Source organism: Onychomys torridus, chromosome 13 (genome assembly GCF_903995425.1).
Source record: "Onychomys torridus chromosome 13, mOncTor1.1, whole genome shotgun sequence".
NCBI lineage: Eukaryota > Metazoa > Chordata > Mammalia > Rodentia > Cricetidae > Onychomys > Onychomys torridus.
Window position 1 is genome coordinate 62,120,854 of NC_050455.1, and position 72,089 is coordinate 62,192,942.

A 72,089-nucleotide genomic window follows, 5' to 3' on the forward strand; every position below is an offset into this window, starting at 1 on the left:
GCGTGTTGACATACTCCATTTTTCGTCTTTGTTGTTGAGGAAGCAGAGACGGAGAGAATGAGCATCAAGTGGGTAGGGCATGGGGAAGATCGGGGAGGATTTGGGAGGAGGAGAAATAGGATCAAAATATAGTGTATGAAAATTCAATAAAAAATAAGAAAAACATGCAAGGTTTTGAACCTCATCCTGAAACAGCACCAGCAGCACCGGCGGCACGGGACCAACCATCCAGATCACCCGATGTCCCTCATGACAGCAGTGACTGTGAGAACACTCTGAAGGTGCCCATCAGAACCCTGGGGGTTCCGATAAAAATACCTGCCAGGGCTCCCCATTTAGGCATCTGAAGGCGGGGAGGAGAGATGATGTCCATTTAAAAGGTTCACAGTGATTCTGAAGCAAACTTCTAGTTAAGAAGCCACTCTTGGGGGGGGGGGGGGGCTGGAGACATGGCTCAGAGGTCAAGAACACTGACTGTTCTTCCAGAAGTCCTGAGTTCAATTCCCAGCAGCCACATGGTGGCTCACAACCATCTGTAATGAGATCTGATGCCCTCTTCTGGTGTGCAGGCAAAACATGCAGACAGAACACTGTATACATAATAAATAAATTAACAAAGGGTCCTCACTGTACCTGAAGTACATCAGGAAATTTGGATCCATATTCAAAACCCTCATCAAAAAGGATATAGTATTTAAAAGAAGAAGAAGAAGAAGAAGAAGAAGAAGAAGAAGAAGAAGAAGAAGAAGAAGAAGAAGAAAGAAGAAGAAGAAGAAGAAGCCGCCGCCGCCGCCGCCGCCGCCGCCACTCCTGGAAACCAGCTTAAGGAAACATGGAGAGAAAGAAAACAGGGACCCTTTCCTACTGATGGCTGGAAGCTCGTCTACTCCACTGAGTAAAAGCTCGTTACCACTCTTTCAAATAATTACCTTCCTGCTTGGCAAAATTACCCATGGAAGGCCCAAATATTTCTCCCCCTCAATATGATGCCACCATGGCCTCACACTCTTAGATTAAAAAACATCTAAATTAACATCCAATAATTGATATTTATAAGCAGGCTGTAGTTCATTTTGCCATATTCTCCTTAAAAATGACTGCTGTGAATTGTACTAGACATTTAATAAGCAACATCTTAGTAAGACTACTTTAATTCAGCGTATGTCCTCACCTTCAGTAAACTAAGCAAAAAGCTGGCAATTTGTATACATGCAATGTTCAAAATTAAGATTTCACATACATAATGTTAACAAGAACAAAAAAAAAATAAACCCTTTTCATGATTTTTGTTACAATTATTTATGGTGTGTGTGTGTGTGTGTGTCAGAGGACAACTTCTGGAAGTTGGTTTTTTTTTTGGTTTCGAGACAGGGTTTCTCTGTGTAGCTTTGCGCCTTTCCTGGAACTCACTTTGGAGACCAGGCTGGCCTCGAACTCACCGAGATCCGCCTGCCTCTGCCTCCCGAGTGCTGGGATTAAAGGCATTTGCCACCACTGCTTTCTTTCTACCACGTAAGTCCCAGGATTGAATTTAAGTGTCAAGACTTGGGGACAAGGGCCTTAACCACTGAACCATCTTGCTTTCATTTTGTGGGATTTTTCTAGACAGGATGATACTAAGTAGTCCTGTCTGGCTTTGAACTTGAGGTCCTCCTGCCTCAGTGCTGGACCCACGCCTGTATAATCTTTCATCTTTAGATGAATAAAACTATGATTTACTTATTTTACTAAACAGACTTCTGACTACTCATATATTAACCACCATATCTACCCATACTTAAAATGGCAATGCCATTTCATTTGGGGGTGGTCCAGTGGGGTCTGGTGCACACTAACCAGTCTTAGTATCAGAATTTCAACCTCTTTAAGCAGGGAGCTGGAAAGGTGGCCCTTTTCACCTACAGAGTATAAAGTACATACTGTGATATATACCTATGAATTGCTTTGTACTGCATCCATTCCAGGATGAGCATTTTTAAGTTCTGTCCCTGAGCAGGGCATGGTAGACCATAACTATGGTCTCAGTACTTGGAAGCAAGCCAGGGACACATAATAAGTTCCAGGCCAGCTTGCTGGTCTCAAAACAAAAACAAGCTTTGTCCCTCAAAGCACTGAGATAGGCAAATGTCCTACACTGCTATTTCTCAAAACACTGCAGAGAGTTCCTTCAGAATCCCCAACATGTGACTCATGAACACTGACGTCTTCATACAGTGCTTAACATCTTCCTGGGATAAAAACGGCATTTCCTGCCAGGTGTAGTGGTGCACACCTTTAATCCTACTCAGGAGGCAGAGGCAGGTAGACCTCTGAGTTCAAGGCCAGCCTGGTCAACAGAGTGAGTTCCAGGACAGCCAGGGCTACATAGTGAGACCCTGCCCTGAGAAAACAAAAGAAGGCATTTCCTGGTCTAATTCTACTTTCTTTATATCCACTGTGCTTGGAAACCTATTATCCATTCTCAGCAGAGAAAGATGTCACTACCAAGATTCAAAGGAATGTGTCATAGGAGAATCTCTAACTACCACAAAATAAAGAACACGGGGGACAGAAGAAAAGGCACAGACTGTGGTTAAGTCCTTTGGATATGATTTCCAAATCACTTGACAGTCGTCCTAAGATGTTAGGTAGATGACACTCCCTCAACTAGCATTGAAGACAATGAAACTGTGTTTTCATAATCAACACACCTAAGTTTCTGTTTGGTCAATAAGATAATGTGGCTGAAACAGTTAAATGTAAGGTATGACTTTTATTAGACAAAAGTGTTTTTTTTTTTTTTGTACACTGCTGCAAATAACTGCTCAGCCTCTCCAAAGGCAGTGGTGGCTCCTCCCACTTCTATAATGTTATAGTTAGCCATGACTGAGTTCCAGGAAACTGGGAATTTTTTTTTCATATTTCCCCATACCTGTCTACTACAAAAGGATTTCAGAGCATGAGAGTAAAATGAAGCATATATAAAAGAAGTTTTAGCTGCTGACAATCTTTCTTTGGAGTTAGGTTAAATTTTGGTTTCTTCTCAACATTTTGTATTCATATCCACAGCCCTTGAGGTACTGAGTGGAAGTGAAAGATACATTCATGTAACAGCAAAAATACCGTGGCAGGCTCAAACCGGAGCACACGGGGCGACCTCCATCAGAAAGAACTAAAGCATCCGTAGTACTGGACTGTGGGCGCGGTGGGCATTAATAGTATATTCAACATATCTGTTCCCAAAGAGATTCACAGAAGGAAAAAAAAAAAAAAAAAAAAGCAAAGCAGTGTGGAGGAATAACACACAGATGACACTGCAACTCTGAGAATGTTATCTTTTTGTCTAAAAATAGTGGTTCCCCGCAGCATGGAGCGTCTTAATGGGAAAGCGTCTATTCTGATATCTGAGGAGGCTTCAATGAAGACTCTGGCCAATCATACACATCCGGCAGCAGGGAAACATAATCACTCCGCCATATTCTCTCTTTAATGTATTTGGCCTTGTCTTCAGGTTCTGGGTATCGGAAAGCCATTTTATTAGCATACAGGTATTCTGCAACCTGGAAAATAAACAGCATTACTGTGTTTAGGCTCCGAGTGTTAACCTATCAGAGAACTAAAATAGCATTACAACACACAGACGCAAATATAGAAAAATGGCACATTTCTTTCTCCAAAATATAAAATAGTATTACTTTGACTAATTTCAAATTATTTTAAAATTATGCAAAATTTGAAAGATAAAATAAAAATGATCTGTCACCTCATGACAACTTGGATATGTTCTGCTCACCTTTCTTGATGTAGAAAAGAAATATAGTATTTCTCTAAATTCAACAAATAAATTGAAATTCTAACAGGTTCATCTACATGCAAGTGATGTATGTACCAGTCACCATTCCCACAGCCCTGCTGAAAGGTTGTGCTGTTTAGGCAACTCTACTTCCTAATCAGGACTGCCCCAAAGAGCAAAATGCAATCTTAAACATGTATGCACCCCCCAGCCCCCCAAAAAAATTAGAACCGACAAAGGAACAGACACATCCAGAAACCTGGCTGCAGTGAGCCACTCTCTTGAAGTTCGTAAGGCCGATTCAACCCTTCCACGGCTGCTACTGCCTTCAGAGTGAATCCTGATCTGTACCATGTTCTTTTGTGAACCTTTGTGTATGCAAGTTCTCCTGTTTGAAACTTCCTGTTCCTGGTTCTAGACAGTTGCTCCTTCCTACATATGAGATACTGCTGGGATACACAAACAGTGCTTAGCTCCTAGGCGATCCAGATGGCACCCAGATGTTCATACCAGTGCTGATCACAGTCCTCAGACTAGGAGCATCAGCATCATCTGGGAACTTGGAAATGCAAATCCTGGGCTTCACCCCAAATCTCTAACTGCCTCTTATGACCAAAGCCTGGTCCTATGGCCCAGGACTCTGTCAACAAGCAGTCCAGGCAATTCTGATGCTTCTGCCCATTTGTGATATGATGTTTAGTGGGTTAAACACCTGTTCCTCTCAAACTCTAAACTCTTATATATTTTTTCATTTTTTAAATTATCAGCTCGATACAGTACAAATTCTTATCCTAATTAAATTCTTACATTTTTAGTGCCATCCTCTTAAAGGAAAAAAATGTTCACTTTTGATTAAAATGTAAAACTGCAGAAAAAAAATGAATTCTATCACAAGAGTTGAATAAACTAAAGGTTCTTAAAATTCCTAGGCCTATCCGCTGAGATAAGAATATAAAATAACAAAGCCCAGGCAGGTGGTGGCACACACCTTTAATCCCAGCACTCGGGAGGCAGAGGCAGGTGGATCTCTGTGAGTTCGAGGACAGTCTGAACTACAGACTGAGTTCCAGGAAAGGTGCAAAGTTACAGAGAAACCCTGTCTCAAAAAAACAAAACAAAACAAAAAACAACAAAAAAGAATATAAGATAACAAAGAAACTTAATATTCTGGGCCGAAGAAATGGTTCAGTGGTTAGAACCACTTGATGCTCTGGGAAGGAGGGGGGGGTGGTTGGGGGGGGCGGTGGGAGGGGAGGGTTCAGTTCCCAGCACCCCATATGGTGAATCACAACTGCCTGCAATTCCAGTTCCAGGAGATCTGATACCCTCTTCTGGCCTTCCTGGGCACCATCACCATGTGGTATACTTAACATACATGTAGACAAAACACTTATACAATAAAATAAAAATAATCTCAATAAAAAGAGAAAGGAAAAAACCTCTGATAAAGGAGGGACAGGATTCTTCAAGGGAAGACGGGGCACTGCTCACAGCGCAGGTAACAACAGGCAGCTAAAACTTGTGAGCATGAGCTTGTGCCTTAATCTGTGAGGCCCAGCAACAGAGCAGTTCACGTTGGCATTTCCCCCTCGGACATGCTGACAAGTGGCTAAAAGTAAGCCATCAGATAAGAGCCCCAGTTGGTCATGCAGGCATGCAGGGGTGACTGGAGACAGCAAGCTGGTGAACACACAATAGCCCTGTCCTGGTGATGCACAACGCTCCACCGCCGCCGGCCACTGTGTTACGAGGAGGTGGTCAGGGGTTGCAGGCTCTTGTGGCTACAAAGACATGCATAATTTCCTGAGCTTTTTCTCTTCAAAAGGAAAGCTAAACTCTGAAGCAAGCAGATTCCCACCCTTTCCCGGGCTAGAGGTGCAACAAGCCTAGGTTCACAATCCTACAGTAACGTAGAGCAGGTCTCCTTCACTGGATCATTTGGACATAGCCTGGGCAACATCACTCCCTTCTTAAACAAAACCATCAGAACATGTATCACATAAAATTTCCTTCTAGCCGGGCAATGGTGGTGGCGGCGCACGCCTGTAATCCCAGCACTCGGGAGGCAGAGGCAGGTGGATCTCCGTGAGTTTGAGGCCAGCCTGGTCTACAGAGTTAGTCCAGGACAGGCTCCAAAGCTACAGAGAAACCCTGTCTTGAAAAACCAAAAAATACCCAAAAAACAAAACCAAACAAACCAAAAAAAAAAAAAAAAAAAAAATCCTTCTAAATATTAGGAACTTATTTCTAATGCATTTGTATTTCTAGGACAAGAAAATGTCATTAGAGTTTATGTAAGATGGCACAAATTACTTACTTTAATAGCTATGTTAACAGAAACTTCCTGAATATTAGCAAGTGACGGGTAAAGCCTCCCTTGGGCTAACTCTTCATCTGTCAATTGACTTGTCAGGGCCTGAAAGGAAACCAGCATCATACTTTTGTTTAAACAGAAGAATCTAGTAAAATGAAGAAAGCATTGGAGAAACAAAAAATTATGGACAGCAGAATTTTTATTTCTTACATTAAACCAATATAGAAATTAAAACTGCTCCTCAAGGCTGGGCATTGTGGGACACACCTTTAATCTTAGCACCCAGAAGCAGAAGCAGGTGAACCTGTGAGTGTGAGTTTGAGGACAGCCTTGTCTACACTGTGACAGTACATGATGAGAGCCTGTCTAAAAAAATAAAATCAAAAAGCCCCACCAAGCCAGGTGGTGGTGGTGCACACCTTTAATCCCAGCACTCGGGAGGCAGAGCCAGGCAGATCTCTGTGAGTTCGAGGCCAGCCTCGGCTACCAAGTGAGTTCCAGGAAAGGTGCAAAGCTACACAGAGAAACCCTGTCTCAAAAAACCAAAAACTACCCAAAAAACAAAACCAAACAAACAAAAAAAAAAAGCCCCCACCAAAACACATCAGAACCAAAACAACACTGTTCACTGTTCAGCAATAAATAAATAACCAAATGACATGTTCTGCTTCACACAAGAAAATACACATCAGCACTAGTTAATGTGACTTCTTCCGAATTCCTACTGAAAGTGTGGGGTTCCATTAAGAATATGGAAGGAGTTATATTTTAACGTCATTGTCACCGTCTATGCTGTCATAGTATTACCTTCAAATGACAGATTACATGAGACCCAGGGTAGGGCATGAGTGCTCTGTCACCTTCATATACACACACGAGACATAGGTACAAGTGCTAGAATTATGAACTGATTCACAACTTATAATCAGGTGTCTCAAAAAAGTTATAATTTTAAAAATTGACATAATACAAAAGTAGACAAAAAGAAATGAATTGCTAACTTCCTTTTCATTCATAAGGATAGTTAACCCACTCTGTTTTTAAGATCAATTCACCTCTATAATCCATACTTTATACAATCAGCAATATTTAAAACATTACCTTTGCAGCTTCCAAGAAAACACTGTCACTGATGTGCCGGGTTTGACAGAGAATAACAGCTAAAGCCACACCTAGAATACACATTACACAGCTTATTTATTTCATAAGGGCACTTTTCAAATTTTAGAAGGCTGAATTCCACAACTGAGAAAACGAAATACACGGTAATTAACTCCCAGCCCCAGAGAAAGCAAAACCAAACCAAAGTGAAAGCGAACGATCTTGTCAATGTCTGCTTCTCATTCATTAACAAAATCGTTTTAGAAGTGGCTTTCTCAACTGTTTTACACTTATAAACACAGTGAGTACTCGGGGGTTTGTGTCAGGCCTGCTTCAACTCCCAGTGCCAAAGAACAAGAGCAAGGTAGACAGAAACAGACACACCCGGGGAGGGAGGGTGGGGGTGGGGTGCAGACAGACAGACAGACACAGACAGACACAGACAGACACAGACAGACACAGACAGACAGACAGACAGATAGACAGACACACACACACGCACACGCACACGCATTGACTAACCTCTAAGGAAACAGAACAAAGCAGGCTCAAGCCATTTGAGTCTCTGATACTTTCTTTCAATTTTGAGCTTTAGAGACCTGATTCCTCCTGGTTAAACACAAGCACCCTGCCCTCTTGCTGTTTCCCAGCTTCTCTCTCTTCCCAATATGGACAAAAACAGAATTGTTTACAGTACGGCTTTCTAAGCGCTGTTCAGTCCAGGCCGTGTTAATGCTGTGCTGGGGCCATATCTGGGGCCATATCCCCTTCCGTATACGTTTTTTTTCCCCAAGTTTACCGTTCTGTTTCCCCCTTCACTGTGATCTTTACTAATTAACATTATTTCATCTCGGAACTTGTCTTTAATTGCCTGACCTTTTGTATTTTGGTGCCCTGTGTGTTTTCTGGCACAAACCTTTGCAGCAGCAGCTTGCTTTGCTCAGCTGCTTCTTCCCCCATCACTTAGGGTCTGTGTTTCTCTGAGTCCATTTACTAAACTCCCTTTCCTGGCCTTTTGTTACCCTCTTTTTCTAGCAGGACAGATTTTCCCGCAGTGTTTTGAGAATAGCTGATGGGAAATACATCTTTTAATTTTTGAAACGCTGCAATTCTGAAAACATGTGCTCACCTATTTCCACTCTTCTGGGCTTAGAATGTACGTTTAGGAATAGCTCTGTATCTCCTAGCTTCCAGCTTTGGGCACTGTCTTTTCATCTCTGGAAGCATGGAGATCTTTGATTCTGATTTTATGACTGTGTCTTGGGTATGGTCTCAAACCCACTGTGTCTGGAACTCTGTGGTGAGCCCCCTCTGAATGCATGCTTTTCCACTCGGGGAAATGTTTGTCTTTGATGTCACCCCCCCCACCTCCACCACTTGCTCACCCCCCCTTTTGTCCTGAATTTTCTATTTTTCTGAACTTGTACCTCTGGAGCTGACACCTAACTTTATTCATTTGCTATCTCCTGTCCCAAACTCTATTTTTAAGTGGCTCCCTTAACTTTTTTTATTATAATGTTCTGCTATCAACTTTATTTTCAAGAATTTGTTATTTTCTAATTTGAAATCCTATCTTGTTTTGAAATACAGTGTCTCTATAAGGATATTTATAGTTCTTTCAAAAACGTTTCCCACAGATTTGCTTTCTTCCAACATGTCCGTTTTTGTTTAAACACTGCTTTGGTCCCTTATGATATCAACCATTTTTAATTTTTTATGAGAGACTTTTTTTACATGACAGTGCTGAAGAGCAGCCGGGGCTCTTAGCTGCCGACCATGTCTCCAGCCCCAAAGTTTAACACCCCCTCTCCCCCTTTCCTCTGTTAGTGGGCTATCTCACATTAATGCAGACACTTAAGTGCTGAAGGCTACAGCTAGTGTTTGGTCTTATATTTGTCTTGCCCAATCTATGATTCCTCCCCCCTCTTTTTTTAATTATTGCATTTTATCCCTCAATATTCCCTGACTGGAAATGTTTCTAGTATTCTAGTGATCATCCTCAAGTTTATAGCATGTATCCTCACCAAAAATTTCCATTAGTTTAAATTTTATCTTCCTGCCATTCAAGGCAAATCCCTCCTAACAGGTCAAGTCTATTTAACAGAGAATGCATTGTTGTGCATTTTGTCTCGATACATTTTTTTTTGAAATACTGCATCACTGTTTTGCTGTCTACACAAGTGTGTTTTAACTGCACATCTACAACTTGATTTGCTCTCCATTCCCTCCTACATCCCTGAGCTTCTGGGACGGTTTTCCATTGGCCCAGGGAACAAGACTTCCTGTCCTTTCATTTCATATAAACATGCAGGCAGTGAGTTCTCGGTATTTCTGAAATGTCTCCATTTTGCCCCGATTCTCATGCGATACTGTCACTGTGTAATGAATTCTAGTTGGCCAGTATTTCTGAGAAGCGACAAGCACTCACATTGCCTCTAGGCCCGCAGCCGGCCTGCAGCGATACTGAGAAATCAGATGTGGCTCCCACAGCTGCACCAGCTGCTGTCAAGACTTCTCTTTCTTGGGACTTTCTGAAGCCTCACAGTGAGGGTCTTAGACAGGGACTTCCTGTCTCCCCCACAGAGGTTTTCCCTAGCTACACTGGAAGGCATTCCTGGCCATGCAGCCCACAAGGCTGCCTATGCTTCATTCCCACTCTCCCTGTCTTCCAGGATTTAACAATGACCATTAAAGGTCTATTTCTCCCTTGCTTCTCCATATGTTCCCTTTAGACTGTTTCATTTATAGTTTCTTCTGCAGTGCCCTCCAGTCACCTGCTCTGGTCTACTCTTCACCCACCCATTAGATTATTGCTGTTACTCAATTCTAGAAGTTAATGCTTTTGACTAGCGTCCAGAAGCTTTGTTTTTATTGCTATAATCATGTTTGTGTTATGGCACTTGTCTTCTCTATAGACCAGAACATGTCTTCTTGTCCTGTGGCATCTGCTGGTGTTGTCAGGAGTTTGCACGGCTCCTTTTCCTTCCAAACAAGAGTTGCATTCGTATGTTTCTTTAGAAAAACAACCTGGGGACTGGTGTGTTTTCAGAGACTTCTGATTGCTTTTGCCAGGCACTGGCTGTCCAGAGCAAAGGCTGGATTTTTCCAGACCAGCCACAGCTATAAACCACAATCCACTCCCAGGGGCAGTCCTGTAGGGTTTCGGTCCAGTGTAGGTGGCCATTCATAAGGGGAGGAGTCATACCTGGACAATTGTCAACACTGTCCTTCCTCTAGTGTTGCGGGGTACTTAATTATACTGCGAACCCAAGTTTGCATCAGCATTAATTAAATAAAATTAACCTTGGGTCAAGAGGCTGTGTTAGCAACTAGTTGACAGGAAGTAATCGTAGAGCACCAGAGAGACACAGGAAGTAGCAGGGAGGGATTTGAAGTGGTACAGCCTTTTCTGGTTTGGTGAAGCAGAAGCACAGGTCTTTTGGAGACACCAGCAAGGAGAAAGGGTTAGCTGGTTGCTACTCATCCTCTCTGAGCTCCCAGGTTCTCACCCCAGCCTTTGAATCTCGAGACTTATTTATAAACAGAACCACAGAGATTTAGTGAAAGCTCCCTTTAGTGGCAGCAACAGAGCTGGTGCCCGCAGGAACAGAATTCGCGCTAGGCTGCTGCCAGAAAAGCAGGTCAGTAACTGCCGAGTTGCAATTGCTGGCTGAAATAGCTGTACATTTTGGCATTGCCACTGTGTTGAAGTTAAAACAACACTCAAGGACAAATACAACTTATCTCTTGGCTGTTTATTTCCTGATCAGTGAGTGTTTCTAGTGCTAAGGGGGGCTATAAACCTTGGACACTTTTCCAAGTTCTCTTTTCGTTGATCTTGACCCAGAATCCCATGTCTTATCAGTCAATATGCTATTTATTGGCTTCTTGCTGTGGATTATACTCATTGTTAATAAAAAACTGATTGGTCGATAGCAGGGCAAGAAGAGACTGGGCAAGACAGCCTGATACAGAGAGAATGATGGGAGGAGGAAGGACAGAGTCAAGAAAGTCAAGAGATGCTAACTGGCAACTGAGCAAGCAGGATGTGTAGAAAATGAGGTAACAAGCCATGAGCCACATGGCAAAGCATAGCTAGAAATATGGGCTAATTTAAATGTAAGAGTTAGCTAGTAACAAGACTGAGCTATTGACCAAGCATTTAAAATTAATATAAGCCTTTGTGGGGTAATTTGGAAGCAGCTGCTGGGATGAGAAAACTCTGCCTACAGCTTCTGATCTTTGAAGGCTGTCTATCTGTATGTCTTTTCCTTTTTAAGACTTACTTTTATTTTATGAGTATTTTGCCTGCATGTGTGAATGTATGTATGTGCATCATGTATGTGCCTGGTGCCCGCAGAGGCCAGAAGAGGGCATTGAATCCCATGGAACTGGAGTTACAGATGGTTGTATGATGCCATGTGGGTTCTGGGACTGAACCTAGGCTCTCTGCAAAAGCAGCAAGCACTTTCTCCGGGCCCTCTAATCTTTTCTAAATATGTATCATATTTCTCCTGCCCCAGCCTCCCAAGTACCACTCTATTGTTTGAGTTTTAAATTTCTTTTTATAAGACTTTGAGACAATCTCCCATTGGTGGGTCTGTTTTAACTTCCATCTTGTCTCTTCATAGGGCTAAGACCTGAGTTTGAGTCCCAGCACCCACCCAGCATATCTGACGCGTTCTTCTGACCTCCATGAGCACCAGGCACATATGTTGTATACATATACATGCAGGCAAGATACTCATACACATAAAAAAAAAAAACAAAAAACAAAAAACAAAACCTAATCTTTAAAAAAGCCAAATACAATTTTAAGAACTGCTTTGTCAAAATCAGCAAAATATTCTCTTCTTGGCTCTCAAATTTTTATGCTATAGAAATACTGCTGGGTAAAATAGGGCAATTTAAAACACTACCAAATGCTGGAAAGAAATCACTGATGGTAGAGGAGTGTCTTTACAGATGCTAGCTCTCAAGAGACAACCACAACAACATGAAGAGAAAGGGGCACTACAAAACAGAGGCACTAGATGGTCACAGGTTAAACAAACACCTTGTTGACACTGACAGTGGTAATAATGTGCCAGGCATTACTTACAACTGCCTGCTGCTAGCTCGTTAGGGAAGACCCAAGCGGGGAAGAAGAAACATGTGGCAAAGGAACTCATGCCAGGTCCCCGTTTTGCTCAATACAATCTTTCTAAATGGGCCGGGATGTTGCTCATTGGTAAAGCACTAGTCTATCTTGCATGAGCTTCTGGGTTCAATCCTTAGTATTGCAAAAAGTAAAAAAATAAAAAGGCAACTGAAGATCAACAGAAATTTATGGAAATAAACACAAAGAAAGAAAGATTTCCAATGACAGAGAAAAAAATCCTCAACTGTAAAAATAAAAAAAGAAATGAAAAATGTAAGTCTAGAATAAAGTATTGGGGATAAGAAACTGTTAAAGCCCATGAACTGATAAACATGCTGCTAAGCAACTACAGGCTTCTCTTACATCCAGATACCCAGGACAGCGGTCATGATGACAAAACGGAAGTGTCTGATTTCTATTCACTGTCTTAGCCAAAGGCCGAGAAGGGAGGGCCTACTCAGTTTTTAGATACATATTTAAGTTACTAGGAATGTATGATATCTTTAAAGAAACTTAGAAAATACACTAAAAGTACTGAAACCCAGAACAGACACAAGCTGAGTGAGTACCACAGAAGCCTCTCATGTTACAAGACATACAGAGGAGGGAAAAAATGAGATTTAGAAGTCAGTTACAAAACAGAGATTCAACCATGATCAAACACTAAGCTCCATGCAGAAGGAAGATGAAATGAAAGGAGGGAAATGGGAGGAAAAAGTAAATAAAAATTCACATGTAAACATTTCTTTTTACAGTGATGTTTCTCATCCACAGATGTGCAAGGCAAATGGGAATAATTGCACTCCCAGACACATCCCAGTGAAACCATCAATTGTAAGGGGAAACTGCAAATATTGTGAGAGAGAAAAACATTGTATTATGTAAATGAATGGAGCCTTTCCTGACTCCAGATTTCCCACTCCCACCACGGGCCTAACAGAAGTGTGCTGTGGATGTCATTCTGTATAAATAAAATGCTGATTGGCCAGTAGCCAGGCAGGAAGTATAGGCGGGACAAGGAGAGAGAAGAATTCTGGGAAGTGGAAGGCAAAGGCAGAGAGAATCGGCCAGCCGCCGCCATGACAAGATGTAAGGTACTGGTAAGCCACGAGCCACGTGGCAAAGTATAGATTAATAGAAATCGGCTGAATATAAGAGTAAGAGCTAGACAATGGTAGGCCTGAGCTAATGGCCAAGCAGTTTAAATAATATGAATGTCTTGTGTGTTTATTTTATAAGTGGGTTGTTGGACTAACAGGGCTTGGCGGGGGCTGGAGAGAAGCTCTCCTACTACAGAAGTGAATGAAGGAGAGGCCTGAGGACAATGACAGATCTCGCTCAAATAATCCAGTGAGAGGACAAAACAAAGATATGTGAGGCGAACGTGACAACCACTACACTACGGAAACTAGCTCAAAACAAAGATATGTGAGATTAGCAAACGAACAACATTTTCATAGGTTTTGTCTTTCTAGTGAGGTCTTACTATGCAGTCTGCGCTGGCCTTTACTTGCTGGGTGGCCCAGACAGGCCTCAAACTCATGATAATTCTCCTGCCTCAACTTCCAAGTGCTAGGATCATGAGCCTGTATGAACACACTTGCCTTCACATACTGTGGGAGCCCACAAAGGTTTCTTAGTTATAGTGAGCTTGCTTTACACAGCAGGGCTGCATTAGGGGATGGCTGGACCACGTGCATGGTTACCAGGTATCTGAGATAGTCTGCACTTTGTGTGTGTGTGTGTGTGTGTGTGTGTGTGTGTGTGTGTATGTGTGTGTGTGTGTGTCTTTTGTTCCATCCCCTGACGTTCCTTTAAAAACCCTTTGGCAGAGATCGTCAGGGCCCAATGGATTAGGATCCAGCCCTCCTGAGGCTATCCTGTGTTTCTGTCTCTCTCTCCAGCTATCTTTCTATCTAATTTTTCCTGCTGTTGCTGCTCAAGTACCTGGGGGAAAGTAGGGTGGGGGGATGGCCCCCCACAACATACTCTTTATAAATCCATTTTGGCTTTTTCAAGATAGGGTTTCTCTGTGTAGCTTTATGTCTTTCCTGTTTTAAAGGCTAATTCAAATATATATTCTAAGCCAGGTGGTGGTGCACACGCCCTTAATCCCAGCACTCTGGAGGCCAGGAAGAGCTCTGAGATGGAGGCCGGTCTGGTCTACAGATGTCCAAGGACAGCCAAGGCTACACACAGAAACCCTGTCTCAAAAAACTAGAACAAAACAAAAAGCTATATTCTAGAAACACGGGATAGAGTGGGACAGCACCCCTGTGCAGAAGAGGAGGTCTGAGATGGAAAGGGGCATCATGCTTGACACTTGCAGAAAAACAGAGCGACAGCAAGTTCTAGAGTTAACAAATCAGTCTAGTTGGTGAATACTAATTATGTAATCACGATTGTTTTATAATAATGGTTTGAATACTCAGAGTCAATCCTGACAAAGCATGGAAATTAACAAAACACCACACACTTGCTGAAAAACTCTCCACAGTGTAGAGACTAACCAACACTGAAGGGAGTAAGATAAAAGCTAAACATGCGAATTTTTTCCTCCTTCATTGGCAAGCTGACAATAATCTCTGGAGAGACAGCTCAGTGGTTCAGAGGGCTTGTTGTACAAGCATGACGACCTGAGTTTGGATCCCAGTTCCCATATAAAAAGACAGCATTGTCTTTCATGTGCTTATAACCACAGCACTGGTTAGCAGGCATGGAGACAGGAATGCTGGGGTTTGCTGTCTGCTGGTCTTGCTGAAAGAACATGAACTCCAGGTTCAGAAGAGACCACACCTCAAAGGAATAAGGCAGAGAGAGCAGTAAAGGACACCAATGTCGGCCTCTGCACGCACGCGTGCATGTGTGTACACACACACACACACACACACACACACACACACAAATGTAAACTTTTAACAGAACACTTTGCTGTAAGGTAAAGGTAACGACTCAGGAGAACATGCAAGACACCCCAGGTGGGCAGCAGGAGCGGCAAGCACTGGAAGGGATGTATGCTGCTGTACTGCTGATGGCCCACAGCAGGAAGTTCACACCTACAGACATTTGAGAAGAACCACACCAGAGGGACACGCCTGTGGACTGTATCCACCAGGAAAAGGGCAAAACCCGAAAGCAGTTACATCAGAGAGTGAAGAAAAGTACCACCAGAGCTGAAAAACCCAACCTTCTGTTCCTCTGTATTTTCATGACACGTTCTACATTATCTCTATAATAAAGTCTAACAGTGTGAACAGATCTTCAAAGGAAACAGCAAATTAGAGTTACTGAATTCCTTGTTTCCCTGTAGATATCACACTCCTGTAAATACTATTGGTAATGTCAACTTTAAATTAGAAAGAATTCTATAAAATTAAAAAAAATATATTATTTTATGTGTCTGGATATTTTGTCTTTTTATGTCTCTGCTCTTTTTTCACGCAGTGCTGGCAAAAGCCAGGCAAGGCCACCAGAGAACCTGGACCTGGAGTTACAAACAATGTTGGGAGCCTCCATGGGGGTGCTGGGAACCGAACCAGGGTTCTCTGGAAGAGCAGCTGGTGCTTGTAGCCAGCACCCTGAAACATTTTTTTATGCAATTAATGACGGATCTCTAACATCAGTCATGATGGCATTTACCTGGAAAAATATACGCATTGTTTCCTTGGCCTGGGGTGAAGACTCGTCCATCATGGAGTTTCACTGGCTCAAACGGGCTGCCGCTGGCGAACAGACACCTGCCCTGTTAAGATGAAATCATCTCAATTTTTCTGGCCACTTATTCAGGGAAATTCATAAAAGAGTAAGTCTACGTACGGTTAAGTTAGACTACTAAATTACCTGGAAACAAGAAATGGTTTACTACAGAACATAGTCCTTTAATCTAAATTCTTTCATTAGAATAAAGCTTATTTTATGCACAGTACCTAGGCAAATGAAGTTGAAGAATATCCGCTTAACTCTTTAAACCCTAACACTCTACTTCCTTTATAAAACCAAAACTGGTTAATAAATAGCACCTCAAATAATAAAGACTGATATGGACCTCATAAATGAAGCAGGAAATAGGAAAATTAATTTCCTACCACTGACGGTCCATCTGTTCCACTAGCTCTGTGCTGGGCGTGCTATGCGCTGCTCAGTTCATTCACCTTTCCTGAAAGCCCCGTTTGCTCATTACCACCTTCCACTCACTGATTAAAAGAACCAACAGGTACAGCAAAACTAAGGGTAGGGCATTTTCAAGGATACCGTGTCCAAAATTTGTAGCAGTTAAATTTGAATCCAAATTTTTATAAATCTAAATCCAATGTTTTTTCCTATTATACCATGATATCCCCTCCCCCAAGTTTAAAATATGGGCGTCGGATATAATTACTATTACAGAACAAGCTTGCCATTCTGCCTTGTTAAGGCACATATTTTTTCTTTATCCAATTTCAGTACTATGTCTACTGTAGTGGATAGGCATCCCAGCATTGGCCTGGAAGTTCCAACCCCCACTGAGGCTTCGGTAATGGGTCCACCCACAAGGCGGGGCAGAGGAGGGAAGCAGAAGACGAAAGTACGGGAAACTCACTCTCTTGGTTCCGGGGACGCCGGACGCGAGAGGTGGACCGAAGCAGAGTCTCCAGAGAACGCCGCCGCCGGACTAACCCTCTAACCTTGCCAGACTCTGCGACCTACCCCTCATGTTGTAAGAATTCCCCACAAAATAAACTTCCCCTTTTAACTACATGGAGTGGCCTTAATAATTCCACCAATAGTCTACAGAGACGTGATGCTAATGGAACTGTCTGTATTTCCAAAATAAACTGGACACCCTTATGATCAAAGGGGCTATACATTTAATTCATAAAAAATAGTCTACCTTATTACCTTGCCCCACCAAATTCAAAGAACAAAGGCACACAATAGCACTCCAACAGGGCAACCTATCTTGGAATGTTCAAGAATAGCTAATGTTAAGTCATGTTTAAATACCCAATTAAGTTAGATTAAAGAATGATTGACAGAAGCCAGGTGGTGGCGGTGCATGCAGAGGCAGGCAGATCTCTGTGAGTTCGAGGTTAGCCTGGTCTACAAAGCTAGTTCCAGGACAGCTAGGGCTGTTACACATAGAAACCCTGTCTTGAAAAACAAAAACAAAACAAAACAAGATTTACAGGAAACTAACTGAAATGGAAAGACAAACTGTCATTTAAACTAGAACATCCAGCAGTTGCCTCCATCTCTGGAGTGTTAGGGTTACAGGATGTATCACAACACCTGGTTTATGCAATATTGGGGGTCTAATAGTGGCTTTGTGCATGTTAGGTAAAACTACCAACTGAGCTATGTTCCTAAGCCCTAATACTAATAGTCTTTATAGTAATGTTGGACAATCTGAAAGAACTACGTTACATTGTGTTACTTTAGTAATTTCAATATAGTGCAAATTCAAAATTTCATTTCAAAATGATACGAAGTTTAGGTGTGGGAGCAAGCTAACTATGCTAATGGCTCAGATAAGTATCTCACATGTACAATTCCACATGCTAAGTAATTTCCACTTATGCTACAGTTATTACATGGTCCTCATGCAGAGCGTAACACGGTCAGATTTCATGACAGCAGCAGTCTCGTTTTGACTGGCTATTAAAACATGAAGACATTGTTCCAACGATTTCCTCCTGTCATCCCAATTGCTTAGGAGGCAGACAAGAAGATAACTAGTGTTCTATGGTAGCCCAGACAACACTGAAACCTCATCTCACAGCAGAAAAGGGAGTATTCTTCTCGCTGAGCAGCAGAGGGTGTTAGAGGAACAAGTAAATCATTTCTCCCCTAAAAAGAGGAACACTAAAAACGTAAGAGGCAAATACAAAACTTAACACCGTAGTTTTGTGTGACAGTGGGAAAGAATTTATATGAACTATGACTCAATGGTTCCATGCTTTTTATTCTGGGAAGAGAATCTCAAGTTTCTCACACTTGTGTGTGGTGTGTGCCCATTTACATGGTAAGGTAAACAAATGACTTGTGGTAGTTTGTTCTCTCCGTCCATGTGGGATACACAGACTGAACTCAGAACACTAGTCTTGGTGATAACTGCCTTCACCTGCTCAGCTATCTCTCTGGCCTAAAAGCTGCATCTTAAAACTGATTGATTAGTTTATCAAACTATTCTCTTTGGAGAATTTTGGTTCTTTCCAAAAATGTGTATTAAGTTCAACAATATTATTCAAAAATAAAATTCTCAAATATCTGAGCAGTCTTTTATTGATTTAGGACTTTGCAAAACACTATATATATGTACACACACATATATAATGTTATATGTTTCTTTATTTTGAAAATGTCAGAGCTGGTGATATATTAGATCTGAGCCTAGTATTTATTATGCAAGAGAATGGCTTAATTTGGGGGACAACAGTCATCAATTTTACCCAAAACTGATAGATAGGATAAGCAATCAAGCTAACAATAACACTTTATTTTGGTAAAAGCTTACAACTAAAGAGAATACATTTTCTTAAAAATGTAAAATTTTATGTGTACGGGTTTTGTCTTCATGTCTGTCTGCGTACCGTGTGTGACTGCTGTTTATGGAGGGCAGAAAAAAGGAGATCAATTTAAAAAACTCTTTTATGCTGATTTGTGGCTGATTTGAAAAGAAAGGATTTCAATCGGTATTATAGAATTAGTAATAGTCACAAAGATTTATTTTTCTGACAGAGTAGTGGCAGCGGCAGAAGCAGCTGAGAGAATAAACACTCTAACAACGAGAAAAAGGGAATGCTAAGTACATCTATCTGCAACATGAAACTACGACCGAACAAATTCTCTAAGTCCTGCTCTGGCCGTGACACTCCAGGCTGTTCTATGCTCATGTCCCCTCTGGTTACCATGGAGTGACTCTGAGAAGTACGTCCTACAGAGTTTTAAAAGCAGCAGAGAAGAACCACAGCAATCAGGGCTTGGTGGCAGGGGACTGAAGAAAGAAGTCTCTGAGACCCATTGTTTCCAGCATTCCAAGCGTTTCCCTTCAAGGTGACTGCTGATCTCCACAGCAGCCTGGGGCTGAGATCCTGAGCAGCTCTGGGGAGGCGCCGCCGGAAACACAGGCAAACAGCAGCTCAGGGAACACTTGGATAAAGGTTCTCAGTAAATACCTCGGGGCTGCCCAGCAGGAAGGAAGAAGCCGGGGAGGGATGGAAGCCTAGCCCTTACCTGACTGTGTGCCAAATGGACCCCTAGAGAGGTGAAGGCCCCAAGCCTCAAGTAACTGTTAAACCTGCCATCCACACTACCCACCATTCAGACAAACAAACAGCTAAGCTTACCAGAGAATTACAAACTAATGATTGTGTGTGTGTGTGTGTGTGTGTGTGTGTGTGTGTGTGTGTAATAGGGGGGTAATAAAAATGGATTTACAGAAAGGGAGATTTTGTTACAACCAGAAACTTTAACTATAATTTATGTATTCAGGAAATGAAATGAAAAGACAGAAAATTTCAACAGTGAGATGTGGCTGTGCAGTCCTCTAATCTGGGCACCTGGGAAGCTGGAGCAGGAGGACACTTAAGTTTCAACCTGAGCTACACAGTGAGAGTTTGCTTCAAAAACAACAACAACAACAACAACAACAAAACCCCAAACAAACAAACAAAAGAACAAACCCAAAATCCACAAAGGGAAAAGATTCAGTAGAAAGCTGAAAGATATGCCAGAGGACAAATAGGTATTAAAATGACAACGGAGGCAGTGAGATGAGGTGGCTCAGTGGGTGAATGTGAGGGCCGCCCGCCTGACTACTTCACTTTTATCCTCAGGACCCCCACGATAGTGAACACTGGCACTGGCTACCAAGTTGTCCTCTGACCAACACCCACATGGTGTGGCATGAGTCTGCCCACACGGATAAACACAAAATAGTATGTTTTTAAATTTTAGAGATGGTACAGTCCTGTTGATGACTTTGACCATTTATTTATTTGTTTACTGGAGTGTGTGTGTGTGCAAGTTTCTGCCAAGGCACCCAGGTGGAGGTCAGAGGACAACCTGTTGGGGCTCAGTTCCCTCCTTCTACCATGTGGATTCTGGGAACTGAACTCAGGTTGTCAGGGCCAGTGGCAAAGCCTTTACCCGCTGAGCGACCTTACCAGCACACATATCATTATTTTTAAAAGACTCAACTTCTGAGAGATATAGTGTTTACAGTCTCAATGATATCTAAGATCTTTAAAATCATCTGGGGAGATGAAAAAAACAAAATTATCAGTGAGTTGTTAGTAATGAGAATAATAAAGACTATTGTTACATTCTTTGTTTATGAGAGTATAACCAAGCCAGGCGGTGGTGGTGCACATGCCTTTAATCTTAGCACTCAGGAGGCAGAGGCAGGCAGATTCCATGCATTCAAGGCCAGAAAGGTCTACAGACAGAATTCCATGACAGCCAGAGCTACACAGAGAGAGCCTGTCTCAAAAAAACCCCAAAAATAAATAAATAAAAAACAAAAACTATAACAAATATATTCGTGAATATTCATATATTTAAGAAATTAAGTAGGAATTAGGCATATCATGGTAAACAGAACTGTAAAATTCATATCCAAGGGCCAAGGAATACATCTTAGTGGTAGCTTGCTGGCCTAAATGTGCACATCTGCAAGGCTACAGGTTCATTACACAGGACAAAAAAAAGAAAAGAAAAAGAAAAAGAAAGCTCCATTTCCTGGAGCCACTTTGACCATCTACAAGAACGGAAGAAGTGATTACCCGGTGGAGATGAAAACACCATCCCATAGAACACTAGGGGACCCCACTACACACATGCGTGCATACAGTGTACACATATGCTCGTGTCTGTAACTGACAAGCAGTACAGCAACAGTGTCCAAGGCCCCAAAGCACTGACTTGCTAACTATCTGGGTGAAAGTAAGAAATCCCGTCCAGACAGCCCCAGTTTACAGCAGAGCAAAAGCCAGCCCCACTGCAGGCAAAAGGTGACGGCGAAGGGCATCTGAAGGGAGTAAAGGTGCCGTTTAGACAGTAAGAAAAAGAGAACAGAATTCCACAAGTGAAAACTATGTAAGAACTGACACCAAGACCCCAAGGACAGACTGACACAGGGGACGGACAGGACCGCAAAGCGGAAGGGGCCAGGCCAGTCACAGTGGGCAGCACACACAACTGAAGCAGTCTAGACATGGCCACCCACCGTGCAAACACATGACACTCAACTGCCAGCCATCAAGCCGTGGACTCGGGAGCACTCTGTCTCCGGCGAGAATTAACACAAAGAAAACCGCACCCAAGTCCGTGCTCAAAACCCAGAGCCATGATGTCGTGACACAATTCAGAAACAACAGAACCAGAAACACTGCTCTTAAAGCACTGAAATTCAGCCGCCGTTAACTCCATGTGGGGTGAAAAGGCCCTTCAAAATGAAGGCGAAATACACTGCCAAAAGACTTCCTCAGACCCAGACTGAGGTTCTTCTGGGAGGAGGACTGTCCCGGATAGAAGCAGACCGGCAGGAGGGATGGTTATAGGATGAAAAACAAAAACCTTAAAACGTAGGCAAATCAAAATGGATAGTTTCCACAGAAAAAGAATTAAGAAAAAAGAAGCATGTTTGGTTTCTATCCAGAGAAGCACAGATGCCCAGCAGGCAAGCGAGTGAGCGGTAGTCGGTGTCATGAGGTCACCGCTCCCAGGAATATGTCAGACTTGGTGACCCACGGCCATCGCCACCTAAACACTGATGAACCACGTGCGCACTAATGTGTGACTACTAAGCTGATGGAACACCACAGCAACCTGTGAGATTTTCACCGACCATACCTCCGTAAGTGTGTACGCCTCTTCAGCGGTGCACTCAGCCTGTGCCGTAGGATTACTCAGCGCAAAAATGATGGGTCTTTCATTGATAGAGGCCATGGCTTTGATCACGCCGGGAGTAAAAAGGCGGCCAGCACCTGCCACTCCTACAATAAAGGATGGAAAAAAAAAAAAAACCAGTAAGCACAGGCATAACAAACCGGTTCTCGCTAATTGTTTTTATAACACGTTTACCATAACGAAACCCCAGGAATCATTACAAAGGTAGATTTTTGTATTGATGGGAGAATACCACGGGGACACAGCTTCAGATGCGAAAAGAAAAGCAATGAAATGCTGAAAAGTTTCACTTGAATATTTATTGTCTAGCTCACACAGTAAGCTCTAGGGAAAGCGGTAAAAAACGTGACTCCTCCATTCTAACAGGGACAAGGATACAGTACTGTGAGAGTCTACTCATCCAAGGGACCAGAAACTGACCCTCAGAGAGATCAGACCATAGCTGCCAGGGCCTGAGGAAAATGCCAGGTCGTTTAGTGGGCATAGTTTCAGCTTTGGGGGGTCGCAACCCACAGGTTGAGAACCACTGCTCTGGAGCTAAACAGTGAGTAGATACATTCTTGTTTCCATATGGAGTTTCGAGAGAAGTGGAGTAAAGTATGTTTGGAGATTTCTTCTCAGTATAAAAGTAGTAAGAGTTCTTATCAATAAAAAGAACAGGCATACTTTTCCCAGCAGAGGAACTCATTGTGAAGGTTTTACCATTCCACACTGAACGGAGTTCCTAAATGAAAGCTAGTGGGACACAAGATTGAGAACTCAGGGCTGCCTCAGCACAGATGTCAGCTACACGGGCCTCACAAAACACACCGCAAGTTTCCGCTTGGCTGCCAATGAGATCCCCACTCTGCACTGCATGTTCCTGGTACAGTCTTGAAATGACCTTGGACTGTTAAGGTTGTATTCAACAGTCACAACTCTAAAAGTAAAACACTATAAAGAGCCAGGCATGTAGTCCCAGCCCCTTGGGGGGCTCAGGCAGGACACGCACTGGAGCCCAGGGTTCAAAGCCAGCCCACAGGGGAGTAAAAGAGCTTCGGTTTTGTTTCCAATGAAAGTTCAAATGTAATTTTAAAATTACATTTTTCTATTTAGTGTCTGCATGTGTATGTGTGGGGCCGCCATGCCATGGAGTACATGTGGAGAGGACAGCTGGCAGGAGATGTTCCTCCCCTACGATGTGGATCACGGGGGCTCAGCTCACACTCTCAGGTGTATAGCAAGCCTTTACCTGCTGAGCCATCTTGCTGGCCCCATTTCCAGATTTTTAGATATTTCAATATGTAGTCTAAACTGGACTTAAACTCTTAATCTTGCCTTAGTCTCCACAGAGTGTTGAGATTACAAGTGTGCACCACCATATTAAGCAAGGTAAAATACATCAACGTACTTTAGTAATCCTACATGATAATTATGGCAGACAGCTAAGTAACAGGATTATTTATCGACAGCTTCACTTACCAATTATAACTGAGGGCTTAAGTTCATTCACTGCATCTTCAAAAGTTGCAGGTATGTTCTCTGGGGCCCAGTGAGCAAATGGTTCCTGGTTACTATCGATGCTGGCAGTCCGCCCCTGGATGTTTTCAGAAAACACAGCATCACTGAGTGCGTATTAAACTGGACAAATCAACTAGATACATTTTGTCCTTACAACACAAATGTATTTTTGTTTACTTTTCTCTTCAACCTTTATCTTCTATTTTTAACATCATAGAATCCAAAAATACAGTCCCTCAAATTACATTATGTCTAGAACACAAACTCACTCATTCCTTCCATAAAGTCCTCCTAAATTCAATATTTACAATGAAGAATCTTTAGTATTTTAGAAATGGAATATAGCAATATAGAAATTAATGTAAATTTGCCCACCAAGTGGGGAAAACACAGCCTACCAAATTTATGAATAGTCATACCAAAAAGTTCGTTTTGGGTACTAGGAACAGAACCCAGGGCTTTGAACGTACTAGTCAAATGCTCTACTGCGGAGGCAAACTGCCCAACTCCGCTCTCCCTTTAAGACAGGGTCTTGCTGGCCTAGCCTTGGCTGGTCTCAAACTCACCACATGGTGTAAGCTCTGCCCACACATCTCTAAGTACTAAGGTTAAGACTACTCAGAGTGCTGGCTTCACTGCCTCGGTATCATCATAGCTCTGGAGAGTGGGAATTTTTTAGTAGGGAACACACAGTGTATCCAAACGGATGACAGGTTTAGAACCACTAGAAGAGACTGAAAGTCCAAGACCCACAGACCAAGCTACTTTAACTTTTATATTCTAAAAATCAGAACCAAAACAACAGCAAAACACACTTGAGGGTACAGGTAAACAGGGATGCTCGCCTGTGTGGAGGAAGCTGTTGTTGCCACCAACACTACAGTCCCTTTAGACTCAGGATGACAACCAGTGAAGCCCTGAACTGCAGACATGCAGAAATATAGTCCTCTCCGGGTAAACGTGTGATGTCTACAACACTCCCACTCTACATGGATTAGCAAACGCTGCAGCTACAGCACCTCTGTAAGAACTGTTTAATAACCCAGACTGGGCTTTATACCCAGGCCACATTCTTAGCTATGTAGTCTACCTCCATCTCTTTGAAACTGATGACTTTGAAAACAACAAAATCTTTGATCATTAAAAAAAAAAAAAAGTCTTCTCAAGAGCAACAACTGCTCTTAGCTGCTGAGCTAGCCCTCTATGATCATTTTAAACTTGTTGCTGTTTGGTTATAGAATTTTGTAAGGGAAACAAAACAAAACAAAAAACAAAAAAACCCAACACCGTCTCCCCCAAAAAAGCACAGGATAGTTGAGAGGACCAAAGGCAACAGCGCATACAATGTTACCCCAATATCTGGTTACGGACACCAGTGAAGGAAAAAGCACCAGAACTAGAGCCATGTACATGTCCTATACATGTAAATGTATGTGGAGATAGCATGCCCAATACATGTAAATGGGAAAGAACTGTCCTGTCATGAGGTTATGATGCAAACATGGGAAAATAAAATAGTACTGCATATCGGACCGATGAAAATATGTCACACAATGTAGGATCTTGTGGAGACCCACAGAGGTTTTCTGGTGAGATCTGCGCTTGCTTTTCCCAGGTGGGCTGCATTAAGGAGATGACTGGACCACAGGTGTGGTTATTAGGTGTTTGGAAGGGTCTGCACTTGGCTGTATGGTATGCTTTGATCTAGCCAGGAGGAGGTCTTTTGCCCTGTCCCTCGGCATTGTTATAAAAAGCCCTTTTGAAGAGACATAAGGGGCCACTGGATTTTGATCTAGGTCCTCCCAAAGCTGTCCTGTGTCTGTCTCCTCTCTGCTATCTTTCTATCCAAAAGTTTCTTATTCCTCTCTCCTCTTCATAGGAATTCTTTAAAAGGTGGGCGCCTGTCTCTCATAGTGCCCTGAACAGGGACTTAGGTTCAGGGATCCCCATAAGACCTATGGTATTCTTTAACTGATTAAAAACAGTAACAATGCAAAGGAATGCAGGCAGGCAGGCAGGTTCAGAGTTGCTAAAATAACCCAAGGAAGCTCCTTACTACATACGAACTGACACGGGAATATGACTTAAACAACATTACAACATTTAAGAGTTTCTGTTCAAATATTAGATGTATTGCTAATAGTTTACACAGAATGTTGGGTTCCAACTCAAAACTTAGTTTCAGTGTTAGGGGTGTAGCCTAATGATAGAATGCTTATGCTTGCCTGGCGTAAGGCCTTGGGATCAATCCCCAGAACCACAAAAAATTTTAGTTTAGGAGAATCAAATACAATCAGACATAATAAAAGAGCCTGAGAGCACAGCAAGAGAAAGTAAGTCCGGTACCAGCAGACAGATGATGATTTAGGGATGAAAGAAGAGTCTTTATAAGAGACAGTGTACTGGTTAGCTGTAACTGCCAACTTCACACAACAACCCATTCTTGATTCTCAAGAATCACTTGAGAAGAGTCTAAATGAAGAGTTATCTAGACCAGGTTGGCCTTTGGACATGCCTGGTGGGAGTTAGGTATGTGTGGAGGGTGTGTGTACGCATGAACTGTCTGGATTGCCTTAACTGAGGATGGATGGAAAACCTACCTTAATGTGGATGACTCCGTGTCATGGGCTGAGCCTTGACAGTGTCAGAGTAAGAGAAGCCAGACAAGAAGAAGCAAGCATGCATGCATTTATTCTCTCTGTTCTTGACTAAGTTTCTGCCTTGACCTCCCCACAGTAATGGGTTATGACCTGGAATGGCAGCCAAGTACGCCCCCTTGCTGCTCTTTGTTGGGGCTTCTTTTTATCACAGTAACAAAAATGAAACCATGACAGACACCAAGATGGGATGGTCTTTGCCAACAACCCAGTGGAGGCCAGCTCCTGCACACTGTGGGAGGCAGTGAGGTGTGCGTCTGTAAGGGGTGATATGGTCAACACCCCAGCCAGATGCTCTGTTGTTCCTGCAAGTTCTGCATCCTTACCTTAACTAATAAGCCGTTCTTGTCGAACATCCAGACCTTCCTCCGTGCTTCCTCTTCTGAGAGACCGCTTTCCACCATACACATAACTATAAGATTTGCAATTCCAAGTGCAGCCTGTCCAGGAAGCAGAGTTTTAAAAGTCAAGCCTAGAGTATGAGATGATGCTCAATCACTCTATATACGAGGATCATGTTATCAGCCACATCTGCTTTATTTTCCCTTACAAATTACATAGTCCCTCTGATCACAAAGTACTTATTTTATAGGAGATCATGAGTGACACCGTTTCAGCAAATTCTAAATTCATTGTATCTTCAATAAGCACCAACATGCTGTCTGACTTAATTTTTTTTTTCTTTTGAGACAGAGTCTCTCTGTGTAGCCCTGGCTGTCCTGGAACACACTCTGTAGACCAGGCTGGCCCCGAACTCACTGCCTCTGCCTCCCGAGTGCAATGGAATCAAAGGCATACACCGCCACCCCTGATCAGTCTTACTTTATAGAAGAAAACAAGAGTACTGGTCTGAAATTGTAAACACTTTAAAAACTTACCTCTCCTGCCCCAAGAAATAAGATTTTGTGTTCTAAGACTGGTTTCTTAAGAACTTTTTGGGTCGCAAGAAGGCCCGACAAAGCGACTGCAGCTGTCCCTGTAGGAAAACCCATGATTTTACAATGAGACAAACAAGACATTTTATAATAAACATTTAAAAAGAAGGGGGAAATCTTTTCACTTTTGCTTTACCTTGGATATCATCATTGAAGGTACAGTATTTTTGCTGGTATTTTTTTAAGAACCTGAATGCATTATGATTCCCAAAGTCTTCAAACTGAATGAGTGTGTTCCGGCCGTATCTAGAAACAGCAAACTCTTTAATAATTGTGTTGGAAGCACCACTATTAAACAGACTTCCTGTTTATTATTTCTATGATGAGTATCTAAAAGTAAGATATTATACTGCTCAAGGCCTTGAGTTTCAGAGCTTGTGAAAGTCTAGAGCCCAAATGAGGACATGTTACTTGATGGACACAGAGGCACAAATGTGTCTACAGCCGTCCTCTGTGTAAACGCTTGCCAAGGGCCCAGGAGGGTGTCCAACATACAGGCACAAAGTAACCCCTAAAAGGGATTCTTTCTGCGTTTCAGAGAGCAGACCTTTGAAATGGATGAGTCTCATTACGTGACGGATGACAGACATCGCGGGAAGGTTCATTAAGTAAACAGTAGGAGAGGACTCTCAGGTGAGTGCACGCTGGTGAATGGGAGGATGAAGGCAGGCCGTGCAGGTATGGTAGCACAGGCATCCTGCCCCAGAGGGGCTAAGGCAGGAGAAGCACAGGTTGGAGGCCAGTCTAGACAACATAGGAGACTGACTCAAACCAATAAACCAAGAAAATAAAAGGCAAAAAGGCCTGGAAAGGTGGCTAGCTGCACTGGGTCTTCATCTGGGAAATAAATAATGAGAAGTAAAGAGGAGAGTTAAACAAGGTACATTCTAGTGACCCTGGATTTTCAACAGCCAGGGTATTATATGTTTCAGGGTTCACACCAGAGACAGAGAGAGGCTAGCTCTTGTTGAATCCCTGAAGGCTACAGAGGAGGGGAGGATTCTCAAAGACCTCCTCCTAGCAAAGGTAACCTACCAGCGGTGTGAGGCATGCCTGAGTGTGGGGAGAGAAAGACAGAGTCTACAACAACCCAGGGAACATGAAGCAGATGCCATGGAATACCAGAACAAACTGGACAGGGTGGGGCAGTCCAGGGCCGAGGCGGTCTGGATCTCTAAGACAACACCATCTCGCTGTCCAAGGAAGGAAAGTGAGAAAGAAGAGGCGGTGTGTGGGAAGATGAGCTCTGGATCAGTCACCGTCCTTTCCTCGGTAAGGAATTCACGTCTGAGTATCTCCACGGGCCAGTGATTTGAAAAGCTGAGCTAGAGTTTGGAAGATGGCCCAGTGGGTAAACGTGCTTGCCCAGTAAGTGTGAGGTCCTGAGTTCAAATACCAAAAACCCTCAAAAGAGCTGGACTCAGTGTGAGCATAAATAATCCACTAAGTACTCTTACAGAGACAGAAAGCAGAGGCAGGAGCATCTCTGGAAGCCTGTGAACCAGCTAGCAGCAAAAAAAGCATGCCATACAAGAGAGTATGCAGTAGAAAAACAAAATGAAGAGACCCCGGTTGAAGGTTGAAGGTGAAGATAGACACAGGAGCTTGGTTTTTGATCTCCACATGATTGCCAGGGTACATGCACCAGCACTCACACACACAAATGCATATGCACGCACACATGTGTGTACACACACGGGGGGGGGGGGGGGGGGGAGCACTAGACCATAAAGATGAACAATCTGGGTTTTAAGCTGTGGTAATAGAAAATCATTGAGAAACTTCCAGAAAAAAAAAGTAAGACAATACACATTTTTACAAGATTAACCCTAGTGTTAGATGGAAATGAACTAGAGAGAAAGCGGCTGGCGAAGGGCTTAGAGGCATCCAGGGGAGGTGAAAGGCGGCTGTGGAAACAAGAGACACACTTAGGAGGCATGCAAATGGTAGTACCGGCGAATCTGAGGAAGCGCTGACCGAATGGTTGATGGAGGAGAGCCACAAACGCACCAGGATTAAAGGTTTGGCAATGGGGTGAAGGTTACTGCCACTATTAGCAGTTGGGAATAGAGAAGGCAGGCTGTTTGGAAAGGAAAAGAATTCAATTTGAGATAGGAACAGAAGGGTGGGGGATTTAGCTCAGTGGTAGAGCACTTGCCTGGCAAGCACAAGGCCCTGGGTTCGATCCTTAGCTCAAAGGAAAAAAAAAAGGAGATAGGAACAGGATACAGTGATAGAATTTCTCAAGACGGGATGCCCCAGCAGTTCGGAGTGCAGGGCCACACATGTGGCTTGATGAGTCACATGTATGCAGGCCACAATTCACTGTACATGCAAGAACTGAGAGTCTAGCTCAGTCATACAATGCTTGTCTGGCATGTGTGAGGCCTTCAACTCCATTGCTTGTCTGGCATGTGTGAGGCCTTCAACTCCATTGCTTGTCTGGCATGTGTGAGGCCTTGAACTCCATTGCTTGTCTGGCATGTGTGAGGCCTTCAACTCCATTCCCAGGACAGGAGCCCCCCCACCCCAAACCCAAGTTCAACCCACAACAAGGTAGATGGGGAGAACAGACTCTCCAAAGGCAGCTTCTGGCCCCCACATTCACCCCAAAACACATATACACACATCTCCAGAAACCATGAGCCCAGGTGAGAGAGATGTCAAAGATGCAGGAGAGCTCTGGTGCAGTGGTGGGAATGACGGGGCCATGGAAGGCGTACGGGAGGAACACATTGTGAGAGTTTAGGAGAGGTGAGAGCAGACTTCCTTCTAGATGTCCCGAAACCCTAGCCAGCAATGCACAACAGGGGTACCATCTTGTGCCAGCACATATCAGTGGGCATGAAAAAGTTCCCACAATTTAATCCTTCCCTTACATGCTCTCGGGACATAAAAGAAAACAGAAGAATGGTGTCGCGCCCCCCCCCACCCCCATAAAGGGTTCTTTCATAGTCCACCAGCTTCACAGGATACCTGTCAGTAATCGCCTTCATAAACTCATCAATTAGGTCATCATAGAGTTGGGAACGATCTCGCTTCTGATACAAGCCCATATAAAATGGATCTTTTAATAGTGCCTATATAAGAAATTGGATATAAAAATAAAATCTTTTATCACAGTATTTATTTACATTAAACATATAAAACTTTAATCCTTAAAGAACCTTAATAGACTTGATTCACTCTTATTTACATAAACATTAAAAGCCACGTTTAAGACAAAGATTAACATCTAAACTAACAAGATTTTCCCCTTCACAAATCATCTTGAGATAACTATAGTTGATCTTTTTGTTTGTTGTTTTAGGATGGGGAGGCTGCGCAAAGGGGAGGGTGTTACATTATTATTATTATAGTATTATACAACTCACATTATTATCAGTCCCCACGTCGATGCACACAGGCAGGCACTTCTCAGGCTGTATTCCTGCACATGCTGTATACAAACAAAGCTTTCCTACTGGAATCCCCATTCCATAGACACCCAAATCTCCGAGACCCAGAATTCTCTCTCCATCGGTCACCACAACAGCCTTCATTATAAACAAAATAAAAACAAAAGCAGATTAAAAGCTGCCAAAAGTGGGCACAAAGAAGTGCATTTTTAAAGAGGATGGATTCTCTTTTCTGTTTCTATTCTACCTTCAGAAGCAGTCTTTTCTTACCTAGTTCCAAACATAACCCCAGGAGCACGCTTAAACTAGGACTTCTGCCTATTATGAGGAATTAAAGGAGAATTAACTAGACACGTTTCCCATCTGACTTTGGCTTGGAAACAGAATGAGGGGACAGGAGGGCCAAGTTATGTATTCTTTCCATAGTCTGAAACATAGAAGTAAATCAAAGTCCAAAGTTACTACAATAAAAGTTTAAAAATAAACAGTATGATTTCCAAACCTAGGGCAATCAACAAAAACCTTAGCAAAGTAAAGGAGAAAAACAACAATCTAGACTTTAAATATGTGTGTGTGTGTGTGTGTGTGTGTGTGTGTGTGTGTGTGTGTATACATATGCAACTGCAACTACATACAAGTGTGTAAGATGATACTGTAAATTTAGTTATTTTACCAAATTTTTCCTAAATTGTCTGAACTAATGATTTTGGAAGGATGGGGGTGAGGGAGGCAGTGTCCAATTTAGCACAGGCTGGCCTAAAATTCCTTATGTAGTGAAGAATGATCCGATCCTTGTACTCTCACCTTGGAAGTGCTGGGGCTGCACATGGCTGAACTCACGATTCATCAGTGTTTGGTAACGAGACAGTCACACTAAAGGCAGTAAGATTACCGCAGTGACAAGCACAGCGCCACCCAAAGATCTTTAAAGAAGTTATTCGATTTGCTTCTTGAGCTCAGTTACATTGACCATGGCTTATATTTGCTACATTTAAAACTCTTGATAGTGCAGTATTTGTCAAGGATCTAAATCTACCTTAGACAAAAAGAGACAGACAGACAGACAGAGACAGAGAGATAGAGAGAGAGAACACACTACCCCCCAGAACCAAAGTTCCTATGTCATTTCTTTCCTTTTCTGAGCCAGGGTCTCATGTATCCCAGAATGGCCTCCAACTCAAGCTTCTGGGCCTTCTGCCTTTTCCTTCCAAGGGGAGGGACTAGAGGATTACATGTCTGTACCACCACACCGGGTTCACTGGGTTGAGCATTCCGCTTTCTCTACAAGAAACTAAAGCAGGAGGGGCTACGACCATGCTTGCTTTGTCACTAGCGTCAATGTCTCGCTCAGAGTGAAGCACTGTGCCGGTGATCTGTCTCAGAGTGATTACTGCCGGCACCTCCTCAGACACAGAGCACAATCTGCGTGTATGTACATGTGTACGTACGTACGTAAGTGTAAACAGTTCAGCGCAACAAGGGAAACTTGTTCTTGGCGATCTAAAGTTAACTTACAAGGAGAAGACATGTGAGAAGGAGGGTGTGCTCTTCGTACCTTAACATGATTTTCTGGCCAGTTATCCACAATTGATCTGACATGACCTCTATCTGAGATTGAAATAAACAATCCCCTGCAACAGAACAAAACACCTTCACATTTCATGGCCAATATTTTCTATGTCTTTGTCCATAATTGGGATACTTAAAGATATTTTAATAAAGCATCAAGATATGGTTTCACTTCCAAGCACTGACTTATTTCTAAACATTTCAACTCTTTCAAATGATAACTATGCTGCTTACAGAATAACAAAGATTACTGTTAACTGATGTGACCATTTTCCCAAAAAGAAACGTGTCCCCATTGCATGATCTAATCATCAAAGTGAAAAAGAAAGAAAAATTCCTACATAGGAAACAATGAACTCATGCTGTAACAGCATCCAAAAGCCCTGCCCTGTGTGGTTACGTCTGCTGTCAAGTCTCATCTTGGTGCACATGAGAGTTACTCAATGAACTTTTATGAACTGCACCTGGGCCCAGGCCTCGACTAACTGAACCACCACAGGGTGAGGTCTAGGCAGCACACTTCCCAGTTTCCTTTTCTCCTACATGTGGCCAACCACTAGACTACCTCCTAGAAATGTTTTAAATACTTTGGCAATTGCACCACACAGTTTAAACAGTGCTTCTCGGTGTCTGCCAGGGAGTTTCTGTCACGTAAGCATGGAGGGTGCCTGCTAAGTTCAGGCTGCTAGATCTTCTTCCTCATCAGAAGCTTGTGGGGAGAGAGAAAAGTTGACAGGGTTCAACCTTTTAAATAATTCAACAGGTGCCTCTTACGGACTCAAGTTTGAGGGGAGCCTTCAGACTAGCCCCGTTGTTGGGGAGGGGCTGAGAGATGCTGTCTTTCCTCACCTAAATGCCTACCAGGATATCAGTATGTGAGCTGGCCATGGGAAAAACCAGGATTAGGGTAACGAACAGATCAGAAGGGGCAGAAAAACTCAAAAACAGTCTCCGACAGATCCAGCCCGTCAATTTCCTCTCAATAGTTTTTAAGGGTTCTTTCACCATTAGGTGATAGGCAGCCATGTGCTCACTCAGGACGTGAGGCACACGGAGGAGGAACTCTTCCGACTAACATGTCTGCCGGTGTTAGAACGGTCTGAAATTAAACTTCATCAAAGTTAAATTTTCTTTTAAAAGGAAGACAAGCATTAGAAATTAAAGCTGATAAATGAGGAAGCCAACCCCAACCTGGCAAACTGCCAAAATTTGGCTTAAGCATCATTATGACCTGGGGAGGAGAAAGGTAGTCTCCACACAACTCCTCTACTAATGGCAACCATTATTAGGAGCTAGTTAATTGAGCTATTTCTACAAAAACAAGAGATATGAACACGTTGAGTCTTTATTAATACCAATTAGGCTTTTAATATAAATTAGGCTTTGGTGAGGTGAGGAATCAGGCAGGGATATGACCGTAATGCACAGAAATCTAATTAGATATTACAGAATGCTTTCCTTACACAATGATCAATTGCGTATTTGTATTAAAAAAAAAAAAAAAAAGCCTTACTTAGGTCGTCTAAAGATGTGTCCATATTGGGAACAGGCAAGCCCAACTGTTGGTGTATATACAATTGGCATCAGACTTTCAATATCATCTTGCAGTATTCTATAAAACAGTTTTTCATTTCTTTCTTGTATGCCCATTATATAGATGTATCTAAAATTAAGCACAGCAAATAATGTCTGAGTTAGCTTGCATCACACTGAAAAATTTGACTTTTGCAAGTTAACCTAAATGTTTAAAACTGTGCACATCACACACATTCATAAACACAGACACACATGAGCCCCCACCTCAAAAAAGAAACCACACCAAAACCCTACGTTATAATTCTGTAACACACAGTACTAAAAATTAGCAACACACAGGAGTACTTACGTGTTGGATGATAACCAGAGAAGCAACAGCTAACCCTTTGAACGAAGGCCTGGAAATGCTAAGGGGTCAACGGGAGGCCACACGTAAATGAAGACGCTAAAGGAAATGGTATGTGTCCAAATGTTCACCACACACTGAAGGCCCCCAGCACTGCTCTCAAGTCCAGGGACTCAGGAAGCCGCCATGCTGGAGAGTTTATAATCCAGTTGTGTTTCAAGCATTATTGGATATATGGAGCAGAACCACCACCAAGAAAACAAGGGATCGATCTAGAGAGACCATTCTTAATTCATTCCCATTCTCTCTCTCTCTCTCTCTCTCTCTTTCTCTCTCTCTCTCTTTGCCACAGTCTAGTAGATCACTGAGGCCTAAAGCAAACACCTACAAGTATCTTTCAATTCTCCATTTCTTCTCCCCATATCCAGCCTAAATCACTAACTAGTCTTTAGACAATATTCCTTTCTTGCTCCAATCCATTCTTTTAAAACACATGGTCTGTGATCATTTCTAATTGTTCTTAAATGAATTCTAAATGCCAATAGAACAAAGCTCAAACCCCTAAAAGTTACAAACCCTCATATACTTTCCGGCCTCATTTCCTCTATCCTGACCTACTTTATCTCCTTGGAAATGATGCATCTGATGGCCCTGTCTCATTATCTGCTAGGAACAGTTCCTGACTCATGTCTCCTAATGTGGCTCTGAGGCCATTCCCCTCTCCTACTGCACACATATACTCTGCATTCCTAGGTTGTGGTCCCACCACACCCTATTATATTTTTACTGCATGCAACTTCACATTGCTTTTGCACTTTTAAGAAAAGGGAAAAAATTGAAAAAAAAAACCAAAAACCCTTAAGGGAGTGACCATCTGTAAAAGGGAGGGTGTATGAGGAGGTTATATGCAAATACTCTCTTATGCTGGGCTCTTACAGTGAGCCATGGCTTTCAGGTAGCCATGCAATCAAAGGTCAGTAATTTGCTCTGAAATGGATTGTGTTGTTGAGCTATGGTATTTGGTCGGCTGGGTGTACTAAACACACCTTTACCTTATAATATTTTCAATTTAAAAATGGTTGATTAGAACGTAACTCCATTTTAGGCTGAGACATCTGTATTTATAAGATATTTTACTTGGTGAATACTTAAGTAAACCATTTATACAAATGAACTGTATTTTCTATATAGCTACCAGAGACAGAAATTACATCAAGGATAGGTAGAAATTGAAGAGATTTCTCCTCACTCTAGGGAAGTAATCAAAAGCAATCAGAAGATAAAATGGAAAAGATGGCTTTCTGAAAGAGACGACCTTCAGGCACGTGAGAGGGAGCTGTGCAACTCTGGGCCCCCTCCTCAGACCACTGTCACTTCACTGTACGTTACAGTCACTTCCGTTCGCCTCACACTGATCTTGTTCCTACCCAGGTCTCTTAAAGCGTTGGGGTGACACATGCCCGGAGTTCCACACCGATCACAACCCTACCCTCTTCCCAACTATCACCATTTGCGAAGTTACAGGTACACACATCTCCACCACTGCAAAACCCTACCTACCAAAGCATGTCTGTCCCCGCCCACCAATCAGACAGACAGTCAACTCCAGACAGACAGGCTGAGTTTCACTTTACAGTAAGAAGCCTAGAACAATGCCTCAACCAAGGCTACCTCCTCCTCTTCTGTAGAAACTAACACTGCCCTGTAGAACAACAGCTCTACAAATGAGATCATTCCACAAGGCCTTCAGGGCCTGCTTGCATGCATTTTGTTGTGTTTAGACAGGGTCTCACTATGTAGCCCAGGCTAGCCTTCAAGTTATGAACCTGCTCCTTCTTCATCAGTTTGTCAAGTGTACCACAATGGCAGGGCTGCTCTTTTTGACCCATCTAACTTCGAGGGGCTTCACTTCCTAACCGAATAGGCTTTCTCTGTCTGACCTTAGCCCTTCTAAGTTTATCTGGGACATTCAAATTCTACTTCACCAGGTAAGAGTTCAGAGCCATCACTAGCACACCTACCCTTACCAATATATCTGTGTTTACCTCCCTCTGGATTAATGGAGCCTATCTACCTCTGCCCTTGCCCCACATCTTCTTCTGGAACCTTTCTGCAGCAGTTTCTCCTGAGTCTGTTCTGTGCAACCATGAACATTCAACTTGTTCCCCAGGCGAGAATGCTTAAACCAGAGTTCCACTTTTTCCATGGTTCTATGTCTTTCTTCCCCCTCTTACTTGAACTTGAGAGGAGATTACATTTTCTTCCCACCCACTCCCTTCTCAATGCAACTATCTTTTTGTCCCATCGAATCAATGGAACTACTCCCACAGGTCAACAGTGTTTATATTTACCCCAATAGATATAGTCAGTCCTGAATTCAGACAACTCCCTCTACCTGCAATACCTTCCTTTCTCATTTTAACAGTTAGCTTGCAACACACTTTCAATTTTAGCTCAGATATCATTTCCTTCCAGAAGTTTTATCTCATTCCCCAAGTTGGGCTACCTGACCCCTCACACTCTCAGAATAGAAAAACGCAATTTCTCTACCATAACACACGGCAGTACAGACAGAATGCAGCTACAGTCACAGCATAGCTCTCTGCTGTTGAACTCCTAGAAGGTGGGACTGTATGGTACTGGGTTGGTCCCTGGGCTATCATGGGAGCATGACAGTGATCAGCAGACGCAACCTACTTTAAAAAGCCAGTTAGCTCCCTCATTATTCGATGTTGCATGCAGCCTCAAGTCTCTACCAGCAAGCAAGCCCTCTCCAGAGGCAGCCCCTTATTCCTGGATTCCTGCACTTCCCAATCTAGCAGCAAAATGTCACATACAAAGTGGGAGACCAGTGAAAGCTATGGAATAAAATGTGAGCAAATCAGATGGCACCTCCTGTTCCCAATGTCCAAATCACATGTGGAGTGTGAATGCAAGGCATTATCATTGGCACAGAACTTATTTCTGCCAAATTCTACAGCAGGGATCACTGTTGGCAAGCGTGCCCTAAAAAAGGAGGACACAATCATCATAGGAGGAGGTAAATGATAAAAGAACAATCTTCACCGGGAGCGTGGACATTTCCCTGGCCATAAACAATTGCACTGTGATTATAAAAAAGACTTCTAAAAAAGATTGCCAACACAACAACTAAACATCCAATCAGCTCTTACTTTTCTAAAGGGTTAGTCATTTTTTTCAAGTTTCTATGGAATCGTAAGGCTTGAATATCTTGCGTCTCTATTTTAGGAGGTAAAAGTCCTTGAAGACCAAGCATTTGTCGCTCTTGTAACGTAAACGCCATCCCCTAAAAAACAGAAGTAAAGAATTAAAATTAGTACTAACTGGCAAAGTAAAATGCCTTTTCCAGGAAGTTCAAAATGTTTTAAGGTTGGTGACATGATATACGATGAACGTATGGGAGGGTTCCGTCTTGGAGACGCTGCCGTCGGAGAAGGAAGATGACCTAAAGGAACATCTAAATGCCCTGGGTTTGTTTGGGTTTTTGGGTCGATACAGGGTTTCTGTGTAGCCCTGGCTATCCTGAAACTTGCTCCATAGACCAGGCAGGACTCTGCCTCCCCAGTGTGGTGCTAGGATTAAAGGTGTGTGTGCTACCATACCTGGGTACACTTAATGCACATATTTTCTAATTAAGCAGTATAACCTGCACATAGTCATTGCAGAGAAGTATCTAGTTAAATAGAGAATACGTAGGTGTATAACAGTGATCAGCTCTAACAATGCGCCTATATTGCTTGGCTATTGCAAACTAACTAATGAAAGTTCATCATCTATGCCATACGGAATTCACAGTCTATCCATACAGTGAGTATCAGAGTGCCAATCAAAGCACACTGTTAACCCATTTATGCTTAGAAAACTCACCAAAACTTCATATTATATATAGATGCATGTAACATATAAATGAAATCAACAAAATAAAGCTGAGAATTAATCTATGCCAGAACATATTCCATTTCCAGTTTTTAGCTGTGGGTAAATTATATTGAAATGAACCCAGCAAAAATGCTCAGGTATGGATTTCTTAAAATTCTTTCCTCCATAGAAAGGATAAGGAATAAGAACATTGGCCAAATAATCAGGAATCAACTTTTTTTTCTTTCTTTCTTTTTTTTTTTTTAGTTCTGGAAAATAATCCAAGGGTTATGACAATCAGGGAGCATTTATCCAAGAAAAGCAGCTGACCCTAGTTTCAGACAACTGCTTGAAACTCCGGATAACGCCCACTCAACAAGAGGCCACACAAAAAGCTGCAAGGAAAAAGCTTAGGGAATAAGATGTCCATAGGAGCGAGGCACTGGAAAGCTCTGAGGTAGCTGGGGGAACACAACATCCAGGAAAGAGCAGGAAGATAACCAGCAGGCTACGAGAGCAGGAGCTATAAATGGTGTTTGCGTGGACCAGGCATGCAGGCATCATGCAACAGAGCTCTTAGTAAAGCACGGGAGACTAAATGGTTCTAGCTCCAGACACTGAAGTCTTTGTCCTCTCCTTAGCTGACTGCCAAACTAACCAGAGACTTCATTAGATATACAGAATAAAAATACACACTTAAATATTACTATAAAGTAGAATCTGAGACATAGCTCAGTGATAGAAGCTTGCTCAGCATGTACAAGGCCCAGAGTTTGATTCTCAGGGCTGGATTTGGAAGAGAAAGAAAAAGAGAGAAAAAGAAACATCTATCAGTCTAAGAAGCCAGATAAGATGTGCTGGAGAGATGGCTCAGCAGTTAAGAGGACATGCTGCTCTTCAAAGGACTCAAGTTCAATTCCAGCACCCGCATCAGAGGGGCTCACAACCACTTGTAACTCCAGGTCCAGAGGGTTTGGACACTTCTGCAGGCACAGACACACACACACACACACACACACACACACACACACACACACACACACTTTAAAAACAAATAGGCAAGTCCAACAGATTTACAAAATGGCTACTATGAGACATTAGAAAAGATACAAAGTAGATGAATGGTACTATCCCAAAGGAACAGGAAATACACTCAAAAAGATAAAGGCATGGGAACATGATCTTAAGACATGGAAAGCAGCAGAAACAGACAAAAACTGGTGAAGGCATAGGAATAGGGGCTAAGAAGTGCTGCAGGGTTACAGAGAAGGAGCAACCACCCATCTCTGGTGGTGTGGAAAGGTCACTGGTGGTCTGCTTTGTTCGGCATTATAATGTTTCTAGGGGTTGAATGTCTCCAAGCACACCCTGCTGGTGCTCTTTCACCCACCACGACTCCAGGCCTGGATTAGGAACGAGCTACAGGGTAGAGAGCATGTACGGTTTGGAGGCAGGGGGAACGAGCAGGGACCTCCTCCTTTACGCAACCTGTAACCGCAGCTTACCTAACTCTCTGCAGGTATCCGATATGCTAAGATGAGGAGGACTCTGTGCACCCACTATTCCTTTGCAGGCCTCAAACATGGCATGCTAAATAGCTCATAATTTCCTCTTATAACAGAAAAAAATAGAATAGGCAAAATTTTTATAGCAAGTCTTTCAAAACAGATCACACCTTTCATCTCAATGCAGCATTCCCAAAAGGGCATACTTCATATACTGTGATAAACTCTATGCACCCTCTTGCAAGCTTTCTTTAAGAAATCTCTTTTCAGAATTACATTTTTAAAATATTACATTGTCTGAGTAAGGGTTTTTATTGCTGCAACGAAACATCATAACCAAAAAGCAAGTTGGGGAGGAAAGGGTTTATTTGGCTTACATTTTCAGATCATAGTCCATCACTGGAGGAAGTCAGGACAGGAACTCAAGCAGGGCTGAAACCTGGAGTCACAAGCTGGTGCAGAGGCCACAGAGAGGTGCTGCTTACTGGCTTGCTTCCCCTGGCTTGCTCAGTCTGCTTTATTAGAAAACCCAGGACCACCAGCCCAGGGAAGGTACCACCCACCATGGTCTAGGCCCTCCACCTTTGATGACTAATTGAGAAAATGCCTTCCAGCTGGATCTCATGGAGGCATTTCCTCAGTTGAAGCTCCTTCCTCTCTGGTGACTCTAGCTTGTGTCAAGTTGACACACAAAACCAGCTTGTGTCAAGTTGACACACAAAACCAGCCAGTACATCTTGTATATATGCCCAGAGTTACATTTTATTGATGACTGTGCTAAGGACTGAATCTAGGAACATGGTAAGCATGCACTCTACCACTGAACTCTCCCCAACCACTACTGATACATTTCTTAAGCACATGCCAGACACTATGCAAAGCTTGTCAAAAGCCCTGTGTTATTCCCTCCATAGAAAGCATCAACAAGCAGGAGCTTCTTTCTGCCATTTTTGTTCAGATGACATCAGCTAAGTTGCCAAGAGGTCTTAATCAGATGCCAGTGTCATACAGTATGACAGACATACAGTCAGAATGAGTCAAAACCTGAATGTTCTCAGGTGCTCTTGGGAGGCAGAGGCAGGCAGATCTCTGAGTTTGAGGCCAGCCTGGTCTACAGAGTGAGTTCCAGGACAGCCAGGGCTACACAGAGTAAACGCTATCTTGAAAAACCAAAACCAACCAAACAAACAAACAAAAGCTAGCTGAATGAAGAGATCCGACACAGAAAAAGCAACTCACCAGAGGCCTTAGTTAGACAGCTACAGAGCTTTCAAATACAAAACGTTCAAGCCTTATCAGTCTAAAAGCACACCTTTACCAGGAAGCTAGATCACGATCACGCTGGCACTGATGTCACTAACCTTGTTTGTTCTTGGATTCAACATGAGTGGCTTGCCTTTCTCCTTCAGGTGCAAATGGCGGCGGCATGTCAAAGCACAAGGAGTGGTAACAGCTCTTACCCGGGAAAACATCTTTTCTCTCCCCTGGGAAAGACGAAGTGCTGGTTAGAAACACGCAGCTCCAAAGCATCACCCATTTCAAAGGCAGACGTGGACGCTCACTGCACTCTGGAAAACGCTTTAGATTAAAGGCATCACTGAGACAGCTGATGTTACACTTCCTGACCTTGGCAACTGAGCTACACTTCACCGTCGACCTGACTGGAATTAGAATCACCCAGGAGACATGCATGACTCAGATGTCTGTGATACACTTCCAGAAAGGTCTGGCCGAAAACGCTACCCTGAGTGTGGGTGACACCATGCACAGGCTGGGGTCCTGGGCTGAATGAAGAGGGGAAAGAGAGTAAGTCAGCTGTTACCTCCCTCCACCCCTTTGGTCCCAGCCTCGAGCTCTTCCGCTGTCATGAACTCGGCCATGCTTCCCCTGCCAAGACGGTCTTCACCCAAAACAAACCCTCTCCTTGTAAGCTTTTTGTCAGGTTCTGAGCAAGGCAACCATAAAAAGAATATATAGTAGCCATGAATAAGGTATTCCACTTTGAATGCATGAAACAAAGTCACAGGGGAAAGGGATATGATAGATGTGTAAAATGCATCTTTTGAAATTACTTTAAAAAAAAATCTATGCAGTGATGTCAAGTGTGCCAACAAATGCTGGAATAACCATTTAATTTCTTATAAGACCCCACGGAAGACTGAAATGGCATTACATATACTATATATCATATAGCTACCAACATACAGCTATAGAGAACAAATATGGAGCTACCTTGAAGGCTGAAATGTGTAGCTTTTGGTTGTCTATCTGCTGTGCTATGGAAAATCGTTTGGCTTCTCCACTGCTCTTTTCAAAGTTCCTAGTAAACGGGAAGAACCTCTGCTAAGTAGACTGTCAAAGTCAAAGGACTGCTCACTGAGCAATAAAACAAAACACAGCTCGACCAACTAAAAACATTTCCTAAACAACCACCACAAAATATGACTTTCAAATAAGCGCTTGGGTCCAGCTTTCGCAGAAGTTACAGAGACAGTACGGAGTTCTCGGGTTTACCTTCCTCCCCATTTTTAGTTTCTCCTCTGCTTCCCCCAGGAGACACTACCGAAACAATGGGAAATCCCTAGGGAAGAAAAATGGGCACCGCACTTTAAATTTTATCACCGTACAAGACACTAGCTTCAAAGTGTCTCAAGACTATACTGTTTTATGGGCAAGCAATACTGTTTTATGACAGTGTAGGCTGGCAATCAAAAATGGGTGTGCTCTTCTAAAAGCAACAGGCTATGGCCTGTTTGTATGTGGTCCTTGACCTAAAAATGGTTTTCACATTTTTTATAGGGTTGCAGAAAAACATATGCAATATAAAAGCAGAGAACACAAAGAAAACACATGTGACTCAGAATGCCCAAACTATTTACTCACTAGTTCTTTATCTAAAAAAAATGCTGCTGGGCCCTGCTGCAGAGGCTACAAATCCCTGTCATCTGAAGGATATAAAATCTCCTTCCTGTGTACTTGCACACACACCCCTAGAGGCCTGGAAATGAGCATTTCTGAATGTTTTCAACATGTACTTCAATCCCGAGATCAGTGAATTCAAACCAGGCTAGTTTACAAGTACTGCTGATCGTTTAGTTAAGTTATGGACACTGAAATACTGCAGTTTTCAAGTTGCTCTGCTGAAGCTCCTTTCTGCCAGGCACCAGAAATCAGAAGATACATTGTTTGGGATTACACTGTTTCAAACACATTTGCAAACCGCCAGAAGATACATTGTTTGGGATTACACTGTTTCAAACACATTTGCATACCGCCTGGAGCCCCACCAACACACCCACATCAAGGGTGATGCTGATAGCAGAATGCAAAGCTGAAGACTTCAACACTGTCACAATGTTCCACTCAGCTTAGGTAGCCATGGATACAAGTAACTTTAACATAAAGTATGAAAGGGAGTGTAGTGAAAAGAATGTGTGAATGAAAGGTTTTCTACTCTTGAAGAAAGCGAAAATCATTGTACTGTTACAAGACCAAAACAGAGACGAATTTAAGCAATAATTTTAGGGAAGGAATTTAAACACTGAGTGTGAGCCTTAAGAAAAGGTGACAGAGCAGGAAGTAGGAGATCAGAAAACAAGACGACCAAAGGAACAGCTAACAATCACTATCTTCATAAACAACCTGTTCAGATCCCTCAAAGACCCAGCTATGGACCAATTCTAGCCAGCAATTAAAATGCAGCTGTGGCTTCTTTCAAGAGACAAGATGGCAAAAATCTTTAGACAGAAGCAGAGTTCTGTGTTAGTGAAGATGGTACACATACAACATGAACATCACATTAAAAACATATCTGAAACCACAAACACACGTTAGATCCGGATACTAGAGAGCAGAAAGGACAGAAGTGAACTGGACTTTCAATTTTTACTGCATGTAATTTTTTTTATCATTCTTAGAATTTTATCTTATACATGACCTGAATATCCACAAAGATACCCAAATTTACTGTTTCAAGATCACAATGCCAGGGGATCTAAAAATCAAATGGCCTAATTTCTTCAGCTTTAGGTTCACTTTTTTCATTTACATGTTGAAAATTGAAGACACAATGTTAAGAGAAGAGTGAAGTTTCTGTTTCTCCGCGGTGCAGCTCCCCATTCCTTTGGAAACAAGTACTAACTTATTTCCTGACCTAGTTAGTGGATCTACTACCTACAGAACAATTAAGGAACAAAACTATTTATGTGTAAAGAGAAAACGTTTTCCTCTCCTTCCTTCCACATTTCCGTCACCAGTTCTGTGGAGATGCAGCATCTCTCTCCTATGAATTACAGAAAATGCCTGACTGGCTGTATACAAGGCTTACTCCACACAATTCTACAGCAGATACCAAGGATGCTCTATAATTCCATTCAACGGTGATACTACACACAGTGTCAGACCAACAGGTTAAGGACCCACACTCACAAGACCAGCCTCACTCCAGCGACGGACTCAAGTAGCAGACTGCCACCTATACTTCCCACGGAGCAGCTTCCCTTCTGGCCTTGACAGTTTGCTACGAATGTTCACAGTACTCAGAGAAAGACTTACTTTATTTACTGTTTAACTATAAGAGATACTGAAAGGATACAGATGAACAGCAAGATAGACGTGGGGGGCAAAGTGCGAAGGAGTGGGGTACACTGCCGCCTCCCCTGCTCTTGCACGTGTTTGGCAACCTAGAAGTGCAAGAACTCTTCTAATTCAGGAGGTTTTATAGAGCTTAATGTCCAGCCCCACCCTTCCCAGAGGTCATGGGTGAGGCTGAGCGTTTCAGTCCTTTAGACCCTGCAGTGCCCAGCCCCATGCTGGAGCTCTCCAGGAGCTTTACCCAGTTACCTCATTAGCATAAAATGATAGAATCAAAAAGTCTTACCAAGAACAACAAATGACATTCCTATCACTCAAGAAACCCCAGAACTTGTAGCTTTCAGCAAAGAACGGGACAAATACCAAAAACATTTCACATGACCCTGATGGATTTTTTTTCTTACTTTTGATCTTAAAAAAAAAAAAAAAAAAAAAAAGACTTTGTCATTCTATACCTGTATAGAATACATTGCCGTAACACATGCACATATCCTTCCTCTTCCCATCCCTCTGGCTGTCTCTCAACAGGTCCCCTTCCCACTCTCATGTCTTTTGGAGAGGGGTTTGTTTTGTAATCCTTCCCCCCTCTTTTTATGCGGGGGGAGATTGCATTCTACAGCCCCAAATCAAGTAAATCTTCCTGCCTCGGCATCTAAGTGGTAGGATTACAGGATGACACCTAGCTCCTTGAGATTCCTGCCTGAAGCAAAAGATTACAGCTACTTAAACCAAGTCCATAGCCTTAAAATTAACTATGCTCATGTTAGTGGATTTACATACTTAAACAGATTTTCTTTGAATCACACCTGTAATCCCACCCTCCTTAAACTTCTGAATTTATTGAAAACCCTGAAAGCCCGGTCATAGGAACTGCATGCACTATTGCACCCAGCATAACAGCTGTCTGGGCTCCTGGTCTGGTTTTCCTTTCATGTTCCAAATTACAGCCCTTGAAACTTTTTAGATTTGTTTCTTCAACTTTTATGTAGTTATTTCTTTTCCCTCTAAATCCCATTCTTCCAAATAAAATCATTAATTAAACAACTTCTCTACCCTAAATTCTCATAGCTCCTCAGCGATCTCTTTCTTTTTTTGAGACAAATCTCTATCTCGGGCCTCAAGCTTCCGATCTTCCTGCACCACTGCCTGGGTAGTTCTGCAGTGCTAGACAGCAAACCAGGGCATCCTGCACACAGGCAAGCGCTCTACCAACTAAACTACATTCCAGCCCCAATGACCTATTTCTGACTGGCATTTTTTCCATTTCATTTGTCTGTATTTCTATTTGAACCTATTCCTATTTTATAATTTAAAATTCTGGCTTCATTACATATTTCAAAGACCTTTTCAAGACCCTTCCAAACCACTCTAATATCTCTAGTACTCAGATATAAGTTTTAATTTCTTTCCTGGAATAATTTTGATTGGAGGTAATTTTCTTTTGGCAATTACAGTAGAGATCTTTGACAGTGGGCCCCTACACGTTATGTGCTCTCTAGAAGCCAACTGCTGGAGGCCACTGAGAGTTTGCTTCAGTGAGATCCAGGGGTTACGGCCTAAAAGCAATTCTTAAATTAGTCCATATGGATGCAGATTGTCAAAGCCAGATTCAAGTGAGCTGATGGTTTAGGACATACTTATGACGTAGGGTGACTGGCTTAACCTATCCTCATCCTAGGCAGGGCAGACTTCCCAGCCCTGCCTATCACTCTCATACTTCTCACTCGGGACATCAAATTTTGGTTCCTATGAGTAAACAGGGCCTAGGAAATCCATTTCCATCTCTTGTAGAGCAATAAATGCTTCAGACTCAACTTGTCCTTACAGTTCCGTGTCTACCCAGGAGGAATCTGTCTTCAACTGCTGGGAGGATCTCTCTTCACTCCTGTATATGAAGAGTTCCCTCTCAAACTTGCCTCTGTGTCTTTTTCTATTTTATTAACTTCACTGTTCAGGAAGGGGAGGGTCTCTCAGGTAGGTGTTTTTTATCAGTATTCATGTCTGTGTACCATGGGAGAGCGGTGCCCAAGGAAGTCAAACCAGGGTGTCAGATCCTGGGGAACCAGAGTTACAGACAGCTGTAACTGTAACATTCGGGTGCTGGCAACTGAACCCCAGTCTGCTGCAAGAGCACGTGCTCTTAACTGCTGTACCATTTCCCCACCCCTACAAGGCAATATTCTTTATGTTCTACCATCACCCAAGTCTACAGCTTTCCTTTGTGCTTCCCTACTCCAGAGGGTCATGGAACCTGGGGCATGTTCCAGGAAACTCCAGTTTCATGGATCCTGGTTCTCTGCTGACCTGGCCACTGCCATTCTCCCTTTCTTTCCATTTCATGGAACCCTGAGGCAGTGGACCTTTCTTTCTGGGTGCTGTTTATAAACAGCTTCAACTGTAAAGTCACTGCATGCCCTGGAGACAGAAAGGAGACCGGCTACCACCTGGAAAGGCTAATCACTAGAGACCAGTCTTCGACACTCTTCACAAAACAGAGGTCATGACTTGGTGTAATGAGTGAGCTGGGCAGTTAAGAGACCTGAACTTCAGTCTGGACTCAGATAATTGCGGGTTTAGAATGAGCTGTCACTGTGGAGATCCCAAATGGTCTCTGAACTGGCATTGGGGTTAGTCAGGTTTTTGCTGGCCTGTGACCACCTAAGAAGATTTTTAGGACAGTGTAATACTATTATTCATAATAGTAAATGTATCTTTTGTTCTTATGTTATTAGTTATCACCTTTACTTTATGGCAGTTAAATCCTATCTTTTAGGGTAGGATGGGAATAGTGAACTTTGGAGGGGAGTTCTGATGCTATCCTTAAAGATGCTGTTTTGCTATGTTCCGAAGGCTGGTCTTGAAGTCACTAATTAGAACAGGCTGGCCTCAAAATCACAGCAGTCCTCCTGCCTTCCAAACAGCAAGATTTACAGTAGTTTTAAAGAAGGTTCTTAACTTAGAAGTTGGCAGTTTCCTCTCTGGTCCCAAACACCCTCTACATATATACTTCAACAACAACAACAACAAAAACCCAAAAAACTGTTCATGAAGTTTAATCTGGGAACCAACTACTCCACCAGAACACTCATTTTTTCTCAATAAAATGAGGGCTGGGGACATGAGTAAAGTGCTTGCTTCACGACCACGAGGACCTGAGTTTCAACCCCTAACACCCACACATAAAAAGCCAGTTACATGGGTGTGACCCCAGTGCTGAGGGTGGGGGGACTGAGACGGGCAGATCTTGCCAGTCAGTCTAGACAAAGGCTACTGCTTAGGGAGAGATCCTGTCTCCGAAGAAGATGGGCAGTAACTGAGGACCTCCGTGGCCTCTGCACTAAGCACACACAGGCACAACACACCCAAAAGGAAAGGCAAACCCAAATGACAAAGTTACAGAGCGATGGCATACATGCATACACAGTATCGTCTTGTTGGAAGCCTCACTGCCTGGCTTGAAGGTTTTTCCAATAAAAAGGGCCAGTTCTACAGTCCAACTGCCCAGACTGAAATCCTTCTTTGCCACTTGCTGAATCAACTAATCTGTAGTTAAGTCACACCCTCACTGAGTTTCAGTTCTCATAGCTCATGACAAGAGCTACTCAAAGGGCTTCCTTCACTCCCTCAAGCTTTAAATCAAGACAGTTTAAATTTAAATAGGACTCAAGATGCTTACTGTGGCGCTGTACAAACGCTCCCCATTAAGGCGCCACTGGCTAACACAGTCAGAAGCTGCATTCTGAACACCTGGGAGTTTCTGCATCAACATTTTTTTAATGATTGAATTTAGAGGCTATGAGGATAATCACGATTAACATTTAAAATACTTCATTCTCTTGGTCAAAAAGGAGACAGAGATCCAGACAACAGAAAACACTAAATAACATCTACATAAATAATATGTTCTTCACTTTGAAATTTGCAAACATTGATCAATTTCAGTAGTATAAGCAAAATGATCACCTTCAAATAAACTAGTTCACTTTCCATAAATAACTACATTTTTATTAAACAAAATGTAACTTGGAACCCAGATTAACAGATTTCAGTGAGTTTTTCTTCCTTTTCTTTCTTTCTTTCTTTCTTTCTTTCTTTCTTTCTTTCTTTCTTTCTTTCTTTTTGGTGTGTGTGTATATGTTTCTAGTTTATTTCAACTTCAATGAGTTATAATTTTAAACATAATATAAAATTTCGTATAGATGAGAATTTTAAAAATGGAGTTAAAATACAAATTAGGCATAAAAGCACTATAGAAGCTTTTAACTTAAACAACACCTCTAAAATGAGCAGGATATGGAGGCTCAGGGGTGCAATCACAGCACTTGGGAATCAAGGCAGGAGAATTCAGAATCCAAGGCTGGCTGGGGCTATGTTAGCTCCTGTGTAAACACTAACCAAACAAACAAATAAAACACAGCAACCCTGAAACAGTGAGTCCTTCAGGACTCTGAAATGTATTTTCATAAGTACACTAAACTCCTTATAGGGATGTGACTCAGCTGCTTCTTCATTCATTTTAAGAATAAACGAGGACCTTCTAATAAAAGAAAGGTCCAACATGCCTAGTGATGATAAAGCATTTTATCAGCATTTTTGTCCTCTGTATCTAACTTTCAAGCTTTCATAACTACACAAAAGAGCCAATTGCAATCAATGCTCAAGGCTGGTTTCTTAAAAAGCCAGTATTTAAAAGTTAAACTGTTTTCTTGTGTTTCTGAAAACCATGTAGCAGATGTATAACCACCTAATTACAGCCGTTATACACAAGGTACACTGACTTTTCAATTTATTTGGGGGATGCGACCGATCGTTTCTTCTCTATCTTCCAGAATATTTGGAAACTAAAAAAAAAAAAAAAAGTTTTCATTACTTTGCAATCACTTACCAACATAAACAACACTTATGGCGTATGCAACAGTCAAAAAGCTGTGAAGTTAGCTTGAGTTTAAATCCAATCCCTCGCTTATTTAAAGACTCGGGTCTTGAAATAGTTACTTAACCTTCCAAGGTATTTACTGGGAGATAACAGCATTAACCTGAAAGGGTTATTCTGGGGTAACCTGTTCAGAGAACAGCACCCAGACCATTTCTAACAACAGTGCTGCTACTGTTAACAACAATTCCTACACCAACAGAAGTAACAACGGTACTTTAGAAGTGACTGCCACAAGCATTTTAAGAGGGTAATTCCAGGGATCCAACGTTACTAAGGGTGCACTTCTGTTGAGGTCAGTTATTTTGATCATGCTTATCACCACAAGCAATACACATTTTCTAGAATGATCACTAGTACCCCACAAAATAAAGTCGAACCTAAAGCCACAAACGCAACACCACACTCTGGGTTAGTAATGAAGAGCGTCAGAGTCACCTGCCAATCCCGGTGCACAGGTGCCATTACAGATGAATGGACAGAACCACACCAATCTTAGAACTTTCTAGCCCGCAAAAACTCTTTCTTTTAAAAAGAGGAAAACACACACACACACACAGCCCAACTCCTGTGCCTCCCTGGGCTCCGTTGAGAAAGAAATCTTGCCAAAGGGGTTTCGAACCACAAAGTATGTCTTTCCCCATTGCAAGAGGAAAAGATACTGGGATGCTGGAGATCTGGAAGCCACCAGGCTGGACTCCTGGGAGGAAAGCGGGGTGTCCTGGCACCAGCGAGCTGGAGCCCAACAGAGTGCAGAGTTCCTCCTTCCGCCCCGCTGCCCACCCGCCGGACGGGCCGCACAAGCAAGCACACACGGCCCGCGCGGCTCCCGGGGCGGAAAGGCCCGCGCCCACCCTCCAGGACCAGGCCGCCCGCTCCGTGCCTTACCGAACCCTGGCCCGCGCCAGGTGGTGCTGCTGCAGGCAGAGAGGCCGCGGCGTTACAGCCCGTGATGCTCGGTCCTGGCACCGCCCCGCCCGGCCTCCCGCGAGCTCCTAGCAGCGGGCGCCAGCTCCGGCTTGCTCTGCCGGGGGGGAGCCCGCCCCACACGCGCAGAGGTAGCGGAGAAAGAGGCGCGGGCCGGTGCCGGGCGGACGGACAGGCACGCAGGCCAATGGGAGGCCGGGAGCTGGCGCGGGACGTGGCTCCAGCCTGGTTCCGCCCCCGGCTCGGTTCCTCTTGGCTGCACCTTCCTGCGCCGGGTTCCTGGGTGTTAACTGTTCTGGGGCGGTGCGCAAAGGTTCACATGCGACCCCGATGGCGGCAGGAGGGATGTGCTTCGGGGGAGCAGGGTGGTACCGGGTTCCATGAGGACGCGGAGGGGGTGGCTTATGCCAGCCACCAGCCAGGCACTCCGGGTTCGGCAAGGAATCGGCAGCCACCGCAGGGCGTTCACGCGAGAAGACGCTGTGCGCAGGCGCGCGCCTGGTCTGCGGGTACCAATCTCCTAGTCCAGCAGACACGAGGAAATTATGATGTGGGTTCTCGTGGAGCACCTGGGCAGGAGGGAAGAGATGGGCCACGCAGGAGAATGGAGAGTAGGGAGCTCAAGAAGCGCAAGCTTGGGCTCTTTGATGGGGCTGCATTTTTCTGACCAGTACTTATTGGAGAATGTAGGTCTTCTCCAAAATTCTGTGCCATCCTCCATGGCTGCTGGCCCAGTTACTGGCCTACCGAGGAATTTACTAAACCATGAATGCCGACACCGACACCATGAATAGATGTTCGGTGTTCTTGGGAAAGCGCTGGAACAGTTCATCTTCTCATCCTTGAAGGCAGCAAGGGACACACACACACACACACACACACACACACACACACACCGTCCCGCATCTGTTCCCACCCACAACTCGGATTTTGGAGGATATTTATTTTTGTTTCAGAAACTAATCGCTAGAAATTACCCACTCTAATGGAATCTACATGCTCTTAAGGGATATAAATAATAATTTTAAAAAGATAAAGGGGTGAATAAAAGGCGAGAGAAAATAAGAAATTTAAAGATGATGGAAATGTATAGGAAAAGTTTAAGAGAAGCCAGAGAGAGGAAAGTGAATCATTCCCCTCAAAGCCAGGCAGTTACACAGCCCTGGACACTGAAGGGTGGGGCACTTGAGGGAAAACTACAGTTAGATGACAAATAATAAGTATGGCTGCTATAGTTGCCACCGCAGGAAAGAGGAACTATAAATAAGTGTGGCCTGACATAACCCCGCCTGCCAGAAACCCAAGGTGTGGCAAGCTGAATGAGAGAAGCGGCGAAAGTGCAAACGTCATGAATTCTTCATCAGCGAAGTTCTGTTGTCCCTGATTGCTGTCTTTGGATTACTCCAGGTTAAAGGGTTGCAAAGAGCTACCAGTGTGGGATTTAATTTGCTCGAGGTCACGGCAGTCTTCATTAAACGCAGTATCTGCTATGTCAGGAAGACCATTTGCCTGATGTACTTTGACTTGCAGATTGGTCAAACTGCTTCCAGTGAAAAGTAAATACTTTGTTACTAGAAAAACAAGCTAGTCTTTCTGCCGTTCCTCCTCTTCCTGCTGTTGTTCTCCCCCCGCCCCCCAACAGAGTCATCAGTGAATACTTCAGGCTGGTTTAAAAATGTGTGTCACCCACCTATAGTTCCATGACATCTGTCACTGTATCCTAAGATGATAAACAAGGATGAAGGCGGATCTGGAAGAGTACAGTTATGAAGTAACAGTGAAAATAATTTTAGGGTTGGGGATCACCACAACATGTATTAAAGAGTCTCAGCATTAGGAAGAAATGAGAACCACTGTTCTAACCACTGTCTTGCAGGGAAGCTCCTTAAACTCAGGAAGTAAACAACTCAAAAGGCTCAGGAAATCCCTAAAGCAGAATAGCTACATTAGGTGCCCCCACCTCCCCAAGTATATATAAACAGTAAAGACTACTGAGAGAAACTCTTAGATAAGTCCATCTGCCTAGAAAACTCTCTGATAAACAACTGCTTAGAAGAGGCTCAGACCAACTGAGCTGCCTGGAAAAAACACTCCTACCTGCAGGTTTTGTGGTGTACCCAGGTCTCCAGCTGTCATGCATGCTGGTTGGGCTTTTGGTGGCTCAGCTATCTGAGTCATTCTGTGCCTATAGTAACCCTTCACTTACACTCTCATAAGTAACCCTACTAAAACTCCCAGGTTTATCAAGTTGTATCCTTACTGCAGTGGTATGAATGAGAATGACCCTCTTAGGCTCGTAGATTGAATACTTGGCTACCAGGGAGTGGCACTATTTGAAAGGACTAGGAGGTGTGGCCTCATTGGAGGAAGTGTGACACTGGGGGTGGGCTTTGAGGTTTTAAAATCCCATTCCAAGCCCTGAGTCTCTCTTCCTGCTGCCTGTGGATGTGGATGTAGAGTTCTCAGCTACTTCTCCAATACCATGTTTGCCTACCTGCTGCCATGGTCCCTGCCATGATGACAATGGATTAAACCTCTGAAACTGTAAGCAAGCTCCAATTAAATGTTTTCTTTTATAAGTTGCCTTGGTTATGGTGTCTCTTCACAGCACTAGAAAATAACTAAGACAGAAGTTTGGATTTTGTGCTATAACCTTACTTAGGTCAGTCTTGAGTTCTCTATCTGGAGTAAGTGGACATTTGATCACATCTCCCCAGAACAGTGTCACACGACACCTGCTCTGGAGCAGGTATAGAATTCTAAAAAATAATAACTAATTAAAAGGTCTGCTGCCTATTACAGTGGGTCAGAGGCACACAGAACAAAGTATGATTATCATTATTATTCTATTCCTGCTACTAATAACTCTAATATCCTCAATTTTATCTAATAAGTGTTAGGATGTATTCTATGGAAAGGATGATAATTACTGTGATAGCAACAAGATTTGTTTTGTACATTTGATCAGCGACTGTTAGAAATGAAATTTTTAAAGTATAAAACCAGAAAACCTTATTATAATTGATTTATACAAATAAAGTATTATTTTTTTAAACAAGAACCATAGAGGTAGGGCTTAAGGCTGGACATGGCTCAATCACTTTCTGAATGGTCTCTAAGAGGATGAAAGAATTTCTTCCAAAGGAGGAGAGTCCCTTGTAAATGGAGCTAGAAGCTGTTGACCCTGGACCAGAAAGATGCATAGCTCAATTCTAAGCAGAGTGTAGATGGAGATCCCATTGCACATGTCCTAGGAACGAGTCATTTGGATTCCTATGGGTTTGAACGTTGGGGTATGTGTGCAAATTTTCCTGACAAATGCTTCAGTTGACAGGTTTTTTTGTTTGTTTGTTTGTTTGTTTTTTATTGTTGTTGTTTTTTAATTGCCTGCTTGTTTACAACTGAAGGAAAGAGCACACGTTGGGAGGTTGGATATTTAAGTTCTGGTATCCTCTCTTTCACACAGTTTTTAAAACTGGCGCCCAGAGCACCTCTTTGTCTTGTCAGGTGGGTGTGGCTACACTTTCCCTACCTATCCCAAAGGGCATGGGCGGGAGGCATTGGGTGAAAATTCTGCAAGGGAATACAAATGCAAGTAGAGAATTCTCACCTCGACTCCCTGCCTTGCACATTGGTGATGTTCAGTAAGCAGTAATCACTTTTCATTAGGCAGTTAATTTTTGCTACACATTGCTTTTTTAAAATCTCATTTACATACTAAAATCATTTCACTGTCTTTGTAACACTATGAGGTTGGCATAACTATTATTGTATTTTGCTTATGGGAAAACTGGAGACTTGAAAAGTACCTTGAATAAATGGAAAGGGGGCACAAACTAGTCTGTAAAACGTTAGTTTTCGTATTTTTATGAATAATTCCATGTGTTAGACTTAAGAGAACATTTGGTGTACTGTTCCCCCTTCCCTACCTGGGAAGGCCCCTCCTCATCCTCAGCAGGTACAGAAGAGAGTTCTATACTTTGTTAGAGAAATGTAAACTTTCTGGGCCCTGACCCATACCTACTGAGTAAGAAACACTAAGTCTGGGGACAGAATCCAGAGCTCTAGACATGCCAGACAAGCCATCTACCACAGAGCTCCTGCTCTGGCAGGTAAGTAGAATACTAGCTCAAGTTCACCTTGTATCCATCAAGTACTCTTTTTTCTGCTCAGAAGAACTAACTGAGAAATAGTAATTATAAACACAATCCTTCCCTCAAGATGTTCCTAATCTAATACAAAGAGAAAGTGTGTACTCACATAGGTATCATAAAGTGGGGTGCTGTTAAATGCATGTTTTCATAGGCATATTATAAAAAGCAGTGTGGTGTGAAATGTGTGCAGGTGAGTTATATGATGGCAGTGTCTTGCATTCTGGGGAAAATGGAAATAGACAAAATAATATTGTCAAGATTGGTTGACATTTTTATGAGGGATTATTATACTTGAATTTCTACTTTTGTGTTTAATTGCATATTTTATTTTGAACAGGTGTTTTCATAAGATGCAAAGATTAAGCTCCAAGTGCCATAGTTATTTGAAAAGAGGGATTACCTGAGAAAGCTGTGGGGAACACGACATGAGAGTAAGCCTTGATTATTAGAAAAGTTCCTTAAATGACAACCTGTCTACTACAGCTCCACAGAGCGTTATAGACAATCCTCAAATCCAGATGTTTCAGGAAATTTTAGTAGTTTAAGACTTTGTGACAATTAGAATTTGTCTGTAGTCCTTGTTTTCCGAACGTAATAGAAATAGTCATCCGTTTCTCCTCAGAAACATGAGTGTTCAGTTGGTGAGATGGCTCAGTAGGCCAAGCACCTGCTGACAGGGTGACAATATGTGTGTTCACCAGCCGGGACCCATACGGTAGAAGGAGAGCCCTGATCCCCCCATATTGTCCTCTGACAATCACATGAGCACTGTGGCATACACCCATGCACACACATGCACACATATGCACTCATGCACAATAAATACATGCAACAAAAATTTTTAAAGAAATATGAATGCATTTCTGAGCCACAGACCCAGATCCCACTGTGAGTATTGCATAACACACACAATACACACATTGTAATATTTTTCTGAATCCAAAAGTTTCCAAATCCTCAACCCCAAGGCCTTATCCATTTGCATGATTAAAAAAAAAAAAAAAGATGCTACCTTTCTCCCAGTGCTAGTGAGGAAAGGCTATGGACATTTCTTTCTATTTACTGAGATTAAGCAGGTAATTTATTACATTAAAACTGCTTATTTTAATTGCTGATTTGCTTAGTGTTTATGTGCATGTGCACAGGAAGAAGTCAGAGGAAAACTTGAGTCAGTTTCTCTCCAGGGTGGGTCTCCAGGATTGCACTGTCTTGCCAGCTCGAGACAGCTTGTTATAAGGCTCAAAAAGCTAGATTACTGTGGATGAGAAACAACCATTTTGACATCTTACATGTTTGTCTGAGGGCAGAAATATCTGACTCATTGAGTTATAAGATTTAGCCGTAATACTGTAATGATAGAGGTCAGTAGTGAGGGGTTCATCTTAACATGGATTCACTGAAAGGAGATGTAAAAGAAACCTGTAGAGGCTAAAAACATTCCATAGCTCAGTCTGGGCAGTGGCTACACAGGTGTAGACTTCTCGAAATGTGTCTCCTATCCACACCTCTCTGTGTGACTTTTATATCTATATCCTGGTATTTACATAAGAAGACTCGCATTAATGAACTTTTTCTTGCAGAGGAAACTCCCTTTGGTACTCTGGTGTAGATGTGCTGTCCTCCTTACCTGTTTGCTCATTGCTGTCCTCTGTTGGGCCCTCCGATAAAATGGAGAGATCATTCTTGGCATGTTCATAGCTAACTGGAATGCAGTTCACCTGGCCTTGTCAGAGTTCTCCAATGGCCTTGCAGGCAAACACAAACAACACTGGGTCCAGAAAGAAGACACCGGTTCCTTTGTGAGGATCACAGATTACAAGATGTGAGGGTAAGGAAAATGGTGGCAAGACCCAAATCAGTAGGAAGCCTGAAGGAGGAAACAGGTATCAGGAGGGCCATTGAACACACAGAAAAGGCTGTAGGTTGTGTTCAGTTTGTGTGAGTTCTGAACTATTGGAGTTTAGCCAGCCACCCCAGGCTTTGTGTTCCTTTTCCTCTCTTTGCATGTGGAGTAAAAGGAGTGTTAAAAGGACAGGCAGCTGATTACATATCTGGTTGTGTGATTCTCTGTAAAACTCTTTAATTGGCAGAGTTTCAAGTGAAAGGCCTGTATGACAAGAACTTCAAATCTTTGAAGAAAGAAATTGAAGAAGATATCAGAAGATGGAAGATCTCCTACGCTCACAGATCAGTAGGATCAACATAGTAAAAATCAATGCAATCCTCATTAAAATCCCAACACAATTCTTTACAGACCTTGAAAGAACAATAGTCAAATTCATATGGAAAAACAAAACAAAACAAAACAATCCTGAATAATAAAAGAAGTTCCAGAGGTATCACCATCCCTGATTTCAAGCTTTACTACAGAGCTATAGTAATAAAAACCGCATGGTATTGGCATTAAAATAGACAGGTGGATCAATGGAATTGAATCAAAGACCCAGACATAAATCCACACCTGTGAACACCTGATTTTCAACAAACAAGCCAAAATTATACAATGGGAAAAAGAAAATATTTTCAACAAATAGTGCTGATCCAACTGGATGCCAGCATGTAGAAGGATCCATCCATATCTATCACCCTGCACAAAACTCAAGTCCAAGTGGATCAAAGGCCTCAACATAAATCCAGTTACACCAAACCTGATAGGAGAGAAAGTGGGAAATAATCACGAACACATTAGCACAGGAGAAACTTCCTGAACAGAACACCAATAGTACAGGCACTATGATTGACCATTAATAAATGGAACCTCATGAAATTGAAACATTTTCTGTAAAGAGACACCAGGAACAGGACACTATGGCAGCCTACAGAATGGGAAAAGATCTTCACCAACCCCACATCCAACAGAGGGCTGATTTCTAAAGTATATAAATAACTCAAGAAACTAACTATCAACAAACCAATTAATCCAATTTAAAAAATGGGGAACAGATCTAAACAGAGAAATCTCAACAAAAGAATCTCAAATGGCCGAGAAACACTTAAGGAGATGTTCGGCATCCTTAGCCATCAGGGAAATGCAAATCAAAATGACTCTGAGATTCCATCTTATAACTGTCAGAATGGCTAAGATCAAAAACACAAGTGATAGCGCATGCTGGAGAAGATGCAGAGTAAGGGGAACACTCCTCCACTGCTGGTGGGAGTGCAGACTTGTACAGCCACTCTGGAAATCAATATGGCAGTTTCTCAGAAAACTGGGAATCAATCTACCTCAAGACCCAGCGATACCACTCTTGGGCATATGCCCAAAGGATATTCAATTATACCCCAAGGACAGTTGCTCAACTATGTTCATAGCAGCTTTATTTGTAATAGAACCTGGGAACAACCTAGATGTCCCTCAACCAAGGAATGGATAAAGAAAATACTATATATTTACACAATGGAATATTATTCAGCTGATTAAAACAAGGACACCAAGAAATTTGCAGGCAAATGGATGGAACTAGAAAAAAAAAAAACCATCCCGAGTGAGGTACCCCAGACTCAGAAAGACAAACATGGTATGTACTCACTCACAAGTGGATATTAGTTTTAAGATAGAAGATAACTATACTAAAATACACAGACCCAGAAAGACTAGGTTACAAGGAAGGCACACTGGGGTGGGGTGGGGTGGGATACCCAGATCTTCCTGGGGAAGCGGAATAGAAGAGAGATTTTGTGAGTGGACTGAGGGTAGGTGGAGATGGGAACATGAGTGATCAGGTTGTGAAGGGGTGGGTATGGAGGGGTAGAGTACTGAAAGAGACAACTGGAAAAGAGGGGCATTTCAGGGTCAGGTAAAAACCTGGTGCAAGGGAATCTCCCAGGAGTCTACAAGGATGACCCCAGCTAAGACTCCTAGCAATAGCAGATACATATCCTGAGCTGGCCATCTCCTGTGACCAGATTGGTGCCTACCCCAACTGTCATCAGAGAGACTTCTTCCGGCAACTGATGGAAACAGATGCAGACCCACAGCCAAACATTAGGTGGATTTCGGGGAATCCTGCAGAAGAGGAGGAGAAAGGATTATAGGAGCCAGAGGGGTCAAGGACACCACAAGAAAACTCACAGAATCAACTAACCCATCTGAACCAACAACCAGAAAGCCTACATGAGACTGACCTAGGCACTCTGCATATATGTTACAGTTGTGTATCTTGGTCCTCTTGTGGAACTCCTAACAGTGGAAACAGGGGCTGTCTCCGACTCTTTTACTGGCTTTTGAGACCCTGCTCCTCTTACTGGGTCGTCTTGCCCAGCCTTTTTTTTTTTTTTTTAAATAATGTATTTAACTTTATTTTATGTGCATTGGTGTGAGGGTGTCAGATCCTCTAGAACTGAAGTTAACAGACATTTGTGAGCTGCCATGTGGGTGCTGGGAATTGAACCCAGGTCCTCTGGAAGAGCAGCCAGTGCTCTTAACCACGAGACATCTCTCCAGCCCCTTGCTCAGCTTACTCTTACTGCAACTTGATATGCCATGTTTTGTTGACACTCATGGGAGACCTGCCCTTTCCTAAACAGAAAAGGAGGAGGAGGAGATTAGGGAATGAAAAGGTGGGGGGGAGTCTGAGGCTGGGATGTAAAATTAATTAATTAAGAAAATGAAGTGCTGTGTTAATAGGCTGTGGAGTAGCATGCCTGTGATCTCAGCACTCAGGAAGCAGAGGAAGGAGGATGGTGAGTTCAAAGCCAGCATGGACTAAAAAAAAAAAAATCTGCTTTAAAGAGAAGCAGCAGGAGTGTGTGTGTTCCCCTTATTTCAGGATGGCACTCCCCCTCACCCCTCAGCCTTTCTCAAAAAGTAGAATGCTGGAGAAGGCCTTTGTATCAGTCACCATGGAAACTGAGCAGCTTCACTCCATCCAAACACCCAGGAATGTGTTTCTGTAAGGAAGATCCGTATTGAGAATTCTGGGAGGTCATTTTCTTTGCAGGGGGTTTGCATGAACTGGTGGTTGGTTTTAGGTTCCCACGCTCGGTAGCACCAGCAGACACAGTGTGCTGACCACATCTTGAGATTTGTCTGCAAACAAGAGGTGTTTGTAAATGAATATCACCTGCACCACCGGGAATTAGCCTGCAATAGATTAGGAACAGTAAAAATAAAAAAAATTAAAAAAAAAAAAAAAAAGCAAACTCTTTAAGGACAGAAAAGAAAGTGAACAGACCTTCATGTTCAAGGCTTTGCAGATACAAGTCTTCAACCTCATCTGCAAGTGACATGTGAACACACTTGCTGTATGTAGTAAGGACTTCTGTTGTTGTTTTTTGAGACAGGGTTTCTCTGTGCAGCTTTGACTGTCCTGGAATACCCTCTGTAGCCCAGGCTGGCCTCGAACTCAGAGATCTGCCTGCCCTCAGCCTCCTGAGTGCTGGGACTTAAGGCGTGTGCCACCACCGCCCCGCTAGTAAGGACTATCATTAAGAGACATGTCTTGTGAAATACAACGAAGTGTAAAGGGTGTTAATTGCCTCAAAAAAATCCTACAATTCTTTTGTAAGATTAAAGTAAACACAACATTCTGGCTAGGAATATATAATACTATATAATGAACAGTATCTTGGTTTCCAAAATTATTGGAATTATTATCTCTGTGAAGAACACCACAGCCTTTAAATTTGTTATTACTATATTTTACTGTGATTTTTCTGTTTTATTTTACTGTGTTTATTTTCTAGAACTTTTTTTTTTAACTTTTAGAGCTTTATTGGGAGAGAGAGGGAGAGAGAGAGAGAGAGAGAGAAAGGGAGAGAGAGGACCAAGAGAAACAGAGAGACTGCGCGGGAGGGAAGAGAGCAGAAAGAGAAAAGGGCAATTTTCTAGAATTTTTTAAGGTAAACTGGTGGGAGCAAAACAGAAATTGACTAGCATCATGGTATTGTGGGAGTCCCCTCTTTAATGAAATGCTTCAGTTTTGTTTAGAGTTGCCTTTAAAATGTCCCTCAGCCACAACTGCTTAGTGTCACTTACTGTAAATATAGCCTGGGCCCCCCAACATTACCCATATATTCTTGTTTTAAAGGATGATCATCATGCCACGCCCAGAGATCATGGTTGAAAACACATCCCAGCCTGTCGTCTCCTGCCTTGGTGGTTCAAATGCACGTTAGCATTTGAGAAGCATGGGGGACCTACGATGTTCTAGATACTGGGAATGCACATTGTTACAAACAGATTCTTATTTCTGAATATTGGGTAATATAAAATGCATCAATATGTTGCAACACATAAAGATATATAATACCTTCAAAGGATATTGACAGAGTGCTTGTTTAGCATGCAAGAGGCCCCAGGTTTCATCATTGGCAGTCTGTAAACTGGGTATTGTGGTGCACAGAGGCAGGAGGACCAGAGGATCAAGGCCATCTTCACATAGATAGTGAGGTCAAAGCCATCCTGGGAAACATAAAATTTCCTTGTGGCAAGACAAACACACTTGTTCTTTTTCTTTGACACACTAAGAAAATGTCATGCCTAAAGCACGCAGTCCTTTTTCTTGTTCATTCACTATGTGCACAGTAAATCCTGTTTCCTGGGAGAAAGTTCGCAGCACATACAATGGCTGCAAAATCTCTGGCTGAGAGCTGAAGGGGGAAACATCCAAAGAATGTTTCCCTTGTTTATCCAAATAATGTTCTTGGCAGTTTGAACACCACTCTGTGTGACCCTGTTGCAGCCCCGGCAGGTGTTGGAGTTCTAAGATAACACTGTTGTAAACTTTGAAATTCTATCTTTGGGGGGCAGCACAGGGCCCCTTTTCTATAAAGTATTCAAGACTGTGGGCCAAGAAATCTGCTACAACAGCTGTAGTAACTTAAAGTCACCAAAATGAATAAACTGGGTTTGATTATCTAATTCCCCTTCCTTCTAAGCAGCAAATGGTGGATCCTGTGCTGTGTGGGGATATCAGAACCCAACAAAACAGTTTCGACATCATTACATCAACAAGATGTATTCAGGCCACAGAAGAAACCTCCTGGAGGTAATTTTCCGCCCAATACTTTTGCCTGGGTTTTCAGATGGGTTTACACTATGGCTCCCAGGCTGCTGCCTTAAGCACAACATTCTCCTGCTTTTACCTCCTGAGTATGAGGACTACAGGTGAGTGCCATCACACTCGGCCCCCAGCGCTTTCTGATTTGAGATTTGCTGGAAGTCAAGTACTTTCTGAAGCAAACTACCCTTCATGTCCCAGTGCTCTCCTGGGCTGGGGATTTCTTGCAGAGTTTCTCTGTGTGGACAACCCTTTCAGGAATATTTAGAAGACGTCAGAGCTCTCCCTAAGATCTGGCCGATTTCAGTGGTTCATTTTAGAACTTAGATATCTGGGGGCCCGACTAGGCCCAGGGAATGACAGGAAGGCTTCTGAGTATCCAAAAGGAAGCAGAATAGCCTCTTCTTCTTACACTTGAACTGAAATTATACTCACATTGCACAGAATATGATGAAATTCCTGAAAACACTACTTTGCCAAAAGGGTAGTTAGTTGGTGCTGCAGAATGCATGGTTGAGCAAAGCGAGCTCTGAAAGGAGAATGCTCCTGCTGTTGGTTCTCTGCTTTCCCCCTTTCTCTTCCATGTGGGTTGCTCGCCCATGAGATGGCATCACTCACATTCAGGGTGGGCCGTCCCCCCTCAACCCTCTCTGGAAATACCTTCATAGACTACCTAGAATTGTACCTCACTGTCTTTTAGTCATTTCTAAATCTATTCAAGCTGACCCTTAAAAATGAACCATCATAGCTGGGAGTCTATCTCTATGGTAGAGCACTTGCCTAATATTCGTGAGGCCTTGGGTTCAATACTTAGTACCATAAGGGAAAAAAAGGAATGTTGGAGATGAGCAATGTGTGTTAAGATGTTGTATGGGTGAGGGGAGCAATATATGGCCTGGTAATGGATTGGGCCATTATTATTGCTATTTTTTGGTTTTGTTTGTTTGTTTATTTAAGACAGATCTTACTATGTAGCCATGCTGGTCTTGAACTCCGAATCTTCCTGCCGCTACCTCCCCAGTGCTGGAATTACAGGCATGTGCCATGAAACCCACATGCGACTGGGTCATTATGCGGTCCAGTAGTAGGAGAGAAGCCCGGAGGCCAGGGTCTGCAGGGTTGTTGACACTGTTCTGTACCCTTTGAACACTCATCACACTTTGTGACTTGAGCACCCTTTTTCTGCGTCCTGGGAATGACTTTGTGGGCACATCCGACCTGAGTAAAGGATGCATGGATAGCATGAAAGAGACTAAGAAGAAGAAGAAACTGTTTTTACTCTGATGAGACAGTTTAACTCAAGCCATTCAGAACTGCTGGAACAGGAACGAGGGTAGAGGCAAGAAATGATGCTGGAGAGCAGAGAAGGATGGGACAGTAAGAAACACTGGAGGGTCTCAAGATGAGTGATGAGGCTGCTCCTAGATTTCAGAGTGATCACTTGGGTGGCAGGATGAGTCTGAGAGGATTCTGCATTGGCCAGAGAGGTTTGGACAGCGTTGGCACCCGAGGGGTTTCTAGAGCTCGCTAACAGAGAACTCACCCTAGTGTGTTTACAGAGAGTAGTGGGGCCAGAATGAGTCTGGGGCTGGTTATCTGTGTAACCTTTCAGTTCCACATCTACCCATCTAGACCTGACTCCTTGAGGGAAGGCCACCCCAAACTTAGTATCTGTCCACAAGGGGATCTGGAATGAATGCCCCCGTCAGGGCATGTATGTGGGGAGCCTTTTTAATCATCCCCATCAAGATGTTACTGTTACGAGCCTGAAATATTTCATGCCCCAGTAGGTCAAACCTGTTTGTTGTCCTTGTAGGTCTCATGGTTCTTGGCAAACACAGCAGGGGCTGGGATGAGAGAGGAACACTTTGTCTCTCCTTCCCACCACTCCCTTCCCAGGTCTGCTGAACTCCCCGTCTGCCTCCCCTCTCCTGTGTTAAGGTCAGATCTCACAGCTTACTGACTCCCCAAGGAGGAATTTGATGAAGGCCTGGTTCTTTTCACCCACCAGGCCGACGGGACAATCATCTATCCACAGAGACCTATCTTCAACGTTCTACGTGGGCTGTTGGTCAGATTTCGATGCTTGTTAGCAGGCCTGTGTGGATGACTCACTCAGAGAGCCCAGCACAAACACTTTCTGAGCCTTGCCAAGCTGTAATCTAATCTTGGCCTTTATTTGCTGAGACCTTGAATGTGTTGCCTAACCTTCTGAATTCCTTTCCTCCCCTAACTCCCAGGGAAGACAAAAGAATTGGTTCTTATAGGACATACCAAGAAACCCCTGCACTGTTATCTAGAATACAGTTCACTAATTTAACTAGTCATTAAAGCTCATCTACACATAGGTTAACCTCTGGACTGAAAGATGATAACATGAGAAATCATTAACACCATTTCTTGACAAAACATACCTAAATTTTAAAAATCTGAAGCAATCTAACTATGTTTTTAAATGATGAATAAATTCACCACCAGTGGATAAATGGATTAACAGATAATGTAAGAGAGTATGTGAGGCATTAAAAAGGATATACAAGTTGTTTCCTCGATTTGTGGAGTTTACAGTTTGGAAGGGCTAGGGTGTGTATATGAGTTACTGATATACAAAGAGGTGTTGAGTACTCTAGGGGTGGTTCACAGAAGTGCATGAGAAACACCCAAAGCCTTTCAGGTAGAAGAAATAAAAGAAGCTGTATCAGTTAGTCACCATGGTCAAACAACTTCCAGGTATTCATTTTGGCCCATGGTTTCAGAAGGTCGCAGTTCACGATAGCAGGGGAGGCACTGCAGAGTTGTTTAGTATGTAACATAGGAAGAGTGTGGCAGCTGCTCACATTGGGCAGCAAACAAGAGAGGCTTGAATGAGGAGCTGGGCTCTAACCTTCAGTGGTCCAGCCCCAGTGACTTCCATCAGTCAGGTCATGCCCAAAGGTTCCACAGCCTTCCCCAAGCAGTGCTAACGTGGGAAACAAGCACTCAGAACACAAGCCCGAAGGGGCCATTTCATATTCCCATTGCAACAGAAGCCTTGCACAGAACTGTCCTTTTTATCTCAGCCTTGAAAGATAAAGTTCTTTTTTTTTTTTAAGCTTATTTTTTAAAATTATCTGTATGTGTGCACATGGGTACAGGTGCTTTGAAAGGCCTCCCTGGAGCTGCAGTTACAGGCAGCTGTGAGTCACTAGACACGGATGCTGGGAACCAACATTAGGTCCTCTGCAAAAGCAGTATGTGCTTTTAACTGCCAAGCCATGTCTCCAGCCCCACTCTGAAGGTTCTGAAAGGTGGAAGTAATTTGTCAATAAGAAGTTAAACGTGGAATCTCAGGACTTATTCCACTAGAAAGAACATATAGTTGGAGATTGTAAGACTAAACCAGCAGGTTGACTTGGAAGCTGGGATTGCCTGATGTTGAATAATTTGGGCTCTGTTCTGTGGGCAATGTAGTTACTGAAAGGTTTGTCAGGAGGGTAAGACAATAGCCGTAACAGGGTAAAAACATAACTCTGATGCATTCTGGAGTGATATGGGAATGGATGACCACGTGAGAAGATACAGACATCCTCTAGACTAGCAAAACCATGAAGAGGTCTAAACCAGGAGGACAGGAATGGAAGGAAGGGTGAGGAATTTCCAAATTTATGAGACTTTTTTTTTTCTTTCTAGTATTAAGACCTGTGTGATGAAAGTCCATTGTCAGCTCAACTGGATTTAGAATCACCTAGGAGACACATCACTGTCAGTGAAGGTTCTCCAGAGAGGTTGATCTGAGTAAGGAAGACACATCCTGAATGTGGGCAGCATCAGGCTGGAGTTCCAGACTGAATAAAAAGAGAAAAATGAAAATGTGAGAGTGAGCACCAATGTCTGTCTGTCTGTCTGTCTGTCTCTCTCTCTCTCTGCTTTGTTACTGCAGATGCAATGTGACCAACCATCTCATGCTCCCACAGCCGTTCCTTACCAGCCATGATGGACTTTATTCCCTCAAACTGTAAGCCAAAGGAAACCCTTCCTTATGTAAATGTCTTTTTTAGGTATTTCATCACAGCAGTGGGAAAAGTAACTGATACAAAAACCAATACTGAGGTGTGGGACCACTATGGTGAAAAGTTGCACCATGTGGGTCATGGGCCTTTGGAACTCGTTTCTGGGAGGAATGTGGAAGAGTTTGGATCTTTCGGTGAGAGAAGTCTTAGAATTCTGTAAGCGGAGCTCAATGGGCTATTCTGGTGAGGATGTGTCAGTAGAGAGAAGATGATAAAGACTGTACTTATGAGGCTTTGGAGGGGAACTGGACTTTATCAGGAACTTGGTAGAGGCCATTTGTGTTGTATTCTGCCAAAAAAAAAAAGTATGTGCTTGCTCTTTTTATCTTAAAAACTTGAATGAGAATGTATTATACTAAGGTAAGACTGGGCCAAAGAGATGGCTCAGTGGTTAAGAGCACCAGCTGGTCTTCCAGAGACCGAGATTCAGTTCTCAGCACTTGCATGGTGGCTCACAACTGTCTGTAACTTCAGTTCTAGGAGGTCCGATGCCCTCTTCAGCCTCTACCAGCACCAGGCACACACATAGTACATACACATGCATGTAGGCAAAACACTCACATACAAACACATAAAACTAAGTAAATAAATCTTTTTACAAAAAGGTAATGGACTACGTTGTTGAGCAGAAAAAAGTGGAAGTCGTCATAACATCCGAGCTGAGGCATGGTTATTGCATATTGCTTTTTTGGTCAGTTCTTTAGGGACAAAAAGCAGAAAAATATTTTTAATTAATAGTTTGGCAAGGAAAGGCGCACAGGCAAGGTTGAGGTTGCAGATGTGGTGGAGAGAAAGTAGCTGCAACTGTTAAATGACTGACTTATTAAAGTGAAACCTTGTGCTCTTCCCTGGACCAACACGAAAGGTTCTCTGGGGACCCTATCCATCACCTGTTCTAACCTGTGAAAATGCAAACTGACATCAAAGGAGAGAATCTGAACTGAGAATCCCACGGAAGGGCTTCTGTACTGAAAAACAAAGGCCTAGGGGTCTTAGTGACTTTCGCACGGTTGCGGTAAAAATATCCTGTCAAAGCAAGTTAAGAAACAAAGGGTTCATGTGGCTTACACTTCCTGAGGGATACAGTCCATCGTCCATCGTGATAGGGAAGGCATGTTGGTAGGAGCGGGAGGCAAATGGGCTAAGGGAGAGTGAGAAAATAAAAGATAATGAGGCTGGAGAGTTGGCTTAGTAGTTAAGTCCTGTAAAGGACTGGGGTTTGATTCCCAACACTCTCATGGAGGCTCACTGCTTCCTCAGGCCCCTGGCACATGGTGGGGCACAGACAGACAGGCAGGCAACACATTCAAACCCACTAAATAAAATAAACCTAAAAAATAATTAAAATTGTTTTAAAAGAGAAAAAAGATAAGTGAGTTGGACATGGATCCAAGTTATTGGAACTTTAAATTTGGGGCATGTGAATGTGGGTATATGTGTATCATGACATGTGATTGTGTGTTGGTGGTCAGAGGACATCCTCCAGTGTTGGATAGCAGACCCAGGAGCTTCCAGGGGTTTTCCTGTCTCCATCTCCCATCTCCCTTAGGAGTACTAGGATTATAGATGTATGTACTATGCATCTAACCTTACATAGGTTCTGAGGATTGGAACTCAGGTCCTCGTGGTCGTATGGTGAATGATTTTATGCACTGAGCCACCTCCGCAATCAATAATTCACAGTTGAATGAATTTACTAAGTAAATCAGATGGCTTTCCCCAGTATAAGTGGCCATCATCCCCTTTGGGGACACCCGTAGAATAAAAGGGGAGAAGAAAGTTGGATTCTCACTCTGCCTGTTTCAACTGAGACATGAACTTTCCATCCTTAGTGCTCTTGATTCTCAGGGCTTCAAGGCCTAACTAGAATCTAGACCATCAGCTCTCTGATGTTGAGGACTTCAAATTGGATCATGAAGTTTCCTGAGTCTCCAGGGAACCTCTCTGTCTCCACATTTATGAAAGCAAATGTGTTTTATATACTATAAATTGTAATTCAATAGAAATAAGCAATAAATGATTATATCTCCATTAGCCCTGAATATATGATAGACAATATGGATGCTGTCTTAGGTACAGTTCTATTGCTGTGAAGAGACACCATTACCAAGGCAATTCTTCTAAGAGAAAGCATTTAGTTGGGGGCTTGCTTACAGTTTCAGAAGTTTAGTCAGTTATCATCATGGGGGAGAGCATGGCAGCACACGGGTAGACATGGTGCTGGAAAAATAGCTGAGAGTTCTACATCAGGATCTACAAGCAGCAGGACGAGAGAGACTCTTGACATAAGCTGAAGTCATCTGAAAGGAGGGAGCTTCAATTAAGATAATGCCTGCATAAGATCGGGCTGTAGGCAAGCAAGCCTGTGTGGCATTTTCTTAATTGGTGATTGATGGGAGAGGGCCCAGCCCATGGTGGGTGGTGTCATCCCTGGGCTGGTGGCCCTGGATTTTATAAGAAAGCAGGCTGAGCAAGCCATGAGGAGCAACCCAGTAAGCAGCACCCCTCCATGGCCTCTGCATCAGCTCCTGCTTCTAGGTTCCTGGCCCTATTTGAGTTCCTGTCCTGAACTTCCTTTGATGATCTACAGTGATATGGAAGTGTAAACCAAATAAACCCTTTTCTCCCCAACTTGCTTTTTGGTCATAGTGTTTCATCACAGCAACAGAAACCCTAACTAAGACGTAGGACCTGGGTTGGCTTTTGAAACCTCAAAGCCCACCCCCAGTTACACACGTCCTCCAACAAGGCCACATCTTCTAATCCTTCTCAAATAGTATCACTCCTCGATGACTAAACATTCAAATATATGAGTCTATGGGGGCCTGTGGGAGACCAGCTCCATCCTGTTGAGGGGTTCTTGGGGGGAGGAGAAAGGAATGAGGAAATATTAGATAGAAATATAGGCATAGATGGAGAGAAAGACACAGAATAGCTTCAGGAGGGCCCTGGGTCAATTCCCAGTTGCCTCCAGTTTTAGTCTAATGGGCTTTTTATACACTACCAAGGGGAGAGGCAAAAGACCTTCCCCTTTCAAGATCAAAGCACAGTGCACAGCCAAGTGTAGACCCTTCACAACACCTGGTAACCACATCCCTGGCTAAATCATCCTATTATGCAGCCCTGCTGGGTAAAGCAAGCTCAGATTCTCTGACCTTGAGTAAGGCCTGACTAGGGAGCCTCTGTGGGCCATTCTTATTCAAACCACTATAGATGTATAGTATAAACAAATGTTATTTATTATTATCAACATATGTGAAGTAGAAGTCAATAGAATATATTATAATATATTCTTGTATAAACTTTTCTGCCTTTCTGTATCTCTCTCTCTACACACACACACACACACACACACACACACACACACACATGCACACACTCACACCATATGTAGATGATTTTCATCTTATGGTAAGGGGATTTCCAGGTTCTTGGCCTCTTAATCAAGGAATCAAAAATAGGGCTGAGTGTGGTGGCTCTCAGGAGGCAGAGTCAGGTGGATCTCTGTGAGCGCAAGGCCAGCCTTGTTTATAAATAACAAACTGTAGCCCAGTCAGAGGCACAGAGTGAGACCTTGCCTCAAGAAGTATTGGCCTGATTCTAGAATTGGGGCCTGTAAAATACTCACACAACCAAGTATGTATCTGTAAGTTTTTCTCACCAGCAGATATTTGACTCTGGTAATTGGGCTATATTTACCTTTCAAACCACAGGCTAGTCTGAGTTTACCATGTAATTCTGCAACCCTATAATGTTAGGGTTCTTACATAGTTAAAGAGACAACTACACCCTGCCATGTTTGTCACAGTGAAGGATCTCGTTACTAACTTTTGAGGCCCATAAAAAGATCTAGAAACTAGGGTACACCCAAACCCATCGGCGTACTGGAAAGTGACCAACTTCCTCCCCCCCACTTTTTTTTTTTTTTGAGCTGAGGATGAACTCAGCCTGTGCTCTCCAGACAAGCGCTCTACCACTGAGCTAAATCCCCAACCCCCAACTTCCCTTCTTAAAAGCATCTACTGTACCACCTCAAACTGTTGAGTAAACCTATTCCTGGTTAATTTTTGTCTCTTACCATTTATGTGTGTTTGGGAAAGCCCGCCACCTAAGAATAACTTTTTGTTTCCTTTAATTTGAAAGAGTCCCGGGTGAGCAACTTTTCAAACCACGCAGTTCTGTTTGAAAACTACAAGCTGCAAAGTGGCTTCCCAGCACTGTGCCCGGGGTCACATTAGCAAGTAAGTGAAAGGGGAAAAGGACAGCAGGGCTGAGCTGGAGAGGAAGCCCTTCCCCCCTGCTCTTTGTTTTAAATCTCCGAGCCACAAACCTGACACATAATGTATCTTGGCTTTTCACACAGCCCTTTTAACTAAAATAAATAAAAATAACTGTTTTGTCTCTTCCAAATGGGGATAGTGCCGCAGCATTTGTGAACAGTATCTTGGCCTTTCCTTCCTTTGAGATTCATGTTGTGAGCTAGGCCTTGGCAGAGAACTGCAGCAGAGGAGGAGCCCTTCACTAGGGGAGCACACACAGCCACCTGGAGTTCGGACTACTGGGTGTGGATGGACCCGGAGGTTGAGGGGGGGGGAAGTGGGACAGTGGGGTGTTCTGGGAAAAGCCACAGCATCATTCCACTATGCACCAGGATATCACATTCTTATCTTGGAACTTAAGACAAAGTACAACTGAGCAAGTGACTTCTAGTTCACCTCAAATTCCTCCTTGTAGAACCCAGGTTGGGACAGGGGTTTCTAGGTGCTTGGGCTCCTTTAAATTAAGGAATTAAAATAGAGCTACTTGTGGTGCTTTTAGGAGGCAGAGGCAGGGGGATTTCTGTGAATTCAAGGCCAATCTGGTCTATATCTCTATAGCAAATTTCAGGCCAGCCAGGGCTTCACAGTGAGACCCTCTCTCAAGACAGAGGCAGAATCAAACACACACACACACACACACACACACACACACACACACACACAGACAGACAGACAGACAGAGAGACAGAGAGTAGACAGACAGACACTGCAAGGGAGCAGAAGCCACAGACAATGCTCTAGGGCTCCAGGTCTGAAGTCTCTTTTTAAGTGGTTTAAAGGAAATGGGGCCTAGTTTCTAAGAGCCTACTTTGACTGTGTAAAAAAGCCATTGAGTGTTCAATGCTTGGTGAGCTCTTCTGTAGGAGAAGATAAGAATGTTAAGGGCAATGCAGAAGATGGAGGCCCGGCTTGTAAAGTTTCAGAGGGAAGTTTAAAGACTATCAGGGCCAGTTGTTAGCTGGGGCTGAAGAATCAGCTGTGACTAACCAGATACTAGAACTACTAAAGCGAAACCTTCACATTACTGGGACAATTGATCCTGGTCAGCTGGAGCTGAGAAATTAGTGGGGATTAAGAAGAGGCCAGCAACACTGAAGTGAAACCTGAGAAATGTTTCCTGAAGTTAGCACACAGAAGCTGTGTTCCAGAGGTGACTAAGGTTGTACCTTGTGCTGGCAGCTGAACTTGGTAGTATAAAAGTCCTGAGGTGCTACTGGTTTTGAAGGCATGAAGAGGTCATGGAGAGCAGCTGAGGCTTTGTTGTCCTGAGACAACTCCCCCACAAGCAAGACCACCACAGAGCCGATACCCAGTGCAAAACACACAGGGGTTTATTGATAACAAGCAAGCCCGGGCTTGGTCAGTGTCCAACACTGACGTAGTGGGTGGAGGAGGGTGGGCCATGAGCTCTCAGGGTGAGGGGTTTTTAAAGGGAAAAACTGCAAGCAGGGTGGTACAAGCTTTTGCATCATATGATTGGGTGAGGGTGTGTAACCTTTGAATTTACTGGTTGGGGGTTACAGTTACCTTTTTTGGGCAGGCCTGGACAAGTCCCAAACTCCGTCCTTGAGCTGCTATGGAGGCTGACTGGCCTAGAATGTTCTCATTGACCCATGCACATAGCTCTAAGTTAGTGAGGGGTCTCAGAGAGTAAACAACTGACTGAACCTTGAACAGTCAGAGCACGTGCAGAAAGGGAGCTACTGCAAGGACTGTGTCTTTTGTTCACGGCCCTTCCGGAAACTGCTTGCTCAAGGCCTGATCTCTGAGAGAAGACTGAGTAGCCTGTTACAGCATCTGCTTGGTCCTTTCAGCTTAGGACTGTGAGAGGCCAGGAGAGGCCATTGGTGAAGGTGCAGCCTCAGTGACAGTTGAAGGCCCAGGACTGAAGGGGTCATGCAGAGGAGTTAAGGCTTGGCACCATGAAGAGAGCCTATGAGAGACTGTGGGTGAAAGTACAGCCCAGTTGCAAGAGAAGACCCCAGCGTTTTGGAGATGCCATAACCATGGGATGACCACCAAGAACAGCAGCAGTGGAGTGGAGCCAGCTGGGGCCTAGAAGACAAGCTGTGTGTGCTGCAGAGGGCAGAGCTGGAGAAGTGACCCAAGCCACTTGGAGGAGCACAGAAGATTGTGAGTGAGTCCCAGACATTGGACATTGTGTTGTTTACACAGTTAGAGTTTGATTTAGCTTTGATTTGATTGTGGCTGTTCCCTTGTTCTTCCCTCTTGAAGTAAGGATATACTTAGTTTTTATTTTTACAGGAGCCCACAATTATTCCTTATGTTTGCCTGCTTCAAAGCCGTGTGATTTTTCTCAGCTGGACTCTAGGTGCACAGCCTTGGACTAATTTCTGGGCCTCGGTTGCTTCAGTCTTGAAGATCGCTGCAGACATCCCTATCTCATTGAACTGTTCATTTAAACGAATGAATTGCATGATAGTTCTGCTGAGCTGTATGATATGAAATATGTTCCACTGGAAGTCACAGAGCTAAAAGCTCGAGCACTTCTGTCCTTCAGAGTGTTGCTGAGTTTTAGAGACAGGTCTGTAAAGAGGCAATGGAACCACGAT

The 72,089-nt window shown here is 43.1% G+C and overlaps 1 protein-coding gene across 3 annotated transcripts; it reads right to left on the reverse strand.

The window, feature by feature from the left end:
* Positions 1-3,264: 3,264 nt before the first annotated feature.
* Positions 3,265-50,455, reverse strand: Me2 (malic enzyme 2). 3 transcript variants are annotated; one of them, XM_036204399.1, is made up of 17 exons: positions 49,955-50,455; positions 48,912-48,974; positions 40,902-41,024; positions 37,330-37,463; positions 33,788-33,937; positions 32,261-32,336; positions 30,682-30,843; positions 30,284-30,387; positions 27,444-27,553; positions 27,251-27,348; positions 26,699-26,812; positions 23,677-23,791; positions 22,159-22,301; positions 15,967-16,069; positions 7,188-7,258; positions 6,090-6,188; positions 3,265-3,539 (listed from the first exon to the last, which is right to left on the reverse strand). In XM_036204399.1, exons 3-17 carry the CDS (start codon positions 41,010-41,012, stop codon positions 3,372-3,374), a joined length of 1,758 nt encoding a protein of 585 aa, XP_036060292.1. In that variant the 5' UTR covers positions 41,013-41,024; positions 48,912-48,974; positions 49,955-50,455; the 3' UTR covers positions 3,265-3,371. The 3 variants fall into 3 exon arrangements, with proteins under 3 accessions (XP_036060292.1, XP_036060291.1, XP_036060293.1); XM_036204398.1 differs by lacking the exon at positions 48,912-48,974; XM_036204400.1 differs by lacking the exons at positions 40,902-41,024; positions 48,912-48,974.
* Positions 50,456-72,089: the final 21,634 nt, after the last annotated feature.

What these genes read in the sequence shown, in the direction of transcription:
- Me2 (XM_036204398.1), bottom strand. Translation starts at nt 41,012, where the DNA reads ATGTTTTCCCGGGTAAGAGCTGTTACCACTCCTTGTGCTTTGACATGC. An exon ending in AGAACGGCTTATTAGTTAAG is followed by an intron (nt 23,792 to 26,698) that starts GTAAGGATGCAG and finishes GAAAACATCCAG; the next exon opens with GGGCGGACTGCCAGCATCGA. An exon ending in TAAGCCCTCAGTTATAATTG is followed by an intron (nt 22,302 to 23,676) that starts GTAAGTGAAGCT and finishes CCTTTATTGTAG; the next exon opens with GAGTGGCAGGTGCTGGCCGC.